Source organism: Pogoniulus pusillus, chromosome 5, assembly GCF_015220805.1.
Source record: "Pogoniulus pusillus isolate bPogPus1 chromosome 5, bPogPus1.pri, whole genome shotgun sequence".
NCBI lineage: Eukaryota > Metazoa > Chordata > Aves > Piciformes > Lybiidae > Pogoniulus > Pogoniulus pusillus.
Window position 1 is genome coordinate 44,823,942 of NC_087268.1, and position 72,089 is coordinate 44,896,030.

At 40.8% G+C, this 72,089-nt stretch overlaps 1 protein-coding gene and 1 long non-coding RNA gene across 5 annotated transcripts; one reads left to right on the top strand and one right to left on the bottom strand.

The window, feature by feature from the left end:
* Positions 1 to 22,756: 22,756 nt before the first annotated feature.
* On the bottom strand, positions 22,757 to 30,786 carry SLITRK5 (SLIT and NTRK like family member 5). Of its 3 annotated transcripts, none has more exons than XM_064143903.1 (3): positions 30,639 to 30,786; positions 28,417 to 29,240; positions 22,757 to 27,399 (listed from the first exon to the last, which is right to left on the bottom strand). In XM_064143903.1, the coding sequence occupies exon 3, from the start codon at positions 27,389 to 27,391 to the stop codon at positions 24,512 to 24,514; it is 2,880 nt and encodes a 959-aa protein (XP_063999973.1). In that variant the 5' UTR covers positions 27,392 to 27,399; positions 28,417 to 29,240; positions 30,639 to 30,786; the 3' UTR covers positions 22,757 to 24,511. The 3 variants fall into 3 exon arrangements, with proteins under 3 accessions (XP_063999973.1, XP_063999974.1, XP_063999972.1); XM_064143904.1 differs by lacking the exon at positions 30,639 to 30,786 and adding an exon at positions 30,026 to 30,168 and having other exon boundaries at positions 28,417 to 28,511; XM_064143902.1 differs by lacking the exon at positions 30,639 to 30,786 and adding an exon at positions 30,026 to 30,168.
* LOC135175581 (uncharacterized) lies at positions 29,499 to 33,704 on the top strand. 2 transcript variants are annotated; one of them, XR_010302397.1, is made up of 2 exons: positions 29,499 to 29,574; positions 33,285 to 33,704. It is a non-coding gene; the product is annotated as an uncharacterized LOC135175581 (long non-coding RNA). The 2 variants fall into 2 exon arrangements; XR_010302396.1 differs by lacking the exon at positions 29,499 to 29,574 and adding an exon at positions 29,647 to 29,783.
* Positions 33,705 to 72,089: the final 38,385 nt, after the last annotated feature.

A 72,089-nucleotide genomic window follows, 5' to 3' on the forward strand; every position in this document is an offset into this window, starting at 1 on the left:
AAATCAGCATCTTTCTGGGGATATCTCTCACCAGTACAAGCACTTGTTCCCTGGTGGGGACACTGTGCTATTTTTACCAGGAAAATATTCAAAGGTGAACTGAATTGAAGATATATATATATATATAATTATTGGAACACTAAGTTATATTAGAAAATAACAGAAATTACACAATCATAGAATCAACCAGGTTGGAAGAGACCTCCAAGATCATCCAGTCCAACCTAGCACCCAGCCCTATCCAGTCAACTAGACCATGGCACTAAGTGCCTCAGCCAGGCTTTGCTTCAACACCTCCAGGGACAGTGACTCCACCACCTCCCTGGGCAGCCCATTCCAATGCCAATCACTCTCTCTGCCAACAACTTCCTCCTAACATCCAGCCTATACTTTTCCCAGCATAACTTGAGACTGTGTCCCCTTGTTCTGTTCCTGGTTGCTTGGCAGAAGAGACCAAACCCCACCTGGCTACAACCTCCCTTCAGGTAGTTGTAGACAGGAATGAGGTCTGCCCTGAGCCTCCTCTTCTGCAGGCTGCACACCCCCAGCTCCCTCAGCCTCTCCTCATAGGGTTTGTGTTCCAGGCCCCTCACCAGTATTTCAGAATGGTTTCAATTGGAATATTTTTCTTAATGGCAAGGTCCTGTTTCCTCTTTTCATCACAAGCTTTTCCAGTAAAAATCACTACTTTAAGAGATATTTCTATTTCCATGGCAAGTTTAACTTTTCAAGGCTTTTTGATGTATTGTCTTGCTACTTTCACTTCTCTGAATCTGCTGTATTTATGTTTGGGGGTTGCTTTTTTTTGTTGTACATCAAATCTACCAGAGCAGCCAGGCATTTTTGCTATTTAATTTATTACTACTTTTAGGATAATTAAATTCTTAAATCACTATTCCATTTCTGTGTGCTTCGCCCATTAGATAATTAAGTGCTCTAGAAAGTGAACTGATGCCATTGATTAAAGGTTTTTTGGTTTGGTTTTCTTTTTTCTTAGATGAAACCATCAATAGTAGCAGAAATGGGACAGCAGTGTGCATGTTAAATGTCAGCATTCTAATATGTCATGATCTAAGAACTTATCACAGAATCTCACTGTTTTCTAAAGAGAGAAGGTAGTACATTGGAAAGATTATTACAGAGAATAAAAGCATCAAATTATTTCACAGTGACCAGGAAAGATTAATTCTAAAATTCTTACAATTCTGTGATGAGTTCTTATGTAATACTTCTCAGTGCAATGAAAAGCAGCATACTGAAGATTGTAGGGTTCAGTATTTTAGTCTCAATTGGATAATTTTTACATAATATTTCCTAGCATTCATAGAATCATAGAATGAAGCAGGTTGGAAGAGACCTCCAAGATCATCCAGTCTAACCTATCACCCAGCCCTATCCAACCAGACCTGGGGTTCTCAAACTTTTTAAACAGGGGGCTGGTCACTGTACCGCACACACTGTTGGGGGCAGGACTATAGTTTGTCAGGGGCAGGATTATAGTTTGGCTCCAGCCCAGTAGTGTAAAGGGCAGGACTATAGTTTGGTTCCAGCCCAGCAGTGTCAGGGGCTGGACTATAGTTTGGTTCCAGCCCAGCAGTGTCAGGGGCTGGACTATAGTTTGGTTCCAGCCCAGTAGTGTCAGGGGCTGGACTATAGTTTGGTTCCAGCCCAGTAGTGTCAGGGGCAGGACTATAGTTTGGTTCCAGCCCAGCAGTGTCAGGGGCAGGACTATAGTTTGGTTCCAGCCCAGCAGTGTCAGGGGCAGGACTATAGTTTGGTTCCAGCCCAGCAGTGTCAGGGGCTGGACTATAGTTTGGTTCCAGCCCAGTAGTGTCGGGGGCCAGACTATAGTTTGGTTCCAGCCCAGCAGTGTCAGGGGCTGGACTATAGTTTGGTTCCAGCCCAGCAGTGTCAGAGGCAGGACTATAGTTTGGTTCCAGCCCAGCAGTGTCAGGGGCTGGACTATAGTTTGGTTCCAGCCCAGTAGTGTCGGGGGCCAGACTATAGTTTGGTTCCAGCCCAGCAGTGTCAGGGGCTGGACTATAGTTTGGTTCCAGCCCAGCAGTGTCAGAGGCAGGACTATAGTTTGGTTCCAGCCCAGCAGTGTCGGGGGCCAGACTATAGTTTGGTTCCAGCCCAGTCCCAGGGGGTGCTTGGGGCTGCAGAGGCCAGCAAGTGGATTAAATGGCAGGGAGTGGCTGCTTGGCTTCCCCCTAACCCCTTGCAGAGGGATTCTGTAAATACCAGTGGGCTGAATTGAGGACCCTGTGGGGCTGTATCTGGCCCATGAGCCGTAGTTTGAGGACCCCTGAACTAGATCATGGCACTAAGTGCTCCATCCAGGCTTTACTTGAACACCTCCAGGGACGGCGACTCCACCATCTCCCTGGGCAGCCCATTCCAATGCCAATCACTCTCTCTGCCAACAACTTCCTCCTAAGATCCAGCCTAGACCTCCTCTGTATATATATATATATATATTTATATATATATATATAAAAATATGTAAATATACATAGAGATTTACACACACACACATATATATACACACATATATATATGCACACACACATATACATATAAAAATACTTATAAATATATAATTTTTATACTTTTATATATATTAGATATATTTTATACTTATCATAAAACAGTCACTCCATATCAAAGTAAAAAATATTTCCTTATATTCCCTTATTGCAAACAGAAAGGCCTCAAGAAAGACCACAAATATTTCAAGACATCATTTTGGATGAGGTAGCCTAAATGTCTGTCAGGTGATGGCATTATGATAGAAGCACTGAAGCCCATTGGTGCAGGAAGTATATCAACAGAATTATCAACAGACAGATGAGAAACTCATTAAAAAGTTTTCTTTCACATTTTAAAATAGGTCCATCCATCTGAGGCATCTGTACTTAATATAACAATTCGTTTTAGATGCAACTCTGACATAGCTAAAAATATTCACAACACCTTTTCCTGTAATAATTTCACAGTGTTAGCAATCCAGAGTTCTAGAAATTGAGGGAGGGGGAAAAAGGTTTGTGGGATTTTGTGTGTTTTGTTGGAGGTTCATTGGTAAAAGCAAAAAAAATGTGTTTGGTGGGCTGTTTTAATTATTAGTTATTGTTAGAATCATAGAATCAGTCAGGGTTGGAAGGGACCACAAGGATCATTTAATTCCAATCCCCCTGCCATGGCCAGGGACACCGTATCTGAGATCAGGCTGGCCACAGCCTCCTCCAGCCTGGCCTTAAACACCTCCAGGGATGAGGCCTCAACCACCTCTCTGGGCAACCCATTCCAGGCTCTCACCACTCTCATGCTGAACAACTTCCTTCTCTTGTCCAGTCTGAACCTACCCATCTCCAGCTTTGCTCCATTCCCCCCAGTCCTGTCACTTCCTGAGAGTCTAAAAAGTCCCTCCCCAGCTTTTTTGTAGGCCCCCTTCAGATACTCAAAGGCCATTGCTGTTGATTTGTTTCTTTGATTGATTTTTTTAATGTTAGTGTGTATAAAATGGGAGAAATCTTTTGTTTGTGGGAACATGGGGATGTGTTTGTGCGTGCATGGAAGAAAGATAGAAGGAATCATAATATCAGGAGACTTTTTCTTCTCAGATTTCCATAGTGACTAATTGCTGGTTCTTTCAACTGATGCAAGAGAACATTGGTCTTCAAAACTTTAATATACCTCACATCAGGGAGACATTCTACTGTGCATACAGCAGTGCTGATGATTCCTTGGGATACTGTTTTTTGGAGAACATAAAGTTTCAAAGGCACAGAATGCAGGACGAGTATTAGTCTTTGGCCCATATTTTAATATTTGATTCTTACCAAAACAAATTCCAATATACTGGCCATTATGTGAAAGACAGAATGTGACCTCCAAAATGTTTTCTTGACCTAAACCCAAACATTTGAAAACTGTCTTGTTGCTGAATAATAAAACATGTTGGAATGGGCTGCCCAGGGAGGTGGTGGAGTCACCATCCCTGGAGGTGTTCAAGCACAGCCTGGATGAGGCACTTAGTGCCATGGTCTGGTTGATTGGATGGGGCTGGATGCTAGGTTGGACTGGCTGATCTTGGAGATCTCTTCCAACCTGTCTGATTCTATGATTCTGTGATAAATTGTTTGTGTATATTGCTTAGAGTGATTAAAAGTTCTTATACTCCCAAAATCTCCCCAAAATGCTGTCATTATTAATATTCAGCATCTATGTTGAATCACGTGGCCAGTAGGACAAGGGAGGTTATTCTTCCTCTGTACTCAGCATTGGTCAGGCCACACCTCGAGTCCTGTGTCCAGAGAAGGGCAACAAAGCTGGTGAGGGGCCTGGAGCACAGCCCTGTGAAGAGAGGCTGAAGGAGCTGGAGTTGTTTAGCCTGGAAGAGGCTCAGGAGTGGTCTCATTGCAGTACTCCGGGCAGAGTCTCACCAGAGCAGAGGAGGAGAATCACCTCCCTCCACCTGCTGGCCACTCTTTTCCTGATGCAGCCCAGCATCTGGTTGGCCCTTTGGGCTGCAAGTGCACACTGCTGGCTCATGTTGAGCTTCTCATCCACCAGCAACCCCAAGTCCCTCTCCTCAGGGCTGCTCTCCAGCCACTCACTGCCCAGCCTGCATTTGTGCTTGGGATTGCCTCGACCCAGCTGCAGGACCTTGCACCTGGTCTTGTTGAACCTCCTGAGATTGGCTTGTGCCCACCTCTCCAGCCTGTCCAGGTCGAACCAGTAACAGAACAAAGGGACAAAGTCTCAAGTTGTGCCAGGGGAGGTCTAGGCTGTATGTCAGGAGGAAGTTCTTCCCAGAGAGAGTTATTGGCATTGGAATGGGCTGCCCAGAGAGGTGGTGGAGTTGCTGTCCCTGGAAGTGTTCAAGAAAAGCCTGGCTGAGGCACTCAGTGCCATGGTCTAGTTTATTGGATAGGGCTGGATGATAGGTTGGACTGGATAATCTTGGAGGTCTCTTCCTACCTGGTTGATTCTATGATTCTATCATTTGTGATTTGAACAATAGGAACAATGATTAAACAAGGAACCTCATCATTCTTCTGAAAGAAATTTAAGGTCTCTTCATGCTTTAAGTTTAAAATTCAGGTTTCATCTGCTGAATGAATCTACTAAGTACAGTCTATTCTACTTAGCATGAGTTTATGTACTGCTTTAATGTAGTTTTAAAATAAGAAGGAAGTTAACTTATCCTAAGATTAGATCACATCCACATTGAGTAGTGATTAAATCCTTCAAATAAAATCAGTTTGGATCTATGACTGATCAGTTCAAACTAACCAGAGCAAATTACTTACCCTGAAATTAATATAAAGGGTGCTTTTCATTTCTAGAATAATTTCTAATCACAAAAATGCACACAGCTTCCTGTACATAGCTATAAATCTGTTAGAATATCACACACCATTTTTGCTTCAGACCAGCTATACATTGCCTAAAGTACGACTTAGAACAGCTTAGGAAAGCCTGACTCAGCATAGGTCTGGCAATTTTAATGAGATGAGATTTTCTTTCCATTTGCAATGATTGCCATACAAAGGGATCATGAGTACGAAAGAATGTTTTAAGGCTGTTAGGCAAAAAAGCAAACTGCTATACACATGCTAGAGGTAAAATGAACATACACTTTAACCATCATTACTCCAAACAATAGAGTATTTATGTGTTTGAACACTGCAACAGGCCTAATTATCATAGAAAAAAATAAACTAGTGCATATCTGGATCCAAGTAAGGTGTTTGACTCTGTCCCACATGGCATCCTAGTCACCAAATGGACTTGATGGGTGGAGCACTCGCCGGGTAAGGAACTGGCAAAGAGTTCTCATCAATGGCACCATGTCCACCTGGAGACCAGTGACAAGTGGCGTCCCTCAGGGCTGAGTGGTGGCACCAGTGCTGTTTAACATCCCTGTCAGCAATATGGACAAAGGAATCAAGTGCAGCAAGTTTGCAGATGACACCAAGCTGTGTGGCACAGTTGAGTTGCTAGAGAGCAGGGATGCCATTTAGATGGACTCAGACAGGCTGGAGCGCTGGGCCCAGGCAACCTCATGAAATTCAACAAGACCAAGTGTAATGTCCTGCACCTGGGTCTGCACAATCCCAAGCACAAGTACAGGCTGGGTGGTGAGTGGCTGGAGAGCCAGGCTTTTCTTGAACACCTCCAGAGATGGTGACTCCACCACCTCCCTGGGCAGCCCATTCCAATGCCAATCACTCTCTCTGACAATAACTTCCTCCTAACATCCAGCCTAGACCTGCCCTGGCACAACTTGAGACTCTGTCCCCTTGTTCTGTTACTGCTTGCCTGGCAAAAGAGCCCAACCCCACCTGGCTACGGCCTCCCTTCAGGGAATTGTAGACAGCAATGAGCTCTGCCCTGAGCCTCCTCTTCTGCAGGATGCACACCCCCAGCTCCCTCAGCCTCTCCTCATAGGACCTGTGTTCCAGGCCTCTCACCAGCTTTGTTGCCCTTTAACTCTAAAGTATTTTTCATTACTCTGAAGTGCTTCACCTGAAGAAGCAGACTAAGGTGCTCTGGACTCACCCTTTTCCCCCAGTGTCACTTAGTTTGATTTAAATTAGGAGTGACTGTCAGCAGAGTTCATCAGTACAAGACATGGAGAAGTCAAGGCCACAATTTGTAGAGTAATCTTCACAGGAAATCATTATGCAAATCATATGCAGATTACACAACCTGGACATTACAGTTATCAAGCTTTTTTTTTGGCATTAAAACATTAGTCTAATCTTTCCTTTTTAACAATCCTGTAAAATACCAGAGTGTGGAAATCAAAGTAATGTGTTTTCAGTAGACACATATATAGAGACACCAAAGCATACTCCCAGCTCAGCATACATACATTCTGATTTAAGCAAACAAAGCCCCCTAAAGTGCAGGGAGTTACATGGATGTAACTAAGGACTAACAATTGCTCTAACCATATTCAGTATTACTCCTACCTCAGCTTTCCTCTTTGTCATCACTGCTCCCTGCTGCACCCCTGAAAATCAGAGGCCACCGTGTCTAAACTTAATAATCACCATTGGTAAGTGTACTGAGGATATTTCTAATGCTGCTTCTACAGACATAGGCATACAATTAGAAATGCATTTCCTTCCAAACAGTACCAATTTTCAGCCATTACATCATGTTTTCAGCTTGCCTGCTCATCATTTCTCTTATGTCTTACCCACGGTGTTCTCTTAAGCACATGACATTTTATGTGGTGCTCTCATGGCTGGTCTTGGATTTAACTAAAGGGCAAAAGACAGGGCAACAAAAAGCAAACTCTCATGATCCAGTGCATGCCACTATGAAAACTATTTGACTAGCAGACTACCTTTGAGTGGGAGGAGGACAAACAGCAGAGGAAGACAGGAGGAAATGCCATCTTGGGCTTCTGAAACCTTGAAACAAAAGGACACCCTGCTGCTGGTTTTAATAGTTCATAACAGCAGCTGTCATCCCCTAGTGAGTGTTTCCTGCAACGCAGCACTTCCTCACATGACATTCTTGAGTTCCATTTACCTCTGGTACTGCTTCATGTCTCATGGCACCACAGGAGTTATCACAGTGTAAAAACCTCTTCCCTTGTCAAGTGCCTAAGCACCACAGGAACAGCACATCTCTGTTGAAATGAAGACAGTCTTCATTACATATTCCAGCTTTTTTGGTTGTTTTTCCCTTCCAGAAGACATGTACCAGTAACAATGAAAAGCATCTGACATCATTTAATAAACCAACATTGCAACAGAATCCAATTCAATTGTCAGAGACACTGCAGTGGCACTTTGCTGCATAATATAGGTCAAATGTGCTTTAGAAGTACACGAGACTTTTACATACATATATGAGCATAGATATCATGTACACCTATGATGCTGTAGAAACAAAAAGGATACACATGTGTTTGTTGTTAAAAAGCTATATATGCATGATGTTCTCTAATGTTTGCAATTCTCCATGTTTAATACCACCAATGCAAATATTTTCAATATAAAAACAGATTATTTTCTTATGCATCTCATTGCATTTCTGAGGCATTAATACTATTTGATATTTCCTTCCTTAACTGGCCACTGAAGTTAGTGTACAAAAATGTCAGGTAAAAATACATGAAAAAAAAATGTTATGAAGTCAAAAGTTCCAGGGGAACACCCAGTAATTTTTTTTGTTGTTGTTTCAAATTGACCAAACTATCAAAATTGAAGGCAAATGATTAGACAAATGAATAATTTTACTCCAATAAGTAGCTCCTGATGGTATTATTAAAATTCTGAAAGTAAAATCACTCATTTTGTCCAGAGCACGCAAATCGAAGTATCAGAAACATAAGAAGTATTAAGAGTACTGATTCTGACACAGAACTGCACTTTAAGCACACATTCTATTCCATCAGAACATATTTAAACAATGTGCTGTGAAATAACATTATTTGCTGTAACTTTCTTTTTAGTATGGCTTTTTAAAGATCTATTCAATCTTAAATGAGGATTCATTCATTAATTACACTGTTTTCAAACCTCATAGGAAACATTGGTAAAAGCCCATTGTTAGAGCTTGGAGCTATGAGATGATTACCTATGAAAATACAGAATCATAGAATCAACCCAGGTTGGAAGAAAACTCCAAGATCATTCAGTCCAACCTAGCACCCAGCCCTATCCAGTCACCCAGACCATGGCACCAAATGCTTCATCCAGCCTTTTCTTGAACACCTGTTCTTTGACCACAAAATATGTATTTGATACTCTTAATTATCATTAAATAAAGGATAAAGTGATACATTCTGTAAGGTAGCTGAATGCACCTGTTTCTAGCAGTTTAGATAAACTATTTGTTTAGTGACAGATCTCACTGAGGGATGTTTTGTGCAATATTGGTTAAACACATCCAAATACTGAGCAATATTCACAGGATCGCAGGATGTTAGGGGTTGGGAGGGACCCAAGTTGATCATCGAGTCCAACCCCCCTGCCAGAGCAGGACAATCCTATCTAACACAGATCACTGAGGAACACATCCAGACAGGCCTTATAAGTCCTCATAGAAGGAGACTCCACAACCTCTCTGGGCAGCCTGTTCCAGTGCTCTGTGACCCTTACAGTAAAGCAGTTCCCGCTTGTGTTGAGGTGGAACCTCTTTTTGCTGCAATTTACACCCATTGCTCCTTGTCCTATCTCAGGGAGCAAGTGAGAGCATTCATTTTTGACAAAGGCTTTAGGTTAATATAAACCTAGCTATCTTGAATGCCTGATTTGTTTCTATTTTAGGCAAAGTCATGTTTTGTTAGTCAGGAGGATTTTTATTTAAGAAAATCTGAAATATATATGAAAAAAGAGCATTTTCTCAGGAAGAAGGTACAAGTTCTGTTTTTGGTTGTTTGGGCTTTTTTTGGGGGGGTTGTTTGCTTTTTTAATATTCAGCATGGCCAAAAAATAATTTTAAAGTGCTATTCTCACCTCATTCTTTCTAATAGAAAGTTTGTGTTTTATTAGATATGCCAATAAAAACATTTAATGGAAAATAAGGACTTTTTAAAAAGTATTGTAGTACCCAGTAGAGTCTTATAAAACATTTATTAGTGAAGAAATACAATACAAAAGATTTAAATATTGGATCCTACAATGCTTTGCTGAACAAGAGGAAAATTAGCAAAGACTTCAGAATTTGACAACAGCTAAGTTATTTCTAGTTACAAGACAGATACATGATCTTAGCACTGCATTAGTCACTCAGGCCCAGATCCTTAAAGGCATAAGACTTATTTTTGAGTAACTGTCATTAAGCCCTTTATTTGTTATATAATTGTATATGAATTAAGTAATTTGAAGTGTAAAGAAGAGATTGAAAACTTCTTTGCTAAGCAACAGTGTATTGATTTCTTTGGATGTTTTGCCTGATTAAGGTCTCTAAAAACAGGCTTAAGGAAAGATCTAATAGGAAACCCATTAAGTGACCATGAGATCACACACTAAGCCTATCCTAAGGACAAAATCTAATCCTATTTTTGACTGAAGTTCTAAATTCCTCTTGGCCTGTCATCAGCAAATACGTAGTTACCTCTTTCTGGCTTTTTTGAGTGTGTGTAAAAGTGCAACTTTAGCATTTATATATATAAATATCAACTAGAAAATATGACATAGTTAAAAGTATTAAAAATATAACACTTTGATTGAAAATACATGAAAGAAAATGAAGAGCTGACAGTGGCTGCTTCCCATACCTGTCTGTAGCTTTTCAGAATAGCTCTGACAAAGTATTTTTACTTATGTAGAATATTTATTAGGAAAGAGGTGAGTTTACTACCTAAAAATGTAAGTAAGAAAACATTGTATTTGTTCATCCAGAATAAATTAAGCAAATTGCCTATTTGCAGGTTCTTACTGTTGAAAAAGACTGTAAAGTACTGCATTTCGAGTTGGGAGGATACATTTAGATCTACTAATGGATGAAGCCCTAACAGAATGCCTGCCTTTAACACATTGAAAAATACTTGATAGCCACACTTATGTAACAGAGTCAGACAACATGTCTTTTCTGTGAAAAGCTCTTTTATTAACTACCTCCTTAACCTTCTGCTTTGGGATAGGCAAGGGAATTAAAGTGAATTGTAAATATATACATATTTATAATATATATATATATATATTTACATATATATATATATATATATATACACACATATAGGTGCAACATGAAAAAGTGAAAGATCTTTACAGAGTGAGATTCCATTTAGTTTTCATATTTTTTAATAAGGGATTTCTAGTTTTTCCATTCATTGAAGAGAGCATTTTCATCTTGGACAGGTCAAAAATGCAAAGCTGTATTTTCTGTGACTTTGCCAGAGGATTTAATAATTTTTATTCAACTGAGACTAGAAGGATTCAGTAGGACTAATGCTTAATTATCTAACTTTGTAGTCACAAACTTCTTTTTGAGCATGTAACATGTACCAAACATTCTGATCCAAAGATTTCAGCTGTACACGTTCTACTAGGTAAGATCTCAGGATGCTTAGTTACTCTAGGAGATGTTTATTTTCTCACTCCCATCTTAAAGCACCTAACAAGACTAAAAGGAAACAGTATAACAGCTAACAAAGTTTTTATGGTGTCTTGAATTTTTTTCCCTTCAATTTGTTAGATTGTAGTAATTTTTAAAGGGTTAAGTAATTTAATTATTTCCTCATTCATCCACATGAATGGCTGAGAACAAAAAAAATGCTGAGTGAAAAACAATCCAGGCCTTTTCATAACACTACAAATACTTGCATTAGTTCCCACATTTGAGTTGGGTTTTTTTGTGCATCAATGCACATCACAGTGTTTTTATAGTTGACACATTTTATATGAAAGGCTCTATCATAAAAATAAATGAAATTATCCAAAATACATGGTATAAAGCTTGCTTTAAAAGGGCATTTTGGGTACACAAACATCAAATCCTATCCTTGACATACCAGTTTAACATGCAAAATGAAAGAATATGGAAAGATATGCCAAATACTTATTGCTTTCCTCAAGTAACAATTAAAAGATCATCAGGAAAAAAAAAAAAAGGGTACAATAAATATAGACAACTACTTGGATTTCCACATTTTATCATTCCAAAATTAGTTTTTTATCATAGACAAAAAAAAAAATGAGTTCCAAAATATAAGTATACATCATATGAATAATGAAAGTGGTAGCAGTCATTAGAACTACTGGAAATAAAATTCAATTTTCCTGATTAAAAAACAAACAAACAAACACACACAAAAAAAACCAAACCCACAAAAATATGTCTGGGTGAAGTCTCAAACAGAAATCCTACCCAAAAGCTGGGCTACTAACACTAATATTTGGATCATGTATCCCTTTCAATTAATAATCTACTTTCAAAAGTTGCAATTTGTATATGATAATATTCACTTCCTGCCTTAAAACCCTGGGGAGTGCTGCCGTGTAAATTGAACAGTTACACATTTCAGTGGCAGAAGTGATGTTTGAATGCAGCTTTTATTAGCTTCTTTAAGTGGCCGGTGCTGTTCCCATTGGCAGTGCTCCCATTGACTTCAATCAGGGCAGGAACAGGCCCTAATTTTGTAAGGCACTTTAGGATCCTTTGGGAAGAACGGTGTTAGAAGAATACAAGCTATAATTATCAATTAGTTGTCAACAAAGTACTCTCACAAACATCTCCCATGGTCACAGAACATCACATCTTAATTTCAAGTTTCGGTTTGCTGTAGCAATTTTAATGCTGCTGCTGAATGATTATTTGTCCAGGCACTGAGACACTTGGTGATAGAATAATTTCCAACCTTGACATGCAGAATTTTGATTCCTGTCCAACGGGAGGGCAAAAAAAAATCAACCAGACAAAAAGATTTTCCTGGGACTGCATAAAATAAGACAGATCTCTCTTCTGACTGTGCTGCCCTGACTATACCTTTACAGGTAAGAATCTCTTGTCAATGGTTAAACAGTTGTAACTATCTAAAAAAAGATGCTACAAGTTCAAGATTCTATAATATTCTAAGTATTCAATACTCTGTGGTGTGTATGGTTTTTACTGTTGCATCTCTACATTTGGGCAATGAAAATCATTTTCACTTCTGGTAACAATAAGCCTTGCTGCCAGAGTCTCTGTCCTAAAAATAACTTCTTCCTTCTCAGTATTAGGAAATAGCTTTGACAACATTTAAAATGCATAAATAATAGAAATAGGTCATATTTCCAAAACATTTAAAATGCATAAATAATAGAAATAGGTCATATTTGCAAAGCACAGAATCACTAAAGGGATTCACTAATTGCAACACAGTAGTCATGTAGCTAACTGTAATACGGGGAGGTGCAAGGTCTCTTAACCATTTTTCACTCCTAAAATTCCAATGAGACACAAAAATAAACATGACCTGATTTTTCAGAGTTCAGTGACAACAATAACTGTAACAACAATTCTCATTGAAGAATTTGTGCCAATTTCTGCCATTAGGCTTAAGGAGCAATGTTTTTCAAGTCAGAAACTTTCAATTAAGAACAAAACATAGGAAAAAAATGGCAAGAATTTTAGATACAGAACTAGTGTTAGATTTCAAGGTCCTCAGGCCTTTCAGAGCATATTAAAATGCTCTCAGATATACACACCAAATTACTTATTGTCTACCTGAGCAAACCCAGAAATTTTCATTGTTTGAGGAAGAAAAGACTTTGGCAATAATAATAATTATTCTATATATCCAGAAGCACTTTCACCAAAAAACTGAACTAAACCTGAACTCAGATTAAAGACTAACTTAAGCTTCTATGCACCAGCTTCTAACTTAAGCTTCTATGCACCAGCTTCTAACTTAAGCTTCTATGAATTCCTTTTCTCCAGGAATAGAAGTGTGTCACACAAAGAATTATGACTGACCCCTGATGAGACTACTCACATCAATCAAATTATTTGCACGTTGAAGTAGTCAGAGGAAAAAAAAATATCTACCTTTGAACTTTTGTCTTCACTGCTGTGTTAAATTATCTTTCCATTAAAGTTGTGAAGAACCATGGAGCTTTAATGATTAAATGAACATTTGTGAGGCCTTACATCAACACTCAGAGCAGGAGACGAGAGTCACTGAATATAAGACAAACCTAAGAGATAAAATAGTTTAACTACACAATGGTAGATTGAAATTACATAGTATTGATCAGGCCAACACTGGGCATTTCTTTATATTGCACCAGAGATGATTCAAATAGCAAAGCTAGGCAAAGTGAATGCATATTTTAACATTTAAAACATAAATCTGATTGACTTGGACAACTCTTCCTAAGGTAAGTATCACAGAGACAAATTGATGAGAGGATGCTATTTTTGCTGTTACTAAACTTGGGATCCTGACCAAATCTAACAAAAAGTTCTTAGTAACCAAGAATTGTTAAAATATATTTAATTACAGATACCATCCAGTATATAAAATATACTGAAAATTGTAGAACACATTCATTGTATAAAATTACATATGGATGAAAACTTAGCAACCATTACAAATACATTCAATGATAAAAAAATGGTAATTTTAGAATCAGTATTGTACAATTTTAGAATCATAGAATCAGCCAGATTGGAAGAGACCTCCAAGATCATCCAGGCCAACCTAGCACCCAGCCCTGGCCAGTCAACCAGACCATGGCACTAAGTGCCTCATCCAGGCTTTTCTTGAACACCTCCAGGGACGGTGCCTCCACCACCTCCCTGGGCAGCCCATTCCAATGCCAATCACTCTCTCTGCCAACAACTTTCTCCTAACATCCAGCCTAGACCTCCCTCGGCACAACTTGAGACTGTATCCCCTTGTTCTGTTCCCGCTTGCCTGGCAGAAGAGCACAACCCCACCTGGCTACAGCTTCCCTTCAGGGAGTTGTAGACAGCAATGAGGTCTGCCCTGAGCCTCTTCTTCTGCAGGCTGCACACCCCCAGCTCCCTCAGCTTCTCCTCATAGAGTTCGTGTTCCAGGCCCCTCATCAGCTTTGTCGCCCTTCTCTGGACACCTTCCAGCACCTCAACATCTCTCTCACTTCAACATCATTCTTGTACCTACTTTTCATATTTTTTTTTCTCAAAAGAATAACCACTTCTTATTCATTAGGAAAAAAAATTCCTAAGGAAGAGTTGATAAACTCTTAATTTGATAAGAGTTGATACACTCTTAGTAACTCTTAAAATACATAAATTAACACAGTTTGCATTATAAAACTTCCAACATTTGAAACTTATTAAATACTGTATTGCACAATAAACCTCATGTATTATACTGTTCAACATGATATGGTACATTGCTACTACCTGCCATGCCAAAAAGGTAAAAATAAAACATTTCAGACCTGATCACCAATTGCTGCTACGGAGCTCATTTGACCACTCAAACTTCTCTCCTGAAAAGCTTCATTATGTAAGTATGGCCTACTTACAAGACACTTCCTCTCTTCTGAGAAAAGGTGCATTTAATTCCCCCCCAACAACAACAGAAATAAATAAAACCTTCGGTTTGCACAGTCTGTTACTCCAGAGTTACACAGGTATAAATATATGTTTATGCATGTATGTGTTCATGTTACAGACTTACAGCAATGATGCCATAGGTAGAAAAAATAACAAAAGACTCTACAACAACCAAAACCAACCCACACATGAAAAAAAAACCAACCCAAACAAAGAAAATCAAAACACCAAAAAAAACACCACTGTACCTGAAGTATAATTTCCATTGACAGTGGTGAGAATATTGCTTAAGGTCTTACTCCCTTCTATCAGAGCCACAATAAACAAATGTATGCCTCTTCACTGCCTCACAATGGACGAATGGGAAAGGAGACAGATGTAGACCATGTGATTATGCTTAGGAAATCAACAGCTATCTAAAAGAGTAAAATACTTTTCTTTAACAGAAAATGCACACACTTAATTGCTTAGATCCCTCTGCAGACAACTGTGCTCTGTGCTTAAAAAGCAGACTTTGAAACAAAGGCAAGCAGTTTGTGTCAGTAATGAGTATAGAATCATAGAATCAACCAGGTTGGAAGAGACTCCCAAGATCATCCAGTCCAACCTAACATCCAGCCCTGTCCAATCAACTAGACCATGGCACTAAGTGCCTCATCCAGGCTCTGCTTGAACACCTCCAGGGATGGTGATTCCATCACTTCCCTGGTCAGCCCATTCCAATAGCAAATCACTCTCTCTGTCAAGAACTTCCTCCCAACATCCAGCCTAGTCCTGCCCTGGCACAACTTGAGACTGTGTCCCCTTGTTCTGTTGCTGGTTGCCTGGGAGAAGAGACCAACCCCCACAACCCCCACCTGGCTACAACCTCACTTCAGAGTAGGAAATTTGATTCTATTCCATTCTGTTCTATTCAGCTCAGCACGGGGAGAAACTTGTTTACAGCAAGGGTGATAGAGCCTTAGAACAGGCTGCCCAGAGAGGCTGTGGAGTCTCCTTCTCTGGAGACTTTCCAAACCTGCCTGGATGCATTCCTATGGGGAATCTGCCTTGGCAGGGGAGTTGGACTCGATGATCTCTGGAGGTCCCTTCTAACCTGTAAGGTTCTGTGATTCTGTGAAAAACAAAGAATAAGACTAGAAAGAATAAAAATTAAATAGGAAATACATAACTGTTGACTCAGTTTTAAAGAGTTAGAATGTTTTTAAACATTAGCCTCATAAAATTCTGACCCTCTCAATACTGAGTACTGTTAAATTACTTCCACAACTATTACTGATTACATTTCATACTATTTTTGTATGGAAATAAACTCAAAATATCCACCCTTAAAAGACTATGCATAATTTCACCTCTAAAGAAAGAGAAGATGTCTAGAAAGAGCCAAAGTTATAACTGATAGAGATGTTATAAATGAATGAGATTCGAAACACCTTTGCAGCAGGCGTTTTTCATGTGCATGGTAAGCAAATGAACAGACTCCAATAAGAAAAGGCAAAAAACATAAGACAAACTGTAAAGACATTCCACACTTTCAAAAATCAAATCAGTGGAAGAATTTTCATTCACTTACAAAAACATCAAATATACTGATTAGCCAGTTCTTTCTTTGAAGTACTTTTCATCATCACTAAAGGAAGATATTTATACTTGAGAAGAAATGATTCAGCAGAATATTCATTCTTTGGAAGTATATGGTACAAGTTCTTTGATCTTAATGTTGCCATTTCTTGTAAGTTTGAAAGAAAAAAATGTGCAGAATTTTCAACTTAATGTGAAACATCCTGTAACTTACTGTGAGAGTCTAAATCCTCTCTCTTATTCATCAACAAATATAAAGACTGCATCCTTTAATAAATAGCTTTGTGGTGATCTATGGTCCCAGCTTAATTTCACAACACAGAAATCTGTAAGAACAGATCTTGCTCCTCTGAATAGAGATATTGTTGATCTCTGTTCTCTGGACCTTGACACCTATACAGTTGGGATTGCTATGAACCATCATAGAGAAGTTAACTGAATGTGCAGTACTGGATGTAACTACACATAAACACTCACATGAACACACCATTGTATCACTTATAAATAGTTCTATGAAGGTCTTACAAAAATACTTATGTGAAAGCTACTTAAAATTGGAAGACTAACAGATTTTATGTAAATGCAATTATATTCAACTTAATATTCAACCTCGAGTTGCATTTAAAGTGCTTAATTCTGTATTTTTTTAATTACAATTCACAATTATATAACTGTATCATAGCTGAAGAATATCAACACTGTGAAAAATCTTGCACTAATTTTAGCAGAGAACAACTGCTATTGGAACTAGCAGCTTTATTGTAGTTGTGACTAAAGAACTGAATAGTTCTCCTAAATTCAGCATTTAGAAAGAGAACAAATCTTTGTCATGTAATAATTACTGCATAATTTCATACATTCATTCATTTATTATTTTAAAATACTGAGAGCTTTGAGGAACTGGTTTCATTTTCAAAACCACACTTGGTATGTGTTTAGGTACCCATTTGAGAGGACAAGCTAATTGCTACTGTAATGATTTACAGCAAACTCAAATTCAGGCCTCTCCTGTTATGTGATATTACTTCAAATATAGAGTTTTTTGGTGCAGGAATATTAATGCCTTTCAATCCATATTGACTTTGTTGCAAACCAGATTTGGGCCTGAACTTTTGTTCCTAGCAACTCCACAAACAGTATTTGTATTACTATATTAGACAAGATGAAGCCATTAGACTTGAAGCAACTTCTTTGGTGGATACTGTGGATACAGTATTTATATGTTTCGTATGCTATACAAAGCACTTTCTCTCTCCAATCCAGGCCCAAAAGCTTTCAAAACACACATGGAATTATTCTTATTAATATAAGACTTATATTGATGTAAGACAATGTTAAAGGAATACAAGTGTATGCATATGTATACAGACATATACATGCATACCTCCATAAATATACATATGCACACATACATATATCTTTTTTTTTAAACACAGATGGTAAAAATCCCTCACAGATGGTTAAAATAATAATCTACTTAGTAATTAAACTGCTTTCAGAAATTGGAAAATCATACTAGGTTGTCACCTTTAAAGCTTGAAGATAATCAAACTTAGTACCTTTTTTTTTTGTTTTAGAATGAAGTTGCTATGATGTCTCTGACAAGAGCAATTGTGCACTTTATCTCCTTCACCAAATATGCATATGGTTTGTTTTTTTTTTGCCAAAGTGGGTACAAAATCAGCAGAAGGCATTGGTAATCTAAAGTTCAGAAATCAGATATACTGTTGAAATTATGAGAAAATGCTTTATTACATGAAAAAGTGAACTTGACAATTATTATTTCAACTTGTAATCTTATTTCAGTCTAGACATATTTTAGAAGGTTGTCCAGAACCATATCATGATATGCAATAGTAAATCATGTGCCCAAACAGAAATAAAAGTCATTTAGGTTTGGCATAATCTATAGTTTTTGGTTTTGGGTTTTTTTTTTCAAAATTTAAAAATACTGTAAATACAAGGCTGCAAAATTGCAGCAAAAGTAGCTGCATCTTCCATGTCAAAAACAGCACAAAGGCAGAATGTTTTAATACTTATTTCACCTAATTCAAAGTTTCAGGACCAAGCCTGTAGAACAAAAAGTATGTTGCTGGTTCATACAGCCCATCACGCTCAAGAATTGCACCTGAATAGGTGGATGCAAACTGAACTTCCCATATAATCAGCACAATATGGTTCCAACATAAATTTTACAGAGCTGTAACGTTCAGTTACTTTGCCAGGAGATTGGAAATAGATGGAGTTAATTTTGGAGGTACACAGCAGAACTACAAATGTCTATCATTACTATACTCAAATCTTTCACTTTACAAAACAGATATGGTAAGAACATGGCTTATTGCAATGAAAAAAAGCCAAACACATAAGAGAAAGGTAAAAGTTTTGTAATTTCCTTATATCAATGTAATCCATTCTCTTACTTGCACAACTAGATGCAAAATGTGGCCCATTAGCTGTAAGCTAAATAGTTAATTTGATAACCATTTAATTACAAACTTCATTACACTTTATTTCTTTGCATATTCAATTAACTGAAAGCTTCTGGTTCTTAGAACCTAAATGTGTCTTGCTTTGTTTCCTAACTCTGTTCTGTTTGATGTTTTAAAAATAATTATTCTAAATCATAACTGTGCTTAGTATTTCTGGAGAATTATCATATTGCTAGGTACTCTGAAATATAGATGAATAATGGACAGGAAAAAAAGGCAATATAAAAACTTGAGATATTTATATTAAGGTAGTATTCATACATAGATAGATAAACAAATCTCTAAGACAAGTATTGCTGGGATGCAAGACCTATGTGCTCTTATTCCATCAGAGCACACTGCAAAGCTTCTTAGAAGGCTGGAAGATGATGTAAATGAACAGGTAGTACAGACGCCTCGTTCAGAGTGCTGCTATCCTGCCCACTCCTCCCACAGCTTCGCCTCACTTCTCTACTCTTCCATCCTGTTGTCACTCTTTAGCTTGAGGTACTGCATTTTCCAGAGTAAATGCTGCAGAAAAGAGGTACAAGTTCCCTACAACCAAATTATCAACAGAAATATGAAGACCATTTGAAGGCTGACAGCTATGGAATTGTGTCTGCCATTCACTCTCTCTTCATTTTTCTTGTTCAATGTCAGTAGTACCAACAGTGTTCTCAGTTCTGCATATGGCAATCAAGTATTTTTGCCCCCTTCTCTAGAGGCTGATTTGGAGATGCTGCATTTCAGTATGCCCATGTTCAACGAAATGAAAGACTATTTAGGTACTCTGGACACATTGAGCGATATAACAAATCTACCTTCTAAAAACAAAGCTTTTGTTTAACCTATCCTTCATGATACAGTGCTTTGATGGACTCTGCCTCCCGAGGGGAACCATATGAAATAAGTAGATTCCTAAGTTTCTGTATGAAACACACAACAGACTGGTCAAACGTTTCAGCTCCAGCTAAACAGAAGTCTAAACAACCTACAGAACCAAAATCTTACCTTCATATTTTACCAACAACCATTATCAGCTACTCCTGCCTTTCCAGAGATATGTCTTCCAGAGTGGGACTTCCATGGGTCAGAGGCTCATTTGTTTATTATATTTTACCATTGATATAAGTACACTATGTTAAGAATTAAATTATGTGATATGAGAAAAGGTACCACACCATCTGTTTTCTTAAATGAATTACACCTAAGAACTGGCTATAAGCTTTATCAAAGAAATGGAATCAGGAAAACATTCAGAAATTAAATACTCCAATATTCAGAGCCAACCAAATGTGTCTTTACAACCATCAAAAGAACGGGAAGTAAATCTTAAAAAAAGCCAAAAAGTGTAAGAATTTGGACTCTACAAGTCTCAAAGTGGAAGCTGTGTTTATGTCACTTTTAACTGAAGACAAGACTGATGTAGGTTCTGATGTTTCAAGTAGTGTGTAAGAACGCTTAGCAATTACAGGGTGCATCTTCTATTATTAACCAGTTGAAAGCCAGCTCATTTTATGAAATATGAGTGTAAATTAATTATGCAACACTGAAGGAGAGGGAAAGGGTAATGGAGAAGAACAGGGAGAGAAGAGGAGGTATTTCACCCCTAAACTCACCGTTAGGATTTATGACATTAAATTGGCGTGGTATGAAAACCAAAATAAAGCACAAAGAGTATTTCTTTTACTTCAGAAGAACAAATGTTCTGTATCACCACAATCCATCTTTTGATTCTAGTAGTTATATGGAGAAATTAGAATTTTCTTCCACTGTTTTTAATCACACTATTTCAAAATAAATATATTTTCCCAGTAAAACGTGAGGCCGTAAGAGGGATTCAATAAGCTCAATATAACTTGTTGAAAGACTGAAAAAACCAGAGGGGGAAAAAAATCACTGTAATAAACAACATAAACCAGTCTGATAAACAAACTAAACAAAGCTAAAACAGTATTAAGAACTCTCAAAACAAGGATATATTTTCCTTCTTCACACACTTTTACCCCTTTGGTCAGCACTAACGCAGCAGATGATCATGCAGAAGGTTCCACTGATCTCACTAACAGAATAAAGGTAATATTTTTATTTGTATGGGGTTTTTTTCTTTATCCTGTTTTCAAATCAAAGGCACATCATCCTTTGTCAAGTAAAATTTCCATCTACTTTTTCTTGCTATATTTTTTCACAATTGATATATCATTTTAGCCGTTGAGTGGGAAACCCTACTTCCACTTAAATCCTCACTTACAAATAGCCCTTTCAGGTGTGTTTCAGGGTAATTTTGGACTAAACATTATTTTGCACTATGTGTCCTTCCTTTAAGGATATATCTTCAAGAACACATTCTCTGAAGAGAACTGATTTTTTTTTCTCCATCAACAAAATTGATGGTTTTTTTTTCTACTGAAGATGAGAAGTCGAAGAGATTTAAATTGATTGATCTAATTTTAGTGTAGACCAATGGAAAAAAACCTCATTAACACGTATTAAGAGCATGTAGAAAACATGGAAGTAGCAGTAGTACCAGATTCAGAAATGGCAGCATCAGAATGTAAGCATAAACAGACTGTCCAAATATTTCCATCAGCTCTGTCTTACAAATTCAGAGAATTTTCATTTACTCATTTGTGGATGCTGCCTCTTTGTGGCAGAATGCCATGTAAAATACACCTTTCACATTAAGGACCTTATCTTACACCTTTGTTGACACCTGTTCAACTCCTGTTCATGCCTTCAGAATCACACACACCAAAACCAACCAACCGAAAACCAACCAACCAAAAAGAGTTTGCAAGACCCTCTTCTTTCAATTCTTACAGTTGGCCTCTCTTACTGAATGGTTCAAAGCCAGTGTGGCTGCAGATTTTCTTATTGATACCCACGGAATGACAGTGTGCCTTTACTGAGTTTAAATGGAAGGAGAATCAGGCTACTTGTTTCAGCAATAGTTATAAATGCAGCAATTCAAAACTAGGGCTCCAAAACTGTGCCTGAGGCAGCAACACGCACATTTCTCACTAATGTCAATGGGAAGGCTTCAGGAGACCAAGAGCAGTGCACAGAACAGCCATGTGTTGTGTCTCTTGTGACAAAAGAATACTCTTCATACCCGCATTTCAAACTGAAATAACACTCTACTTACTAAACTGTCCAAGCTAAACACAGTCATGTTTTCTCTTTTTTTTTTTGCCTTTGCTCAGTGTGGGTGGCATAGAGGGAAGAACACATGCCTAGAAAACATTTATCTTGCATTCCAGCAGATCAGTTATATAGCTTTGTTTCTTGTAGAAAGTGACAGGTTGCAAACGCATAGAAAAAGCAGAACAGAAGAGAGCCCTTTTTGCAATAAAAGATGTACTAGTGAGCAACTCTGCAAACGGCATCAAACGTGATAACCTGATGAAGAAAGACAAAACCACATGTGAAATATGACATACCCTGTCTCATATATTATAGAATATTTCAGTAAGGAAACAAAATGTATATATAAAATTACCCTATGCAGTATGTTAGTGAAACACATAACCCTGTGTTACTCTCTGACCCATGTTATGTAGGCAGGTATTTACCGTATGTCATGTTTCGCTTTGAAATGTTAGATCTTTATGATGAGCCATAACTGCTAGCAAAGAGAATCCAGCGTACAAACAGATCATTTTGGCAAGAGATTTTAAACTTCAGATAGTCACTACTTCATGATCTTACATTTGAAATACTTATCAAGTGTTTATTCAGAAACTATTAAAAAAATCACATGTGGGATACATATGAGACATCAATTTGTCCCATCTTACAGTGACGCTGTGTTTATGAAAATCCTTGCCATTGCCTGCTGCCCAAAGGGGTAAAGACATTGTATATAGATGTGTACAGTCCATCATTTGGTCTTTCAGGATGCCAGTAAACATGTGGATCTGTACAAGTGCAATTGTACTTGACTAAACAATCAGAAACTGACTACAACGGTTGCAAAATCATTGTATTTTGGTTAACTAACAAAAGACCAAACCAAACCAAACAAACAAAAACCCCAACAAAACACCACTCCCCAAAAATAACCCAAACAAAACCCTCCCAAAACCCCACACAACCAAAAAACCTCCAAACAACAAAAATCCAAAAGTGACTAATCAAAAATGAAACAATCATTTTTTCCTGCTAAAATGAATGTCTTCTACATGTCCCTCACTAGTTTGCCCAACCAGATGTCAGAGCAGGAAGTTGCTACAAGGTACAAGTTTATGTAGAGAAACATGATATTTTTCCCATTGTGATCAGATTTTCTGTCTTAGATTGTCTGTTAAGATTTGGTCAAAATTGGCATTATCTGTACTGATGTGAAAGGTTCTTCTGAATACTACATCAGCTCTGGAAAAAAAGCTCTCAGTGTAGTGCAAATCTTTAAAGGAATCTGAAGGTTTTGAACCCTATCCTGAAAAAAAAGAACACTTAAACATCCCAGTAACTTTACCAGTAAGAATAGTTCTGCATCCTCTGTCCTAATCTTTTGGGCATTTGACTCACTTTGCTCAATGAGTGAATCTACATGACTGCACACATTGCCAAAGTTGTTCATGTGCTTAAGTGCCTGCAGGATGAAGGCCTGAGCTGGGACTTCTTTCACAAGTAGAGATACTCAAGTGATTAAGAATTTGCAGGATTAGGCCCTAAAATAGTGAAGGAAAGAGAAACTCTAATGTGCATATAAAAATAGGTGCTACAATAAAATATTTTTTTTCTATTTCATCAATAAGTTATTTTCACTAACCAGTTATGGATCATATATCTCTGCTCTCTTTAATGATTTGTCCACATCTACAGTGATCCTTTTAAAGAATTTTCTTTTAAATTCAAAAGTCCAGAAAGCATAGAAACGCATCCTTAAAAAAAGGAAACCTTGTATTAAAGTCGGGGTGTGCTAATCTCTCCATAAAAGCCATTTAGCTTCACCCATGGCTAAAAGGGGGAAATGTGCGCTGTACTTTTCAACCAGAAAGAAAACTAAACTAAATAGCATTGATACAAACCAAGCAAACAAAAAAACAACCGTGACTTTTGTACATGTAATCTGAATATGACCTGACAAGACCCCTCCTGCAACCCCTCCCCGAGCACACAGAGACTCACAGAGTGCCAGTGCCGTGTCAAATTTACACCATAGGTGGTTTCATACTTCCACACGTAGTAAGAGAATAAAAGCGGGACAGGGGAGGGGGGGGGAAGGCTGAAAATAAACAGCACACCCTTCCAGAATCATTCTCCCATGGTGAAAAATCCTGTGCCAAGGCACTTCACCCTACAAGAAAATGAAATAAAGGAAGAAAAAAAGGCAGGGGGTGAGACGGGAGGTCGGCATTTACGTTTCTTTTGAGTGTGGTTGTTAAATACAAATATTCTAGGGAAGGAGCTGCTGTGGCTAGCGGGGGGCGGGGGGGCAGTGGGGCAGGGAGTGTTTCTCAGAACTGGCTGAATGTGGTCTGTTTTTCCAACACTTCGAGGTAGTCCGGCTCTGCGTTTAGTTTTGCTTTTAGCTCCAAGTACTCGTTCCTGTTTGGCTCTACATAGACAGTACTGGGGGGGCTGTAGAGCACCGTCTCCCGGAGCCTGCTGTCCCCCGGCCCCGGGGGCAAGTACTGGTGGGCACGCCTAAGGTCATAGTTGGGGGAGTAGGTGTAGGCGGCGGGTAGCTTGGGGTAATCGGGGAGGGTGGAGCCGGGTGTGCCCACTGTGGAGGTGGAGTGTTTGTCGGGCTCCAAAATGCCCCTGTAAAAGCGATCAGCGTCTTGTACCGGGGAGAGCAGCTCCTCTCGCGGTTCGATCGTGCTGACGCTGTACGCGGGGCTACGCACCGGCGCATCCTCCCCGCCAGGCGCTGGTGGCGGCGGGGGCGGTGGAGGAGGCGGTGCGCCCCCCCCGCCTTGCAGGGGGTGGCTGCTGTAGGTGACCTTGAGCTCGTGGAGGTCTTTGTAATCCTCGCCCGCGTTGCCCTCCCGGGAGCGGTAAATGGGGTTTTTGCACATGTGGCCCAAGGGGTGCGGGATGTACTCGTAGACGTGGCCGGCGGGGGTCTTCACTTTGGGCAGCGCCACGCCCCCTCCGCCGCCCCCTCCGCCGCCGCGGTGAGGCGGATGCTGCTGGAGGTGGGGGTGGTGGTGGTGGTGATGGTGGCTGCCGCTGTAGACGCTGTACTGCATGTTGAAGGAGCTCACGTCGGAGTTGTTTGCGCTGGCGTGGTCACCCTGGCCTTTCTTGCGCCGCTTCATCACCAGGACGAAGAGCCCCGCCGCCACGAAGACGGACATGATGAAGACCAGCAGCAGGCTGAGGATCAGCACAGACAGCGGTACCGAAGAACTGCCACCGCCGCCAGCAGCGGGCGCGGAGCCGCCCGCCGCCGCCGTGCCGTTGAGTCTCACGGTGGAGGAAGAAGGGGTGGTCCTGGCCGGTAATTGGCCCGAGGACGGGGTAGGCGTAGAGACGACGATGTCCGAGTAGTCGGGGCACAGCAGCTCCGCCCGGACGGCCCGCATGTCGCTCTGGGCAAACTTCTTAGGGGACTCGCAGATAACCTGGTCCACCAGGACACCGGTGTTGAGCTGTTCCAACCACAGCTTCATGCCTACCACGTCGCAGGTGCAGTCCCAGGGGTTCTCGTGCAGGTCGATCTGCAGCAGGGATTTCAGCTGGTCCAACACCCCACTCACTGGCAGGTAGGAGAAGTGGTTGCTCCGCAGGCTCAGCCTGTAGAGAGACAGACCAGAAAAAATGTTCCCTGGCAAAGACCTCAGCAGATTGTTGTTCAAAAACAAGAGCTGAAGGTTGGGGACAGATGCAAAGGTGCCTGCCTCTATTTCCCGGATGACGTTGTACTGCAGGAACAGGTACTGCAGGCTTTGCAGCCCATAAAACAGCTCCGGGCTCAGCCGCTCAATCCGGTTCCCATTCAGGTATAGCCTTCGCAAATTGGTTAAATCCCCAAAAGCCCGGTCCTGAATGACCGAGATCCGATTATTGCCCAGATGCAGCAAATCCAGCCCAGTGGCATCCACAAAATCTGCCCTGCGTACCAGCGCAATGTAGTTTTCTGTCAGATACATCTTCTTAGGATTATATGGTTTGGGCTGCAGTTCAGAAATGCTCTCAATCTTCCTCTCCTGACAATTGACGTTGAGGCCCAGGTCAGAAATCTGCAAGTTGCAAGTGCAGGCAGTGGGGCACTCCAAAGGCACCGGGGATTTGGTCTGGTAGGCAATGCTGGGGCCATAGTTGCTGTATCCCAGGTCTTTCGAGGGCAGGCGGGAGGTGGGGCGTACCCTCGTCTTGTTGGGCTGGCGGGTTCCTTTGGGGGGCTTCAAGGGAGATTTGTAAACAGCTGAAGAAGAGGTGGCCACAGAGTTGACTGAGGCTGGGGTAGTGTGGAAATGCCCTGTGGTGCTCAGTGGCGTCTGTGGTCTCATTTCATAATCAGAGATGAGCCTCCTTGGGCAAAGCTCCTGCTTGGAGACTTCATCCAAGTCTCGACCATGTAAGCGGAAAGGTGTCTCACAAACCACGTCTCCCACTAGAGCAGAGTAAGAGATACTGTCCAGCCAATCTTTTAAAGCAATCAACTCACAAGAACAATTCCAGGGGTTTTCCTCCAGCTGCAGCTCCACTACTTTATCCATGTGCTGCAAAAGGCCCACATAGGGCAACAGCTTCAGACGGTTACCCCTCAGGTCCAGGTGAGTTAAGGGCACGAAACGGAAAAGGTTGTTGGGCAAACTGGAGAGGAGGTTATCATTGAGAATCAGCACCTGCAGCAAGTGCAGTTTGCTGAAGGCATTGGGCTCAATGACACTAATATAATTATAATCGACCTGTAGGTATTCCAAACTCTCTAGCCCGAGGAACGTGTCATCCCGTAAAAGTTCCAGCTTGTTGTTATTCAAGTGCAGCCTCCTTAAACCTCTCAGACCATGAAAGGCCCCAGTTTCGATGTCTTGTATGTCATTGCTTCCCAGATGCAAAATTGAAGCCCCTGTGTAATTGACAAACTGGTTCGGGTACAGCCTGTTCAAAAGGTTTCCCGACAACAGGAGGTGGTAGACAGGGAACCTTGGTGGACTGATCTCAAAAAGGCTGATGATCCCTCTGTTTTCACAGCTCACTGTTAAGATGCTGTCCTTCTCCTCACAAGGACACGCATTATCACATATTTCCCCATAATACTCAATGCTTTCTGCCCATGAAAGGACTAATGATGTTAAAGCAAATGCGATCGTCTGCAGCATCCAGATATGCATTTTTTTGTTGAGGTCCTGTTCCAAAGTTACTGTAGAGCTGCAAGCATACATTTTATTTCCTGTAAGGATAAGGAGAAAAAAAAAAAAAGAAAGCAGCATAATAACACAGCCCCATAAACCATAAAATGTATACAAACTTTACATGTGTCTTTGGTGGAGCAAAGAATGGATTGCTAACTGTAAAAAAAACACACACCAAAAAAAAACCCCAAAACCCAAACAATCTTCTGTCACTTCTGATTTCCACACTTTCAAAAACTGGATGGCATGCATTGATTAAGAGATTGATGGGCAACCCCTAGCGAGTCAAATGCCTGCGGTATTTAAAGAGCTGAGGTCACAGAAGGAATTGTTCTGTTCATGTAGGGTGCATTTCAATGCTTTCTTGGATTTCTTTTTCATGACCAGCCCCATAAATATACATAAAATGGCTGTCATTTCACTTCCATGGTTCTAATTTAAGCGAAAAGAAGCACCATTTTACAAGATTTCTCACCTCTCCTTGTTATTCATCTCCCCCCTTCCCTTCAGAACCTCCCCAATGAACAGCGCACCAAGGTCTTCCCCTTGTTCTACCTTGATTTTTAACCGGTGGTGGAAATACCATGTAGGAATCCAAAGAAAAATGCTCACTGCTGAAAACAGCAGCTTAAGTCAACAGAGAGAATAGTGACACATTCTCCACATCACACATTTCCTAAAACTCTTTTACATTTTCTGCTTTTTTTCCTGTCTATACATTTACAAATCGTACACACCCCCACATGGATACGCACACACGCACACCCAAGTGACTTCTGTGGCAGAATTCTTCAGTAATGAGATTAAATATGTTAACCTCCTACCTCAGTGCACTTAACAGCTCTCTTCAGCGAGAGAAATTTTGTTATCTTTCCACAAGTAAATCATTTTAATTGACACAGTGATCCCTCTCCCTGAAATTACATACAGTGTAACAGAGATGATCGTTAAACAGAGGTCTTCAGTTCTTCTACACATATGCACACACACACATATATATACATGGTCAGACACACAGAGACACACAAAGAAAAGGAAGTGTTTTAACCACTCACCCAAAATTTGTGAAAAATGTAAAACATGTGGATCATCTTCAGAATCTCAGCCATATCTGACATACCGCTTATTCCCAACGTTCTGCAAAACTAGCCTGGTAGAAGTGGAGAGATCTAAATAGGTCTCATAGAAATATCTCATTGCCAACACTCCAAGCATCAGAGTTACTGATTATAAGCAGCGATAGCTGTCAGTACTCTTCATCCTTTATGGAAGAAGACACCCAGGCTTATTAAAAGCCAAGGGGGGGTGGAAGGGAAACTCTACCATTGACCTACGTCAGTAATTTAACACCCAAATTTCACCTAGCTGGAAACAAATGCCATTTCCATTCCTTTTGCAGTGTTTCTGACTCCTTGTGGCTTTCTTCTACTTCTGCAAGTCTAAAAGCAATATGAATAGGGAAAACAAACACGTTGTGTGTATCGGTAGAAGACTAATAAATTATCCAAGCTTAAATGCTGGAGATCTTGGAGCAGGCTTGCATTTTCTATCGTCCACCTCAGAGCTCCAATCCTCATGACACGACTCTGGTCTGGAGGAATGCATCCTGAAAAACGGGAAGTCTCAGTACTGCAAGACATCTCCTGTGGCATCGGGTTCAAGGATGCAAATCTAGCACTTGCAGCAAAGGCAGTCATGCAGCAAGAAATCGGAAGTCTCGGTGAATTCCCTCTAATTCTGACCAGACATCAACTGGATCGGAATTACTCAAAGCAAAAGGCTTCACTGCATAAAGGCAGCAGGAATCTTACTCAAAGGCATGTATCTAGCATATTCTTTCTCAGCTTGATCAGATCCATTCATCCATTACCCAACAGTTCTTCGGAGGAAAAGAAGAAAAAAAAAAAAAACAAAAAAGAAAAGAAAAAGCCACTGAAGACCTGTCCAGTCAGTGTTACACTCCCAGGCATTTTACAACTTTAATTCAATTATGGCTAGAAGAGGAGGCAAATGCAATATCCCCTCCCTCCTCTTTTCTCCTTTTCTCAAAAAAAAAAAAAAAAAGGGGGGGGGGGGGGGGGGGGGGGGGGAGGAGGGAGGGGATGGGAGGCAATGAGAATAAAGTTGTAGCTGGCTACAGGCAAGGTTGCAATCCCGCCCCGAAAACCCCTGTGTGATGACTGCGTGCTGCTGTTCGCCAGCTCCCAACAGAGGTTCGGATTGAGGGTGGGCAGGAGGGGGAGGGGGGCGGGAGGGGGAAGAAGGCGGGGGGCTACGAGGGGGAGTGGAGAAGAGGATAGGGCTTGCATCGGGATTTTTCTTCTGTGTGCCTTGTTTTCCCCGAAGACTTCAACCCTTATATTACCGCACTGCACAGCCGGCTCGGAGCATCGTCCAATGCCGCCGACAGGAGCGAGCAGCAGTAAGCATCCCTAGCCGGACACTGCCCCCCACCTGAGCAGCATCCAGAGTTGGGAGGAACGGGTTCTTTTTTCCTTCTATTTTTTTTTTTGCGGGGGTGAGGGTGGCAGTGAGGACGGGGGAAGGGCTGGAGGTTGGGAAGCAACAGCAAGGAAAGACCCGGCGGTGAAGAGGCGGCAGGGAGAGGAAGGGAGGGAGAAAAGAGAGAAAGGGAGCGCGACAAAAGTCAGACCCGGTACTTACTTGGCCCGAAATCTCCGGGGCCCAGGCATGGTGGCAGCCCATGAAGACGCCTCCCCGCTGCGCGGGCGCTGCGCGGAGCCGGCGGGGAGGAGGCGGCGGCGAGTAGCGGCGCGGCCGGGGCGGCTCGGTGCGGCACGCGCACAGACACCCGCCGCGCGCAGGCGGCGCCGAGACACCCGCGCGCGCACGGCGGCCCACACGCGCGCGCCCGCCCGCCCGCACGCTCGCACAGGCGGCGGGAAGCGAGCGCGAGCACGCGCGCGCGCCCAGGCAGCCGCTGGGGCGGGGGCGGCTCGAGCGGAGCGCTGCGTTCTCCCCGCGGCCGCTGAGCGCGGCGGGAGAGGGGAACGAGGCAGCGGGAGGGGAGCAAGGGCGGGGCGGGGGCGGCGGCGGGGGCTGAGTGGGCTGGGGAGGGGGCTGCGGGGAGGAGAAGGGGGGAAGGGGGGCTTGGGGAGGGAGAGTTCGGGGCGGGGGGGCCACGGGGGAGGGCCGCGATCCCGGCCGGCGCAGCTTGTGTCCCCGGCTCGGCGCCGCTCAGCCCGCACGCACGGTCGCACAGCGCTCACATGCCGATAGCAGAGCCGTACCCCCGCCACACCCCCGCCCTACGCACCTAGGGCTGCACTTTTTCGGCACGAGTCAACTTTCCCTGAGCGCTGCCCCCGCGTTCCCGCACATCCTCGGGCGGCTGTGGATCTGAGAGCCGGCGGCCCGCATAGGGAGCGGCGCGGCTATACAGCCGGTCCCATCTTATTTCCTGCAGCGCTCAGTGGCTGTAGCCGGGCGGCGCGGAGCGGGGCAGGCAGCGAGAGCCAGTAGTCCGACGGCCACTGCCGCCGCTACTAGAGGTGCGGGAGTCTCCGGTGAATTGGCAGAGAGCGTGGGGAACTCAGTAGTTGCGATGAAAGGGAACGGCAGGTTTCTCTGCAGGCATCCCTTGAAATCGCGGACGCGCGCTGTGTGCAAGGATCGTTTTAGTTTAGTTTTCACTCTCTGCCCGCGAAGATAGTAGGGGTGGGGATGCAACTGCCACAACTGAGAGATGCTGCTGCCACCCTCCTCCTTATCCGGCCTGCTTCCCGCGGTAACGGGGAAAGGCCACGGTGCCGCCAGTGGTATTCCCGGGCGTTCCTAGGGCCGCTCTACTCGGCTCAGCGGGGCTCGACTCGGTGCGCTGCCTCCCGCTGCCGGCAGATGGCAGCGCAGGGCGGCGGATGGGCAGCTTCACCCCGCCCCGCGCAGGGCCGCCCCGCGGGCGGTCTGCCCCTGGCAGCGGGCAGCGTCGCCGAGCGCCGGCATGGAGGGGGCATTGGGCTGTTGGGCATGCCAGTGGCTGTGACAGGGCGAGGCAAAATAGCCAAGACGATGTTGAGTGCCTTTCTCTTTGTTGCGGTTGGGAGAACTGTCGTTGTTCTATTAGCATACGGAACACGGAGGGTGTTTGGTGTGCACAGCTGGTTGTAGCAGTGGTGGTGTTTTTTGCGTGTAGCTTTAGGGTTTTCCGAGAGATTACGTGTTTGCCTGATCTTCAGGAAAGGAAAGGGTAATTTAACTGCATACTTGCAAAGATGTGCACACGTTCGCTTTTGTGTGTTCGTTCCTGCTATGTGCTGTATGCATTGTAGCACGTAAATCAAACAGGCATTGGGCATACAGTGCAGCCTATCGGCACAGCGCGGAGGCTGGAATCCACCTTTAACTCGAAGGTAGTGTTCCATGTAGTTGTGCCTTCAGGGGTTTCTTGTGCAAGGCTAAACACTGAAGGAGTGTTTAGCATGTATGTATTGCATACATGAATTCACATTTATATCTTCAGCAGACCTCTCTGATAGCTGGTATTTTAACATCTCAACATACTAAACCCAGGGATGACTGTAAAGAATCACCTTTTCTTAGTTCTCAGCCTTCCTCAAAAAGTGTTCTTCCACTTGAAAATGTAAGAGAAGTTTGACTGAAATCCTCTTTCCCTAAGCTTGAAATAAGCAAGATCTGGTATTTGGAAGGAAGACAACTTTCTTATATAAACCAGGTCATATTACTGACCTTGTAGAAGCTTTTGAAAAGCTTTTAAGTCCTTACTTCTATTATTAAAGAATCTCTGACATTACTGTTTTGATGCAAAACGTCGATTCAGTTGAAGATTTTGCATGGCTTTATACTAGGTTCCAAGGTAGTGATTTTAAGTCAGGAAAAGAACACCAAGCCACGCTAGGCGCTTTTTATCCCTTACACACACACACACACAGAGGATGATAATGGAATGAAAAGAGTTGACAAGTAGTCAATACAGATGTTTTACAGGAGTTTCTTATGACCTCTTGTTTTTTAAAAGAAGTTGTGAATTAATAGGTTCTGTATTTCTAATTTATGGGATTTTATGCACATACGCTTGCGTTTTTCAGGCCTGTCGTTTATAGCATCTGTCAGACGTACAAAGTTAGACACAAATCCTTTTTATTCATAAGAAAGATAATTCAAATAACCTTGTCATCTAGGTTGAGCTTAGCCAAACTTTTGAAAAAATTGATATTTCACAAACTTGAAATTGTGTCAAAAGCTGCTATGTAAGTCAGCACTGTGCTTACGTTTCCGTTCAATTACTCTAGTCCTGTGCTAATGAGGTATTGAAAGTATAATGAATACTAAATCCGACTTCATAAACTCTTACCTCCAAGTTGTTAGACTGCTAGATTATTTTAGTAGCGTGCATGAGGTTTAAATAGTCATTATTGTAGAACTACCATGCTGCTGTCCCCTTCATTCTTACTCTGATGAACATTATATTTTTAGTAAAATGCTGTGAATTTCTGTAGAGTTTTGCAGAATATTCAGTATGCATAGCTAGCATGGGAGGGCACATCTTTGTATTCCATATTGAAATCTATAAAGATAGTTCCATATGAATGGAGTCTATATAATCTGAAAGTATTCCTTGTGGTGGAAGTTTGTATTGGATTTTTTGAACTAGAACTGTCCTTACAAAGCTAAGCACATGAACATCAGACAGTAAATACTGCTAAATTTATGAGACGTTGTTTTTAGTGCTATAGTGTGTTGTAATTTGCTAACTGATCTTTCATCTACCTTTCATTAAACCAGGAGATCCTCAAAACCTTTAGGTCCTTACAAACCTAAGCACATGAACATCAAACAGTAAATACTGCTAAATTTATGAGAAATAAAGTTGGTTTTAGTACTGTAGTACTATAGTGTGTTGTAATTTGCTAATTGATCTTTCATCTACCTTTCATTAAACCAGGAGATCCTCAAAAACTTTAAACTGAAAAACTCAGGAGGAAAGATGGAAGTAACTTGTATAATCCTCATACAGAATACAAATAGAGGGACATGAATGAGGATGGAGCAACAGAAAAGATGGATAAATTATGAATACATGGATTATATGTACAACAACTTGTAACTGTACAGATCTACCTTCTTCCTATAGAGCTTCAATCAGTAAGAGTTACAAGACATCTGCTAAAGTATGTGGAACCAGACATTATGGAAGAACAAGAACATGGAGGTACCGGAGTTGTAAGTGAAATATACTGGAAGTGAAGAATACAGTTCAAGAAAGACAAAAAAAGGATGGTGAAACAATTTCATGTTAGTTCACTGAAAACTGTTAAGGAGTAAAGACCGTTAAGCAATAATGCAATAAAGAAGTTAAATTTAAGAGTGAAGATGAGATAATGTCTGCAGAATCAAAATTATTTAGCAAAGAGTGGGAAAAAAGCTTCATGGGGAGGCAATCTATTATGAATCTGCTGGTACAAATTTGGTCTGTATAGTAGTTATGCAGATTTCTGTGATTTATCATGAGCAAGTACATTAAAACCAAAACCAATAATGTTGCACGTGACACAAATTTGAACGTGATAGAGTATAGCTTCTTCTGTGGAATAGACACTGAGCAGGCAAGATAACTTAGGCTTCATTTTAGTGAATTATAGGGTATGCTGGAAAAAATCGTGATAGAAAATAATCTTAAATCTAGTGGTTTTGATCTTTTTTCACTTCATGTGAAGCTACGAGACAGAGAAAAATATGAAGGATCTGTAGCTACAGTCCACTTTTTTAAATAGGCAAGCTGAGAAAAAAAGTACAGTAAATGGTCTGGAGTGAAGTCAGGAGTATTAGAATTCAGATAAGGCATGATAATACTTTTATGTAAAAACAATTGCAAACATTATTGAATGTTTGCACTGGGAGAGAGGGGAAGAAACAAATAAAAAAAACAAATCCAAACAACAGAGATGAAAAGGAATTTCCAGAAGAGTAAAACCTTAAGCAAGTTAAGGGTAAACATGAAACCTATAAAGAGTGGAAAAGAGATGGTGATTAGCAATGAGAGATCTGCATCATTGGTTAGAAGGTATGAAGCCAAACAGAATGGTCATTGTGCTAGTTTGAGCCTAGCTAGAATGTTTTGGTGAGAAGAACTAGACTATAGGCTGTGGAAGGAAAACAAGACTGATGTCTACCTCACTTATAGGCTTGTTGAGATGCATAAAAACAAAAATCAAAACATAGATAACTCTCTTCTGCTGCTGGGGAGCTCTGAGCTGCATCTCTCTCTCTAACCGTACCCTCCGTTTCTTTGACTAATCCACTTTGCTTCCTAACCCTCTGGCCGAACCTCCATTCTTCCCTGGGACTGGGGTAAGGTTGAGAGGGGTAGGGGGAAGGTGAAGGGGTGGTTGAGAGCCCCTCCTGGTGACTCAGGTTTTTGGGAGGGCTGTTGTGTTTCTGCATTACCTTTTACCTTGTCTGTTTCTGTCTATAACTGTATATACTGTAAATATCTGCTTGTATATTGTGCCAGCTGTAAATATAAGCTTCATTCAATTTCCCGAGCTGGCTGAGTCTAGTCTGGGGGGTGGGGGGGGAACACCCAGACCATCACAGTCAGAAACCTTGTGACTGAAACTTGCACAGAAAGCTGAAACCATAGTAAAAACTTTTTAAGCCATATTACTAAAATGAGAACTTGAGTAAGTGGGCTGGATGTTAAAGGATGAGTTGGACATTAAGAATAAAGTAGGTCTAGTCTAATTAGATGTCTCTATTTCTAGTGAGACTATATATGTAAGTTTTGATATATAAGGAAAGTAAGAATAGGGTAACAGATACCACAATATCAGTGTGTCTGTTACCATTTGGTACTGGAAAATTTTTATGTCTTTGAGTGCTGAAAGGATCAAAATGTGAAATGAAAGTTGGAAGTAAGCAAGTCCAAAATGTCCAAGTTGCTTAGACAAGGGAACCATATATAATGTTTAGAGGAGAGTTACCTGAAGGGGTAGAAGTCCTTAAATACTTATTAGATCAAAACTGGTGACACGTTTTGAGTCTGGTGCTTTATAATACACTTAGTGCTGATTTTGGGATAGGAGGATCTGGACAGAGTTTGCAGACCATGCAAAACCAGAAGTATTGCTGAGAGCCAGTTAATCAGGCAGGAAGACCTGTATATGCACATATATACGTGCATGTATATATATACATACATATATAGATGCATTGCTGTCTATATGTGTGTCTGCATTTGTGTTGAGATACATATATATCAGTATTTATGTATTTAATGTTACTGTCAATATTGTAACACATCACTATTTATAAATTCAATCCATGTGTATCTCTATTATTTTCTTCTGACCTGAACAGATAGGGATAGTGTAAAATTGAATGAAACTATCTACAAAGTCACCAGTAAGAACTCTTGCTATAAGCTGAGATGATCCAATTTTATACATGAGTCTAAAACTCTGCAGGTAGTGGTCTATAAAAAAAAGTGTTACTATTATAAAACAAGTGCTGATAAAAAAGAAAAAGAGAGGATATTAAGGAAAAAGGAAAAGAAAGGGTATTAAGTGAGATTGTCCTAATAGGTGGAAAGGTGTTGATGCTACTGTGAAAAATGTGCTTTTCCATGAGTTGCTGTTGTATTATGCATAATTCTAGTCATACTTTCAAACATCTTAAAATGAAATTCAGAGTTCAGAAACAAACTCGGGTAATCAGGTGTGGAGAGATTTTTGCTAACAGGACATGAAATGATAAATATGAGCATCCATGATGGGAAGTGTCCTTGAGTCCATCTTGGGCTTAAGATACTGAGTGGTAAATAATAGCATTCCACATGCAACTGCAGGGGGTGGAGTGCCAGCTGCATGTGGGCAGAGTTAGCCAGCCCAAGGGGACCAGATTAGCCCGCCCAGGGGCTGGCCACATAGATGTAATTGTGTATTACCCTATCCATGCCATGCTGGTAATCCTGGACCAACTGTGAGCTATCCACATGTACCAATCCTAAACTAAGTTAGCTGTGCACGCCTTTTCTAAGTAAGCATATAACTCACTGTAACACAGAAATAAAGCAGAGACTGACCATCTAACCGTATTGGTGAACCCAGAGTCATTTTATCCCAGATGCAATGCCAGCAATCAGGGGACAGCAAATTGTCTAGAAAAGATTTGTTTTTTTAATGAAGAGTATACATAGGCAGATCTTGAAAGGACATGTGATTCCTTGCAAATGCATTTTTAGATAAATAGTTTAAACAATATAAACACTGTTGTTGGCATTCCATCAAACACTTGTTGATTACTACATAGCCTATACATGTGAAGAATTTGCGAACCATATGAGAGGTGAGATACTGGAAAGGTCTTCCAAATAGGTAATCAGGCCAATAAGCCAAAGTTGTTTTATGATAAAACTTTAAAAGCTCACAGAAAAAAAAAATGTAATTGAACAGGACAGTTCCTGTTAGGATAGTGACATTTGTGCCAAGTTGGGAAGGAAGAGGCTTTTAGAAGAAGATGGAATATGATTGTTCTACATTTATTCTGTGTCTGTTCTCTGCCTCAGGGCTTACTGCAGGCTTTAAGGTTGGGAAGAATCTTTTTTTCCACTTACTGTATAATTTAGATTCTGAAATCTGTTGATTTATTTTTTTTAATTATTTTTTGTAATCATAGAATCAACCAGGTTGGAAGAGACCTCCAAGATCATCCAGTCCAACCTAGCACCCAGCCCTAGCCAGTCAACTAGACCATGGCACCAAGTGCCTCATCCAGGCTTTGCTTGAACACCTCCAGGGATGGTGACTCCACCACCTCCCTGGGCAGCCCATTCCAATGGCAGTTCACTCTCTCAGCAAAGAACTTCCTCCTAACATCCAGCCTAGACTTCCCCCAGCACAACTTGAGACTGTGGGGCAAGTTTTAATTCCTAAAACATTAAAAAAAAAATCTAACATTTTTCCACATATTTCAGGGGCTTCAGTAGACCATTGGTGGTGTTCTTGTTCTCTGTCTTTCCTCATTTTTTTCTTTCTCCTCAAGGCACATTAAAGGTCTGGTCTTTTGCTCTTTACTGCAAAATTAAAGGGTTTGAGTTAGGATTGGAAAAGTGGGTAGTTCTCTGTAGATTAAAAGTTCAGTAGGCCTTTTCTACTATATAGTAACCTATAACTGTGGGGATGTAAAAATTTAGATAGTCCACTTCACCTCTGTGCTCCTATGCTTCCCGTTATTACTTCTTATGAAGATCATGTTCAACTCAGTTCCATTCTCCCAAAAACACCAGTCAAACTTTCAGCATTTTCAGTAAGACATGGTATGAATTAAGTGACATACAGGAATAAAAGTGACATACAGGAATTAAGTGACATACAGGAATAAAAGTAACTGTAGAGTTTCCTAAACTGATCTTTCATCTCTTTTATCTCCTTGCTATGGTTACGATTATCAAATCATTAAAATTGTGTTACATCAAATATGTCTAATAATTATTATCTAAGGATATTCCTAATGACTGATTTAAAAGGATTCTGATTTCATGTGGATCTGAACACTTCTTCTGAGGCCCTTTCTTAGTTTTTCTGGTAAAAGTCATAGAATGGGAATTACACACATGTTCATATTCTTACACACAGGGGTAACCCTAAAGTATAAATCTACTGCACTATTCCTCTTTGTGATTTAATTTTATTACAGGAAATAAAACTAGTTTAACAGGAGAAACCCAAAGAATAACCAAACATTCACTCTTGATTAAAACATTCAGTTGAAGGAGCTGAGTTAAAATTTTTACTCTGGATTAATTAATAGAAATTTGAACCCAATGGTATCCTGCAAACATACAGGCTGACCTATCTTGTTCCTGTTCACTTTGAGGGAGCTAAGCATCTCATGAGAGTTTCTATCAAACTATTCACTACAAGCAAAACAGGGGAAGTCAGAAGTTAAAAATCAGTGGTGATGCATAAATTAGACTTAAAGTGATTCAGAAGTAACACTAACATGATTCTTAATGACTATGAAAAAAAAAAACCTGTCTAGTTAAATGTTAGTAATAAAATATACAGTAAGGAATGTAGGTCCTTGAGGCACTTGAAGGTACCCATCAAGAACTTTGTCAGTCTTAGTGGTTCTTGAATACTCTATCTGGGCACTGTAAATGAGCATATATGTGTTTTTGTAAACTTAGACTCCAAGTAGATCCACGTACTTGGCATTATGTTGTATCATTCAAATAATTTTGCTTGAGAGTAGTCAGGTGTTTTGTGGAAGTGTTATGTAAGATAAGCTATTTGCTTGCACAGTAAGTTGTAAAAATGAAAAAGTCTGATTTCTGAGAAGTAAAGACATGAATTTCTACATCACCTGTTGAAACATATAAATGTATTACATTATTTCCACAGATTTGCATACATCCATTCACTGAATAACATAGAATGGGCAAATTCTTAATGAAACAGTTTGGTAATAGAATCATAGAATCAACCAGGTTGGAAGAGACCTCCAAGATCATCCAGTCCAACCTATCCCCCAGCCCTATCCAGTCAACTAGACCATGGCACTAAGTGCCTCATCCAGTCTTTTCTTGAAGACCTCCAGGGATGGTGACTCCACCACCTCCCTGGGCAGCCCATTCCAATGCCAATCACTCTCTCTGGCAAGAACTTCCTCCTAACATCCAGCCTAGACCTTCCCTGGCACAACTTGAGACTGTGTCCCCTTGTTCTATTGCTGGTTGCCTGGGAGAAGAGGCCAACCCCACCTGGCTACAATGTCCCTTCAGGTAGTTGTAGACAGCAATGAGGTCACCCCTGAGCCTCCTCTTCTGGTCTGTGTTTAAGGTAAATATTAAGCTTTATTTGCACAGTGATAATTAAAAAAAAAAACAGTTTATTATTTAGTCATTCTACCCTAGTAGGCACATGTCACATTCCATTAAAAGGAAGTGAGGGATGTTTGGGGGGGGGTTATCTGTTGTTTTTTTAGTGGTGGTGGTTGTTTTATTTTGGATTTTATTTTGGTTTTGGTGTTTTTTTTTTTTTATTTGATTGGTTTGGGGGTTTTTGGTTTTTTATGAAGTTTGGAGGTTTTGTTGGTTGGGCTTTCTTGGGGTTTTTTTTGTTTGCTTGGGATTTTTTGTGTGTTGTTTTGTTTTGTTTTGTTTTGTTGTTTGTTTCACTGATTGGCTGGGTTTTGTTAAGCAAGCAAACTCAATACAGTAGAAGCACAGAAGCTCTACCACGAATTGAAATTGCATGTTCTGACTATTCCGGGTTTCACAGAATCACAGAATGAACCAGGTTGGAAGAGACCTCCGGGATCATCGAACCTATCACCTAACACCTAATTAACTAACCCATGGCACTAAGTGCCTCATTCAGTACCACTGGTGGCTTCTCCAGGTCTTCTTGCTGGGAAGTTTTCATCACTTGCTGCCACTAGGTGTCCCTATATGCTCCTATGTGCAGGAAAAGGCTTAATGAAAACATGAGCAGGAGTAGAAATTGAGCAGAAGGGCTAGGAAACAAGATAGTAAATTTTCTTTGTTATATTCAGAGTTCTGTGTGATGAATGTCTTGCCTATTACTGAAAAGGACATATTAATAGATTGATAACTGTGCACTAATATTTCAAAGTAAACTCAAAAAGCAAAACAAAAAGCCTAAACATTAATGTGGTCTTTAAGTGGTCTTTTTGATATTACATAGCTATGTCATATCAAAAATTGGGAAAACTTTAGAAAAAATGTCAGGTGAAGTCTTCTATTTGGTAAATTTAGGTAAATTTATTACAATTTTTTAAATTATTAATAGATTTTTTAATAAAAATAGATTTTTCAGATAATACACTTTAATTATATATGTCTAAGAGTGATTAAGACATGTGTATTGTGATGAGCCTCTCAACGACACCCTGCCAAATGGGATGTTTCAATAATTAAAAGCCTTGGATGGATTGTACAGCCTCCTGACCCTTACAGTGAATGTTAAATAGAACACTTGTTATATAAAATCATTTGGTTTATACCATAAGTCTCATAATAATCAAGTTGTTGCTACATTATTGTAGTGGGCAAGTTGTCTAATGAAAGTCAGCAGCCATTAATGATATGAGAGCTGAGAGCTTTTAAAAATAATGATAATTATTATTCATTTTCTTCTGAAGAAATGGAAGAGTGCAAAGGAGTATGAAAATAGATTCTTTACATTATAATAAGCAAGATACTTGAACAGACACCTCAGAAGATTAAATAATTATTCCCTGTAACATCAAAAGGCAGCAGGTGAAACACTGAGCCAAATTATACCAATATTGTCTGGAGAACAAGAATTCTTGAGCAATATCTTACTCAAAACATAGAGCTTTACTTAAATCACCAAGCTCTCATACTTCTCAAAACTATTTAAAATGTAACTACAGAAAAGCTACTTTTCTGGACCTTCAGTCCTGAAACTATAATTACAAGTTTACTTGAACTTGGACAGAACAATAATTGTCTTTGGAGATGAACTGCCTTATTGCTAGACCTTTGTATCACACATAGTCCAAGAATTTTGGATTGGGGAAATAAGGTTTTGTTTTATAAGTATTTACTAACAATATAATTTTGCTGGAATGTCTACTGATTTGAAGATACTTATGGTCTTGATGTAAAATTTGTGTGTGTGTCTTTTAATCCAAAAGTGAGAGTTTTACAGCTCCATTGCAATGAAAACTTATGAATTGATGAATGCATTGATAGACCATAGCTTGTTGTCATGTTTGGAAGCAAACTGAGAGAAGTCAAAGAGCACCTTGTTGATCAAGACAGGTATGATAGCATGGTATTTGGTTTGGAGTTTTTACTTGTGTGATTTAAATTAAATTACATTTAAATATATGTGGTCATTTGAAAAGTCTGAGTGTTGGCAGGTCAAGAAAGCTACGAGATAGATTTATTATAGAAGTGAAAATTGGTCTTTAAAGATACTGTGGTGTGGTCCCATACTCTTTGAATCACAGGTTGGGATCAGGCTAGTTTGAGCATCTTTATTGTAGTACAATTTCATGGTAATGCATAAAAAGAGAAGTGTTAGGACACTTTCTTATTAATATGTGTAAGGACTAGCTTTTTTCTTTCTTTGTTAACTTAGTAATTGCTGTAACTGATAATCAGGTTAAAATTTCTATGCAATAGGCACTGGAAGGAGGAGGACTAGTGCTTTGCCATTCAAAATTAAGAAATAGAACATGATTTGTGAGTAAGGGATTTTAACCACTACTATACACCAGTAGAAAGTGTGAGTAAGAATCTGCTTCTGTTTTGTTATCAGTAAAATAGAATCATAGAATCAACCAGGTTGGAAGAGACCTCCAAGATCATCAGTGTTTTACTAGTTTGCCAGTGAAGTTACCAGTTTAAATGAAAAATGGTAGCAATACATGTAATAAAAGCTTCTGCATTGCATATATTAACTATGTAAAGCATGCAGAGATCTTACAAGACACTGAAAATACAATACATTGAAGAAGAGGAAAAAAAAAAAAGTCAGAATAGTTATCAGATGCACCTTAGTTAAAGCATATCACCATGCCCTGCAAACATTAATTTTATTCTATTGCTGGTTATAATACAGCATGCACCTTTTCCTATCCTCTGTTAAAGAAAAATGCAGTTACAGTCTTCAGAGGAAAAAACAACAACAAAAAAGTTCTCATTAGTAGTTTATTTCTGCTTAGAAGTGGTACAGATTTAAGGTTTAATGTAGTTTCAGTTGTAGATTTCTGTACCTGTCCCTGTGGAACATGAATTTCCTACAAAGTTTTAAGTAGAAAGCCACATGAGATTTTACTATGATTACTGCTGCTGTGGTTGGTAGTACTTAGTACTGGAAAATGACATCTGGATCTTCCATTAGAGTTCTCTAATCAGGCTGTTTCAACACATATTTATGCATTAAAACCTATGCGTTAGAGAAAAATCAGTTGGGAGTGTCAGTCCTATTGAAAACCAGTAGTAACTGAGTAGTATGAAGTAACTTGACTACTTGGCTACCTGAAATCCTGCAGTCAAAGCAGAAAAAACAGATGAAGGAGAGGTGAAAAGAAATATTATCCCAGTCTTCTTTTCAGGAACAGAAGCAAAATTACATCAGTCCACTGAAATGTTGCATATGGAATACAGAATACTTTATTGAATGAGTTCAATTAATTTCTCAGAGCTCCCTCTCCAATAATCTCATCCAGAAAATGAATCTAACTCTTATTACAGTAAAGTGTTGGAAATGTTTAATGTCTTTTTCTGTCTTGCTTCAGTCAATTTTTTTAATGCAAATGTATTGCTAAAGGAATGGAAACAGGAAGGTTTAATAAATAACAATATCAGTGCCTAAATCATTAATTCTGTCATGCCTAAGATAAACTTTAGCATTATGAAGCCTATGTAGGTTCTGGAAGCTTCAAGCTTTGCTTGAAGCATTCCTTTACAAATGCTACCTTCTTCTGAAATGCATCAATACCATGCTAAATTAAATTAATTCCTTCCACTTAAGCATCTTCCCAGCTACTATAGGTAAGAAATATTTCATTTTGCTTTATATAATAAATGTTTCAAAGGTAAGTAGATGTTATGGCAGGTAATGATGCAAGATAGAATCTGTCAAAATTAATGTTGTTTATTCATTTTGATATTCAGGACTCCCACTACCAACCACAATTTTAACAATAATGAGTTCTTTGCAGTGGTAATGAAAACATGACATAGGGCATAAATAGAATCTAGAACACTTCAGAAATGAGTAGCAGTAATATAACAGATGTTAAACCATTAGAACTGGAAAGAGTCAGTTATTTGCTGAGTTTCAGCCACATGATCTGGAAAAAAATGATGACAGTTTGTTTGTTTTTATGAACTGCACAAATCTATTCCTGTTACCTGTGTTAACTATCTGACACTTTGTCCAATTGAGTCCCTAATTCCAAAGACACATTCTAATATTGCTTGCTTATAAAGCATAATATTTAGATGGAAATTCAGTGTTAACTGAAGATCAGAGAACTTAGCAATAAAGGACAATGTAGTACCTGACTTGTGGGGGGCTACAAATAAAAATCTGCTATGTTAAAAGAACAAGAAAATGGCTCTATGAAGTGTGAGACTCATGCAAGCTTATGTTCTTCATTAGATCTTTGCAACCTGTTCAAGTCACCATAAAATTTGTTAATATTAACTCAGTAAAGTTAACCACAGCGAAATAGAAACTTTGGACTGGCTGATCTTTGAGGTCTCTTCCAACTGGATGTTCTCTGTGACTCTGTATTAGCATCACTGATGTGATACCAGACTCATGTAGCCAGAAGTGGGAATTGTTGTTTGTTTCCCTTTTTGTTGTTATGCATGGATTAAAATGTCTTGTGGATGCCATAATAAGAAATCAATTTCCTTGCTTTGTGCATGTGTTTTCTTATAGAGATTACTCATTAGTCAACAAATTACATTTAATGAAAACAGTTTTCTGTTAATTCATATTTTATTGCTTTTCATTACATATTCTATTATTCTAAATAACTTAAGCATGTGTTTTTTTAGTTGCATACTATTAATAGAGCTTGATGGTTAACCTTAACATTTCAGCTAAATAAATAATTATGCTGAAAGGATATAAAAACAAAAAAAGACACAAAAAACCCACCAACCTAATAAACAAACAAACAAAAAAAAAATTAAAAAAAAAGATAAAATTGCTGCCATCAGTTTTGCCAGTGGAATTTGCAGATTTGCCAGGACATCTAGAACAGTGAGTGCCATGTATTTTATCAGTAATGACTGCTGACTATCACATAATTTCACTTGCTACACTAACACCCAAAATACTGCTATAAGACATAGATTGTTTCTCTTTCTGCTTTTGGCAAAACCTGATTGATTTAATTGAATTGCATATCCTGTATGTGTCTTTACCTCAGATTCTTAGTTGCAGGAATCATAGAATTATAGAATCAACCAGGTTGGAAGACACCTCCAAGATCATCCACTCCAACCTAGCACCCAGCCCCCTCCAGTCAACCAGACCATGGCACCAAGTGCCTTATTCAGTCTTGAACACCTTCAGGGATGGTGACTCCATCACCTGCCTGGGCAGCCCATTCCAATGGCAAATCACTCTCTGAAGAACTTCCTCCTAACATCCAGCCTAGACCTCCCCCAACACAACTTAAGACTGTGTCCCCTAATACTATTATGAAAAACCTTCTGATAATAAAAGCAATAGATACCACAAATGCACCATCTCTTGTTATTCATCCTATATTGCTGCTTAACACATGCTCTTTCAAATAGTGTGTTTCACAACACAGTATCTGTTACTTATGTGAAGTAAAAAGTAATAAATACTTTCATCTTGCAAAAAACCCCCACCTTTGCCTCACAAATTCACATTGGTTTATCATATAGTTCTTGAACACTAAGCTAATGATCTCTTTATTTAGTGCATGCTATTTTGCTACATACTATTTTGCCTCCATCTGGTTTGGGTTTCTTTTTTTAATATTTATTGAATTGCAGTTACTATTTAAACAAATATTAATACTTTCAGATTTTAAGGCATAACTATGGTGCTATGATCTCTTTGTCATTGCTGTTTTCTAATCAGATTATCTTTGTATTTTATTGCAGAGTTTCGTAACTCACATAAATCTAGTTTCATTCTGGGCCAAATTTTGACATTGTGGATAACATTTCACTGAACTGATAATGTTAGTCCAGAGAAATGAAAGTCCTGGTAACAAAATCTGTGAACAGAGAGAATTCACTTGTGTGTTTAAGGTCAGGCTGGGTGAGGCTATGGCCAGCCTGATCTGGGGTAGGGTGTCCTGGCCCATGGCAGGGGGGTTGGAACTAAATGATCCTTGTGGTCTCTTCCAACCCTGACTGATTCTATGATTCTTTTGGTACTTCTTCATAGAATCACAAAATCATAGAATCAACCAGGTTGGAAAAGACCTCCAAGATCATCCAGTCCAACCTAGCACCCAGCCCTATCCAATCAACTGGATTGTGGCACTAAGTGCCTCATCCAGGCTTTACTACTTAATCAAAAATTCCTATTTTCACTCTTTCAAGGTAATTGCAGTAGGAGATATTCACCACATTTCCCAACCCCTGTGATTCTATGATTTTATAAGTGATTTTAAGATTTAAATGCAGACTACCTATAGGTTCCTCACTCACAAATCTGTTCGCCTTTCTGAGTTGTACTTTGCAGAATGTGATGTCAATGGATAGCCAAACCACTAATGTAGAACTTTTAACCTGTTCCAAAATAATGAGTTTTTTTTCTCTTGTTTCCCCCCCAATTAAGAATATAATTTGCATGCCTGAAATACCCTCCAGGTGGCTCTGGAGGTGCCGTAGAGTTTTGCTTTATCATTTGCATGCTAACAAATGTTATTTACTGCCTTGAATACTCTTCCACTGTGGATAGAATCCTTTCAATAGTTTTGATGAACAAAACTGTTAATGCAAGCTGTTAATTTACCAACTGCCAAGGTTTTAAAGAATATTTGCTTGCATGTTTGGCATGCAAATTAGATAAAGTAGCTTCTGAGGAAGTGCATCCTGTGATGTTTATTATTATCATTGGTGGGGATTTTGGGGTGTTTTAAGATAGATCTTTCAGTAAAGGTTGATAAAAAGAAATAAAGTTTGAACTTCAGTGAAAAAATATTAATTGCATAACAAACCTATCAATAAGTTCAGAGACTTGCAGATTAAAAAGGGGCAGAAATGGACTTCAACTAAATCAAAGATACAGATCCAAACAGTTGTGCTCAGAAGAGCCCTACTGTGACACCTAACTCTGAGGAGGCATGACATTGCTCCTGAGGGAGACTAGCTGTTCTTACTGGAAAGATTCAAGCACAGTATACAGGTACTGGAGCCTGATTTAATGGAGGCTTGTTTGCTCTAGGCTGTCTCTGTACTTAATAATAAACAGATGTTAAAAGCCTCCTTAAGAACTGAATCACTCTCTCAAGATAGCAGGTTTTTTTAAGTTGGCTATGTCCCTTTGTCCCTCGGGGAAGGTAAAGATCTAAGATAATTTAAAGGCTCCTTTAAATGCTGAAAGATAGATGGGAGAAACTCAAGGAATCTGGTTTTGGCTATCCCAGATATCACTAAAAGTGAGTAAGCATCCTTGCTGCTAACCTCAGTTTTGGACATTGAGAAATAGCTTGTATGAAAGATCCACTCTATTGTGTTTTTTAAATGTTAATAATGAGAAAGCTGAGTTTGAGGTTGTGTCTGTGGGAAGCCTTTAATCACAAACCAGATGCATCAACAAATCTGGGGGACAAAAGGTTCTGAGACAGATAAAATTACGTTTGACTGAGTCAGACTGCTAACAGAAATTTTTATTACTAATCTATATCAAAATATTCCATGATGTATTATAAGTCTGTACATGCCTGTTCAAGAGTTAATTAGCTTTACATTCACAAGTCCCAAAAGGAAAAGAACACATGAGAAATTCACAGTTGCTGAGATGTTGCAGGTCTTAAAAACAACTCATGGCTTCAGATCTCTTCTTTGCTGTGTTTTTTTTCCAGCACTGTTTTCCAACCTACTAACTTTTATGCAGTCTATTTAGTTTTGGACCATGGAGAATCAAAGACATCTCTTATTAAATATTTAACAAAGCTCTTTAGATTGTGTGAAATGCCATACTTTAGTGTATCATCTATATCCTGATAGCTACCACAGAAAGGTCTTGTAAGAGGTCTTCCCTTGGCATATGCTTTAACATTTATGCTCCAACAAGAAAGTAATAGTCATTATAATGCTCATACCAGTTCAGAGAGTCAGGGATGCCTCCTCTCTCCAGCCTGAGCATTATGAGCCACCTTGTCCTGACCTCAACTATCAACAACTCAACCAGATAACAACACTTATACCGCTACAGAGAATCTTGAAACACCTAATGTTAAGTTAGCTCTATGTTTTTATCAGGTATAAAATTGGGTTTTGAATAGGAGTTAAAAACAATTTCTGTGTAAAGGCACTATCTTTAATACCAGCCCACAACATTTGCAGCCTAAATGCTATAAGCTGTTATCAAGGAGCCTTGTGTAGAGAATCCTGGGGCTTTTTTTTCTTTTTTTGATACTTTATAATATCCTGAAAACTGCTGTCAGAGATTTTTCTTTATTTCTTCATGGTTTTCTGTTGTTGCTAGTCTGCTGATTGTGGCATTGCTCAGGTTTCTTTAGAAAACATCTAATATGACTTCATTCTGCCACAAACCCTCCATTTATTTTATTATATAAAGCACATTTTCTGTGCTTGTGCTAATATCTTAAGAGTGGATTTATTTTTTTTTTTCTCCCTGAGTTGGTGTCTCTCAACACCAGTGTATTTTGATACCAAATTACTGCTTTTTCAGATCATTAAAAACAGAGTCAGCTGTCTCAAATACTTTACTGAAGAGCATTCCAGGAAGAGCATGCCCTATTTTAATGCAAAATTTGATGAGACTGTTCCTTTCATACGGAATCTCAATGATACGAAACTCTAACCAAGGAACTTGATAACGTGAGTTTAATGGTCTCTTCAAATTGTCACGTTTCAAAACCACTTCCTCCCAGTCAGATGAAGCTCTGAATGTGGCAGACCAGGCTTTTACATTTTATGAAGCCATTCATAGATCTAAGTCTTTAATATTCATCACTGACTGTAGTATTCAGTTTGTTCAGCGTGACCTTTTCAAACGCTATATAAACAGGTTTCGAACTCTATGTGAAGAGAGGGTTACTTTTTCAGTGATTCAAATTAACCAGTATAAAAATATCTGTGAAGCCACAACAGTTAGCACAGTGCTTATAGATACTGGCTAAATCCTCCAGCACTGACAGTACTGTTTAAAAAAGTGTTTCTTTGGTGGCTTTTTCGCTAGAGGTGAAGGTCAGTGTTTGCAGTTACGTTTTCCAGTTTAATAATAGACATATGTAAACAGTACAGAGGTCATAGAATCATAGAATCAACCAGGTTGGAAGAGACCTCCAAGATCATCCAGTCCAACCTAGCATCCAGCCCTAGCCAGTCAACCAGACCATGGCACTAAGTGCCTCATCCAGGCTTTTCTTGAACACCTCCAGGGATGGAGACTCCACCACCTCCCTGGGGCAGCCCATTCCAGTGCCAATCACTCTCTCCACCAAGAACTTCCTCCTGACATCCAGCCTAGACCTGCCCTGGCACAACTTGAGACTGTGTCCCCTTGTTCTGATGGTGTTTGTCTGGAAGAAGAGACCAACCCCCACCAGTCAAGGGGGGAAATCATCAGTTCTATTAGAATAGAATGCTTAAATATTATATTCTTTCAGCCTACCCCACGTGCCTATGTTACTTTTTCAATTGAGAAATAAATTATTATAATTGCCAGACTCTTGAATATTCTCATGTAAATAGAAACCAATTCTAGAGATTCTGAAGATGAATGTGAGATAAACTTCCTGCCCAGGGAGGTGGTGGAGTCACCGTCCCTGGAGGTCTTCAAGAAAAGACTGAGTGAGGCACTTAGTGCCATGGTCTGGTTGATTGGATAGGGCTGGGTGCTAGGTTGGACTGGATGGTCTTGGAGGTCTCTTCCAACCTGGCTGATTCTATGATTCCATGATCCAGATGAAGTCTGTTGTGTGGCATTACATGTTTCCAGCTGATCACTTGTTTTGCAAGATGCTCTCCATTAAAATGCTAGGATATGTAAATGTGCCAGACTATACTTAACACAACTTCTAACTGAATAAGACTTCAGAATTCAATTTCACAGCATGGAATTTGCTACTTCTCTGTGAATGAACTTTGTGATGAGGATGACTGAGTCCTTTGAAATCATCTAGTTAATACATACAAAAAATTTCTGAATACATTTTGGAATACCAGCTAGATGCTGAAAAGTATGGAAGACTCCTTTCTTAAGGAATTGTGCTAAAGAAGGATAATTTTCATTCTTAAATGCCTTATTTTGCTTTTAATGGAATATATCCTCCTATTCTCTTTCAGTGTTTTCTGTATTACAGATATGAGAAAGTAATAATGGCAAATACATACGCTTGTTTTTGTTTTATATAGCCTATGGTCACATCTTATTTCAAAGACAGTATTGAATATGCTTCTCCCAAAGACTTTTAAGGTCAGCTTGACCCCTGAATAATGTTCTTCTTCACTGCAAACTGATACAGCTGTATGGTAAGGGAGAAAAACGCTTGCAGTGTCAGTTCAGAGAAACATGAAGACAAGTGGTTCGGAAGATGGCAGAGTGTATATGAAGGTCCTAGAGGTGTAGCTCTCATATGCATATATATGTGTGTTTGTATAGGAGAGCACATAAGTAGGTGTCTATGCTTAACCTTCCTATATTACACAGAACCACAGTGTAACTCCATCTTTTTTTTTTTGAGGAATATGCTTTGCTACCTATTCGTAATGTAGCATTCCTCACTTGTCTGCCTTCTTTGAGATATCACACAGCTACAGAGGGAAAGCACTCAAATCATTTCCCCAGGACAGAGTGGCTGCATTTGCTCTTTGCCTGCATTTGCTCTTTGCCTGCATGCAGATACGCAGAATACCAATGTAATTTTCCTGTGATCTCCACTACTCATTTGACTCTGTAACAATAAAGCAGAATCTGTCCTTTCAGATGAGGTTTTCACACATGCATCACACAGGGTGCATGCTTTGTGAGTATTTTGATAATTCTGCACATAAAATGCAATACAATTCTGTAGATACCATAAAGAATTAGATGAATCTGTAGTAGCTGCAAGTAAATATCACATGCTGTTTTGTGACGATGAATCTAGATAAAGTGGAGGCATCTGAAAGGAAGCTGAGGACCACTGAGCAGGATAAAATGGAAGCATCTGAAAGGAAGCTAAGGACCACTGAGCAGGACAACTATGTATCTAACAGCTGTTTGAAAACATGTTGAGATCAGTATAAGCACAGTGTCTTTATCTTTGGAGAATCTGGGTGTAAAGTTTGTTTTCTCTAAATGCATCATTCCCAAGATAGCCAATTCCCAATACCAGCCTGAGATTAATGTGGGCCCTTGGACATAGATTAGCCAATCAGAATGGCACTTTTCCAAGCTTGACCGTATTAGGTGAAGCCAGAGCTTTTGTTTTCCTTTCCTGCAGTTGCTTCACCCAGCACAGAAGGAGAGGGAGCAGGGGAACATGTCTGGACAAGCCAGAGTCATAGAATCAGTCAGGGTTAGAAGGGACCAAAAGGATCATCTAGTTCCAAGCCCCCTGCCTTAGACTCAATTGCTCCAGGTCCTTTGTCCTCTTTCCCATGGTTGCTTCTCCCCATAGCAGAAATGGGGAGAGCAGAAAAGCATGCCTGGGCAAGCCTAGGCATGGATAAGCCCACTTTTGCCCTATCAGGCCTACCATGACACCAAGGAAACAGTTGAAATCTCATCAATTTTAACTGAGATGATGAAATAAAAAAATTAAAAGATGCTGCTGAACTCAATTCTATTTCAATTGAGTTGATTGTGCTATTAAGAAGTATTTTTTTCAAACATCTTTAAACATTTAGAGGTTATGCTTATGGTAGAGTGCTTGCATATTTGAAACTAAAGTTATGCTTTACCTCAGTACTACACTGTTGCCATGTGGTTTCGACCCTGTGTGATAGTTTGGGTGTTACCTGTGCCCCACACTTAAGAAAATCACCCAGATTAGGCTCAGCCAAACTGGAAATTAAAGAATGAAGCTTTATACTTACAGCTTAGCACAATATACAAACAAATATTTACTATAAATATACAGCTCTATGCAGACATTAATAAATCTCTGCTGAAAATCATCAGAGTATCAACAGCATTTACAGTGAGTAGTGTAAGATGCCATTGGAATGGTCTGCCCAGGGAGGTGGTGGAGTCACCATCCCTGGAGGTCTTCAAGAAAAGACTGGATGAGGCACTTAGTGCCATGGTCTAGTTGACTGGAGAGGGCTGGGTGCTAGGTTGGACTGGCTGATCTTGGAGGTCTCTTCCAACCTGGTTGATTCTATGATTCTCCCCCCAAAAAAAGATAGAGGGAAGGGAACCATGGGATCCTCCTGGGCAAGCCAGGACATGTACTTTCTACAGTAAGAGTCTAAACCAATTTGCAGTCCCTGTGTGTTGAAGGAAAGAGAGAACACTGACAGGTTTTGCACACATTTAGATATGCCTAGTCTGCCATGCTATCACCTAGCATGCATTTAGAACATTTTTCAGCCACACAAGAGTGGCTGCTTTGGAGCTTTTCCAGAAGCTCAGCTCTGAGTCAAAGGGAGAAGTCTACATTTACAAAGGACCATTCACAGCTGTCAGAAGTTAGCTGTCTGCGGCACTCAAAGTACAGCTGCAGTTTTTCCAGCGTACTGACAACTTCTGTGGCAACCAGAGTCTGCTGGCTAGTACTGGAATTTCTGAGGCTTTATCAGGAAAAAAGTCTCTTTGCCAATGCCTGTAATTTCCATTTTGACATTTTTAACTCTCTTTTATTCTTTCCTGTTCCAAGTACATACTACATTTTGTTTCCCCTGAAGTTAGGAAATTAAAAGATAGCAAGTTTTGAAATAAAATGCTTATTAAACTAAGTAGAAGTGGTGGGGTTTGAGTGTTCCCCACCCCCCCACACTTTAGAAATCACCCAGACTAGGCTTAGTCAGACCTGGGAATATGAATGAAGCATATATTTACAGCTGGCACAATATACAAGCAGGTATTTACAGTCTATATAGTTATAGACAGAAATAGACAAGGTAAAAGGTAATGCAGAAACACAACAGCCCTCCCAGAAACCTGAGTGCCCAGGAGGGACTCTCAACTGCCCCTCACCTTGCCCCTGCTCCTCTCAACCTTACCCCAGTCCAAGGAAGAACAGAGGTTCAGCCAGGGGGTTAGGAAGCAAAGGTGAGTGGAAGGTGTGTTAGAGAGATGCAGCTCAGTCAGCAGCCCAGCCAGAGAGTGAGACAGAAAGGTGAGAGTGTTATCTAATGTTTTCATTTCTTCTTCAGCAGGCCTATGAGAGAAGTAGCCATCACCATCGTTTTCCTATCACAGCCTGTGATCTAGTTCTTCTCACCAAAACATTCTAGCTAGCTTCAAACTAGCACACCTCCCAGTGTTGCTACAGTCACAAGTATGCTGCAGGCCATGCTGCCTGCTACTTCTGCTTGGTGCGGGCTACAGTAAACAAGCCCATAGAGCAGTATGGTGTTGGGCCAGCCATGGGAGTCTTCAGACAATGCAATGTGAATTATGCAGAAGCCCCTTTATCGATCATTTATACACTGAGCCAGTAGAGCACACCCCTACACATCAGCATAATCAGTCAGGAACGACCCACTGCATCTGCATACATGCTGGAAGGTGTCCAGAGAAGGGAGACAAGGCTGGTGAGGGGCCTGGAACACAAACCCTATGAGGAGAGGCTGAGGGAGCTGAGGGTGTTTAGCCTGCAGAAGAGGAGGCTCAGGGGGGACCTCATTGCTGTCTGCAACTACCTGAAGGGAGGCTGTAGCCAGGTGGGGTTGGTCTCTTCTCCCAGGCAAGCAGCAACACAACAAGGGGACACAGTCTCAAGTTGTGCCAGGGTAGGTCTAGGCTGGATGTTAGGAGGAAGTTGTTGTCAGAGAGAGTGATTGGCATTGGAATGGGCTGCCCAGGGAGGTGGTGGAGTCACCATTCCTGGAGGTGTTGAAGCAAAGCCTGGCTGAGGCACTTAGTGCCATGGTCTAGTTGACTGGCTAGGGCTGGGTGCTAGGTTGGACTGGATGATCCTGGAGATCTCTTCCAACCTGGTTGATTCTATGATTCATACATGCCTTGTTATTCTCATTAGCAAAGGTCCATTATCTACCCCTTCTGAGATAAGGTGGCCAGCTGCATGTGAGACCCAAGGTTTGTTATTACAAAGATCTGCCTGTTGTCACTTCTCTTCACTCCATTCCCACAGCTCTCCTGCACCTGCACCCCACAACTCTTCTGCATTCCCACGCAGGTATAGCCACATCCTCCTCTTGTTATTTCAGTTAGGATGCTATCTGCAATTCCATTTCTTCTGTGGACACTCTGAATCTTCCTCATTTGTGTTCATAAAGAATATACAGTGAAACAAAGGTATCAGGATGGAATGCAGCATGGAGATTTCATTTCCATTTGCAGAATTCTGCAACTGCATTTCTCAGAAATACAGCAGCAATCTGAGGTAAAATGCTGGTGCATTTTGTTTCTCATCCCCTCCATTCATTGTCTCCTTGAAAAATTTGCATGATTACAGCAAGGAGATAAAAACCACTTTGGAACAGAAACCATACTTTATTATTGCTTATAAGAAGTGCACAGCATACTAGAATAAGATAAAGCTGTATGCAGTAAACAGTAGCTTTTCTTTGAATTGCATTCTAGAACATAATCTTCAAGAATACACAGAATATAACAGAACAGAGGAGAAAAACCTACAATGAAGCCAGTGAGATCCAACTCTACATTTCACATTAGTCAAGAATGAAAATCAGGATAGTTTTTATGACTTGCATTTTACATCTAAAGCAGTTTCAAAGTTTTCTTCTAACTACGTTTGGATTGGTTTGGTTTAATTATTTTTTTTCTCCTTACTAATAAATCTGGTAGATTTCAGACTGTTGGTTTGTGCTTGAAATTTTAAGTGTTGACAACCAAGGGACTTGAAAGGGAAGCTGGAGCCAGGTGGGGGTTGGTCTCTTCTGCCAGGCAACCAGCAACAGGACAAGGGGACACAGTCTCAAGAATTTCAAACCCACCTGGACACATCCTTGTGCAACCTGATCCAGGTATTCCTGCTTTGGCAGGGAGGTTGGACCAAATGATCTCTGGAGGTTCCTTCCAACCACTACCATTCTGTGATTCTGTGAAGTTGTGCCAGGAGAGGTCTAGGCTGGATGTCAGGAGGAAATTCTTCCCAGAGAGAGTGATTTGCCATTGGAATGGGCTGCCCAGGGAGGTGGTGGAGTCACCATCCCTGGGGGTGTTCAAGAAAAGCCTGGATGAGGCACTTAGTGCCATGGTCTAGTTGATTGGATAGGGCTGGGTGCTAGGTTGGACTGGATGAGCTTGGAGGTCTCTTCCTACCTGGTTGATCCTATGATCTGATAATCAGTAATAATCATAGAATCATTGATATGCTTTCCACATAGAGCTGAATCTTGACAAATCATTGAAGTCAAGGGAAATATTAAATAGAGCAGCACAGGTCATGAATAAGATGCTATGGACTCTCTGGAGATTCTTAAACATGAATGAGATTTATGTGTGCTTTAGAATTGATATCCTCTAGAATCTGTACATGTCTGTCCAAGTACCTGTGGTGAAGTTACTGGTTACCTATGGTGATTCTATGATTGAAGGAACCTTGAGCCAACTCTCTTTTGTTTTGTTTAACTTGAAAATAGCTGAAAATGTTTGCTAGTTCATACAAGGAATCATTGTTAAGACAGAGGAGGGGAAAGACATTTCAAGAATCATGACTTCTCTTTGTTTCACTACTTAGACCTTGATCCACCTTACTTGTGAGTTCCTTATTGCTTCTGACATTATTATGTTCTTGAGGCTGACCACGTAGTGTAAAAGCGTGGAAGACCCCTGAGGAGTTACAGAGAAAAATCTCTCTGCAATCAGGACTGGGTGTATCAGGCTTTCAAGCTGCTTTTCTGTGTGTAGCACAGTAAGTGACTGCTGCTCAGTGGGAGCCTTTCTGGGTGTTCAGTTTTTCTGAGTACACTTATTTTATCTTTAAAATCTCCTCATTTTCTGTACTATTTTCCACAAAACAAAACAAGCTGTGTAATGTGAAAGGAAAAGACCTGTAAATGCATGCTCTCAGTATTTTTGATGTTCTTAAAAACCAAACCAAAACAAACCACCTCCCTGGAAAAGAAAAAAAAAAAAAAGGAATAAAAAAAGAGGAGAGAAAACAAGAACAAAAAAAAAATCCAAATCCCTTTGTTCAAGTTCCTTTTTCTTCTGCAATAGTAAGTGGATGCCACAGGCAAGTGATTTTGGATATATCTATGATATGAGCCTCACCAGTACAGAAATATTTGTGTGAATGAGCCTGTGCCTTATCATGCACAAGATTTCCTTTGGAAGATAATCTTTTGAATTTGAGTATGTTGTCATATTTTGGGTAGTGCTGCCTTACTGTATTGCAGTGCACATCAGGATGGCACTCAGTGAAAAGTCATAGAATCATAGAATCATTGAATCAACCAGGTTGGAAGAGACCTCCAAGATCATCCAGGCCAACCTAGCACCCAGCCCTATCCAGTCAACTAGACCATGGCACTAAGTGCCTCAGCCAGGCTTTTCCTTCAACACCCCCAGGGATGGTGACTCCACCACCTCCCTGGGCAGCCCATTCCAATGCCAATCACTCTCTCTGACAAGAACTTCCTCCCAACATTCAGCCTACACTTCCCCCAGCACAACCTGAGACTGTGTCCCCTTGTTCTGTTGCTGGTTGCCTGGCAGAAGAGACCAACCCTTCCTGGCTACAGTCTCCCTTCAGGTAGTTGTAGACAGCAATGAGGTCTCTCCTGAGCCTCCTCTTCTCCAGGCTAAACAACCCCAGCTCCCTCAGCCTCTCCTCATAGAGTTTGCGTTCCAGGCCTTTCACCAGCTTTGTCACCCTTCCAGCACCTCAACATCTCTCCTGAATTGAGGAGCCCAGAACTGGACACAGTACACAAGGTGGGGCCTGACCAGTGCTGAGTAGAGAAAGAATAACCTCCCTCATCCTACTGGCCACACTGTTCCTGATGCAGGCTAGAATGCCATTGGGTCTCTTGGCCACCTGGGCACACTGCTGGCTCATCTTCAGCCTACTATATACCAGTAGCCCCAGATCCCTTTCTTCCTGGCTGCTCTCCAGCCACTCTGTCCCCAGCTCCCCTTTTCCACCATATCTGCTCCTTTCCCACCCCCCACAGTGTTTTGCCCTTTTCCCCCCAAACTCAGAGCACCTGGGTGCTGTTGAGTCTCCTCCCACCCCAGGTGTGGCCACTTTGCCCTCCCTGCACACTCCCCTTTATAATCAGCTCCAGGAAAGGCAGAAGCCCCAAGTTTGCCCAACTGGGCAGAGGGATCCTCCTCCTCTCATCACCGGTGAGTCCCCATGGTGTGCACTGGGTGAATGGTGGAGGGGATCAAAGGCCGGGGGGCCTGGTGTGGCCCCCCGGCAGGCAGGGTCGGTAGCTTATGCTCGTACCATGACAGGATGGATGGGGAGGGTGTGCACCTGCTGCAGCTACAGTTGGTTGGCGATGGGAGAATGCTGGGGACAGGAAAGGACCTCCAGAGATCATCAAGTCCAACTCCCCTGCCAAAGCAGTATCACCTAGGGCAGGTCACACAGGAACACATCCAGATGGGTCTTGAAAGTCTCCAGAGAAAGAGACTCCACGACCTCTCTGGGCAGCCTGTGCCAGTGTTCTGTCACCCTTGCTGTGCTAGTTTGAAGCAAGCTGGAATGTTTTGGTGAAAGAACTAGATAATGGGCAGTGAAATGAAAAACAATTGTGTCTCCTTTGCTCACAGTCATGCTGAGAACTCTGGGAAGAAGAAGAAAACTTTCTCCATTTTGTCACTCACTTTGCTTCTGGGCTTTGACGAAGCTGCATCTCATTAACCTTGCTGCCACTAACCTTGCTCCCTAACCTCTTGGCTGCACCTCTCTTCTTCCTGAGAACTGGGGTAAGGTTGAGAGGGCAAGGGGAGGTGTTGGGGTGGTTTGAGAGCCCCTCCTGGGTACTCAGGTTTCTGGGAGGGGAGTTGTGCTTCTGTATTGTTTATCCTTTGTATATTTCTGTATATAACTGTATATATTGTAAATAGCTGCTTGTATATTTGCTGCTGTAAATAAATAGCTTCATTTATATTCCTGGAGGCCTTTCTGAGTTAGCTGGGGCAATTCCAAAAGTGTGGGGGGGCGGGTAAGAGCCCAAACCATCACACTTGCAGCAAGGAAGTTTTTCCCTCATGTCAAGGTCCTTTCCCTCTGTCAGTTTTACAAAGCAAGCTTTGTTTCTTTGGTTGAGTTTTATGCCTTTACTGTGTCTTTTCCCTTTCCTTAATTTACAAAGCCAGTTCCAAGTCACGTTATTGTAATCAGTCATTGTTACCAGATCACTCTATGCATTGTTATATATATATATATATATATAAAAAAATGTCTGAGATGATTGCCATGATTTTTAAAAGACTAATCAAACCCCCCTGTTGTAGAAGACAAGGAAAATCAGTATCTAAAGAGAGATTCAAAAAAGAAATGAGATATTTTGTTTCAAAAGATACCTTACTAAGTGTATTTTCTTCCCATTCCTGAAAAGAGAGAAAAGCAACATTGACAGATGTCTCCATTACCCCGTGGAGCCCAAGAAAATCTTTATACCAAATAGCACATTATTATTGTATTGCCATCATGTTGCCACAGGTTTCTAAGCAGCCTTGAGGCATTCACTTTCTAACCCACTGGGAGCTCTTCATCTCATGAAATATGACATGCCCATTTTGGGTAGGAAAGTACTCCAATCAAGTCACCTTTCATCATCTCAGGACCTGAAAGTTGTCAAAAGGCTAGCTTACGTATATTTTGGTGTTGTTGGGATTCTCTATTTCATTCTGGCCACTGTTCATGGAGTAAAAGATGAAATGCTCAGGGAAAAAAAAAAAGGAAAATAAATCTTGAAATGTTATTGCTGTTTCTTTGTGAAACCCATCCCTGCACCTTGTTTTCTAGCACAATAATAAACTGCCACTCAATCACACTGAAAAGCAAAAAGTTGATGATACTTTGTTGCTACAAGAAACTCATTATAACTTGGTAGCCCTTGTGCAATCCATTTATCAAGAGTTGAGAAATAAATGTTATATGGGGAATGCAAAAACTCATAGCTGAACTGTTAAAAAAGCCAAGAGTTTTGAAATGGAGATGGTCAGTCAGATCAGGGAGAACTGGAGGGACAAAAGGAAGACAACATAAAGTTTAATAAGAAAAAGAAAACAAAGTATCCCTGGAGGTGTTCAAGAAAAGACTGGATGAGGCACTTGGTGCCATGGTCTAGTTGTCTGGATAGGTCTGGGTGCTAGGTTGGACTGGATGATCTTGGAGGTCTCTTCCAACCTGGTTGCTTCTATGAAATCATGTACCACCACCTAGTAGCAGAATGATGCTCTGCCAGTCTCCAAGCAATGACTACCTTAGAAGAACTGCCCCCAGACCTCCCTCTTTCCCCTGTTTCATTGCTAAGCATGATGTTATTGTAGTGTATTGAATATCCTTTTAGTCAGTTTATGTCAGCTGTTCTGTCCTGTACAACTCTCTTGCTCATCTCTAGCTGACTCCCTGCACTGGCAGAGAAACAAGGACATTCTTGGTGCTGTGCAGACACTGTTCAACAACAACTAATACATTGCTATGTTATCAACACTGTTGATTAATAATCTAAAAGGGCATCATGCAGGCCACTATGAAGAAAATTAACTCCCTTGTCTATGTTTGTGTCCTTGTTTTTATCCATCCCAGCAAGCCTATGAGTGCAGCAGCCATCACCATTGTTTCCTTTTCACAGCCTAGCATCGAATTCTTCTCACCAAAATGTCCCAGATAGGCTCAAACTAGCACATTATTTTGTTTAATCTATTTGTTAACCATCACAAGGCCACTTCTATACTCTTCTTTTCCCCTAAAGATGAATATCAAGACTGATTTATGCCTTCTTCTTTGTAAGAGTGCAAGAACTACAGTTTACAGTTTAATTTAAAATGCTATTTATACATTTGTATACTCTTATTCAGAACCATGCTTTAAGGACTATGTCATGATCATAGAATCATAGAATCAACCAGGTTGGAAGAGACCTCCAAGATCATCCAGTCCAACCTAGCACCCAGCCCTCTCCAATCAATCAGACCATGGCACTAAGTGCCTCAGCCAGGCTTTTCTTGAACGCCCCCAGGGATGGAGACTCCACCACCTCCCTGGGCAGCCCATTCCAATGCCAATCACTCTCTCTGGGAAGAACTTCCTCCTAACATCCAGCCTAGACCTCACCCCAGGCACAACTTGAAACTGTGTCCCCTTGTTCTGTTGCTGTTTGTCTGGCAGAAGAGACCAACCCCACCTGGCTACAGCCTCCCTTCAGGTAGCTGTAGACAGCAATGAGCTCTGCCCTGAGCCTCCTCTTCTGCAGGCTGCACACCCCCAGCTCCCTCAGCCTCTCCTTATACGGTTTGTGTTCCAGACCCCTCACCAGCTTTGTTGCCCTTCTCTGGACACCTTCCAGCACCTCAACATCTCTCTTGAATTGAGGGGCCCAGAACTGGACACAGCACTCAAGGTGTGGCCTCACCAGTGCTGAGTACAGGGGAAGAACAACCTCCCTTGTCCTACTGGCCACACTGTTCCTGATATGATCTTGAAAAATATACATGAGGACATTTACTTACACACCTGTCCATCTCATTTTCAAGTCATATGCAATATGGATAAATACTGAAATCAATAAATAGGATTTTTCCATTGTGAAGTTTATGGTAAGAAGTTTAGTTTTATCAGAGTTCTTTTAAGAAATATCTTATTAGGTTTTTTTTCTTTAGTTCAAACTTTAGTTTTCATATGCCATTCGGAAAGACTTGATTGAATTACTTGGTTGATGTTCAAATCATAGAATCATGAGTTATTAAAGTAGGTTAAGTCAGAAGGGACCCTTGGAGGCCATCTATTCTGACTCCTCAAAGCAGGGCCAACTTCTAAATATGAGGTCTTATCAGCTTTTTTGTACATGCTGCTCTTGACATCAAGGGAGTAACTGGAAGTTTATTTATATCTCTGAAGGAATTTCTGTTGACTTGACTTTCAATTAGCCTGGAGTCATTGATAAGAAATGTCTTTTGAGTTCCTTTGAACTAACTTGACATTGTTAAAAGGTATGTCTGCATGGAAAATATTTAAGGAACATCACAGCGTGTGGTGCAGCACACATGCTGCAGGGCAGGGATCCATCCAGAGGGACCTAGACAGGCTGGAGAGGTAGACACAAGCCAACCACATGAGGTTCAACAAGAGCAAGAGCAAGGTCCTGAATCTGAGTTGAAGCAATGCCAAGCACAAATCCAGGCTGGGCAGTGACTGGCTGGAGAGCAGCCCTGAGGAGAGGGACATGGGATTGCTGGTGGATGAGAAGCTCAACAGGAGCCAGCAGTGTGCACTTGCAGCCCAAGGGGCCAACCAGGAGAAGTGTGGTCAGCAGGTGGAGGAGGTGATTCTCCCCCTCTACTCTGCTCTGGTAAGACCCCACCTGGAGTACTGCATCCAGTTCTGGAGCCCCCATTGCAAGAGGGATGTGGAGATGCTGGAGTGTGTCCAGAGAAGGGCCATGAGGATGCTCAGAGGGCTGCAGCAGCTCTGCTGTGAGCACAGACTGAAAGAGTTTGGGCTGTTGAGTCTGCAGAAGAAGAGGCTCCCAGGTGACCTTCTTGTGGCCTTCCAATATCTGAAGTGGGCTTACAAAAAAAAGTGGGGAGGGACTTTTTAAGCTACCAAGGAGTGACAGGACTAGGGAGAATAGAGCAAAGCTAGAGATGGGGATATTCAGACTGGATGTGAGGAAGAAATTCAGCATGAGAATGATAAGAGCCTGGAATGGGTTGCCCAGGGAGGTGGTTCAGGTCCCTTTGCTGAAGATGTTTAAGGCCAGGCTGGATGAGGCTGTGGCCAGCCTGATGTAGGTGAGGATGTCCCTGCCCATGGAAGGGGGGTTTGAACTAGATGATCCTTGTGGTCCTTTCCAACTCTGACTGATTCTATGATGCTATGATTCTGTGATATAATGTGTTTTAAATATGAATAATGGAAATTACTGTGAATGGGAAAGAAAAAAAATGTATCACTTTGTGTAAATGAAACTCAGCTGTTTGCTGAAAAACAAAACAAAACAACAAACCAACAAAAGACAGCAGCAAAAAAAAAACCAAACAATCCCAATCAACAAAGCTGATACAGCACTTGTGGCCCAAAATGAAACATCTTGGCAAATAAAAATCCTTGTTGTGCTAGCATTTTTTTTAATAAAAGTAAATCCATCACTACATTTGTGAAGTGCCAAAGATAACATGGGCTTCACATAATGAATGTGTCCAGAGAAGGGCAGCAAGGCTGGTGAAGGGTCTGGAACACAAACCCTATCAGGAGAGGCTGAGGGAGCTGGGGGTGTGCAGACTGGAGAAGAGGAGGCTCATTGCTATATACAACTACCTGAAGGGAGGCTATAGTCAGGTGGGGTTGGTCTCTTCTCCCAAGCAACCAGCAACAGAACAAGGGGACACAGTCTCAAATTGTGCCAGGTCAGGTCTAGGCTGGATGTTAGGAGGAAGTTGTTGGCAGAGAGAGAGTGATTGGCATTGGAATGGGCTGCCCAGGGAGGTGGTGGAGGCACCATCCCTGGAGATGTTCAAGCAAAGCCTGGATGAGGCACTTAGTGCCATGGTCTAGTTGACTCTCTAGGGCTGGGTGCTAGGTTGTACTGGATGATCCTGGAGGTCTCTTCCAACCTGGTTGGTTCTATAATTCTATGATTTTGTATAATGACTGTGAAAAACTGAAGAGCAATGCATGTGAGAAGACAATAACTAAGATTACTGCTGTTAATGAAGATATGGGGAAAAATGAGCAAAAGAAAACCCCTGAGAAAGAAACTGCAATATTTTAGAGTTAAAATTAATCTGTGAAGGTCATTAGGGTCAAGATTCTTGATTAATGCTAGACTCAATGCATTTTAGCACCATGGAAAAGAACTCTGCTAAGTAACATAACATCTCCTCACTGTTGCCTTTGCAAACCCAAGCAGTCGTCATTATAGCCTTCTCTATTATTACCAAATAGCTAAAGTAGTCCTTTCAGGACCTGCATCTGAGGCTTTTCTTTGCCTGAGAATGCTGCCTGGTACATTGAGATAGTGCCATTGCAAGTGTTATGGCTGATAACAGCGAAAGCCAGGAGGGAATGAGTACCTATCCACAGTCAACAAGCTGAAGAATGGTTTAGCTGGGAAGTGATTTAGCTGAGATAAAGCAAATCTGTATTTTAGTGGGACAACAAAGTCTCAGATTCTTGTCTCTGCACACATTGTTTGCTTCTTTCATTTAAGACACAGGAGAACTACACAAAAAAAACCCCAACATTTTTGCAGCAACCAGAGCTCTGTGCTGTACCTTTTACAGGGCTGTTGTAAAATGTTAGCTAGTCTGGTTTTAACCTAAATGTTAAAAGACACTATAAAAAAAGACCCTATAAAAAAACAATGTAAATAATTAGGTATAAACATGTAAAAAATAAATCAATACAATCTAGACCAAAATCTGCTATCATTGTTCAGCACTTTAGAGAAAATATACTTTTTTTCTTCCTCTTTTTTGTTTTTTCTTGCTATATTTTGAGTATTTTATTGGTCAAGAAGTTTTGATTATGAATTAAATGTGGGTTGAATCTGAAGACAAACATAACTGGAAAAAAAATGTGTGTCTTTTCTAGATTAGTTTAAGCATAATTGGGAGGTTTCTTTATAGAATCATAGAATCAACCAGGTTGGAAGAGACCTCCAAGATCATCCAGTACAACCTAGCACCCATCCCTAGACAGTCATCTACACCATGGCACTGAGTGCCTCAGCCAGGCTTTTCTTGAACACCTCCAGGGATGGTGCCTCCACCACCTCCCTGGGCAGCCCATTCCAATGCCAATCACTCTCTCTGGCAACAACTTCCTCATAACATCCAGCCTAGACCTTCCCTGGCACAACCTGAGACTGTGTTCTGTTGCTGGTTGTCTGGCAGAAGATACCAACTCCCACCTGACTACAGCCTCCCTTCAGGTAGTGGTAGACAGCAATGAGCTCTGCCCTGAGCCTCCTCTTCTCCAGTCTGCACACCCCCAGCTCCCTCAGCCTCTCCTTATAGGGTTTATGCTTCAGGCCCCTCACCAGCTTTGTTGCCCTTCTCTGGACACCTTCCAGCACCTCAACATCTCTCCTGAATTGAGGGGCCCAGAACTGGACACAGCACTCAAGGTGATTATGATTCTATACCTAAGGTAATTATTTCCATCAGAGAAAATCAGTGCTAACTGCTCCAGTCAACACTTTTTTTAATGTTATTTAGCAACCATGCAGCCTGTTTTGGTAGTGATGGAGTTCTAAAACTTTGATCCTGTATCACCAGTGCCTCTTGCAGACTGAAGCCTGCCTTGGTAGATTAAAATCTTACAGATATGAGACTGGTTTTAATCCACTGAAACAACTGTGTTGTAGACCACCTAACTTCTATGCTCATTATACAGTAATGTCTAGTGTATTCTTTATAAATTTAGTATTTCCAAGGAATGTATTAGCCTCTGGCTCTTATTTCACACAGAATCACAGAATTGACCACGTTGGAATCAAAAGAAACAGGAAATAAGAACTTGATGTTGGGTAATACTTTTTGGATGTTTTGATAGTCACCCCTGAGCCTCCTCTTCTCCAGGCTAACCAACCCCAGCTCCCTCAGCCTCTCCTCGTAGGGCTGTGCTCAAGGCCTCTCCCCAGCCTCGTTGCCCTTCTCTGGACACGCTCAAGCATCTCAATGTCCCTCCTAAACTGGGGGGCCCAGAACTGAACACAGCACTCAAGGTGAGGTCTAACCAGTGCAGAGTACAGGGGCAGAATGATCTCCCTGCTCCTGCTGACCACACCATTCCTGATGCAGGCCAGGATGCCACTGGCTCTCTTGGCCACCTGGGCACACTGCTGGCTCATGTTCAGGCTGGTATCAATCAGCACCCCCAGATCCCTCTCTGTCTGGCCGCTCTCCAGCCACTCCGACCCCAGCCTGTATCTCTGCATGGGGTTGTTGTGGCCAAAGTGCAGCACCCTGCACTTGGAGATATTGAAGCCATCCCCTTGGACTCTGCCCATCTGTCCAGGCGGTCAAGGTCCCGCTGCAGAGCCCTTCTGCCCTCCAACCCAGCCACATCTGCCCCCAGCTTAGCACCAGGGGAAATTTAGGCTGGAGGTGAGGGGAAAGTTCTTCACTGAGAGAGTCATTGGACACTGGAATGGGCTGCCCGGAGAGGTGGTGGAGTCGCCGTCCCTGGAGCTGTTCAAGGCAAGGTTGGACGTGGCACTTGGTGCCATGGTCTAGCCTTGAGCTGTGTGGTAAAGGGTTGGACTTGATGATCTGTGAGGTCTCTTCCAACCCTGATGATACTGTGATTGGATAGAGCTGGGTGCTAGTTTGGACTGGATGATCTTTGGAGGTCTCTTCCAACCTGGTTGATTCTATGATTCTATGAATGTATATCCAAATATTCAGTTGTGGAAACGTGAGAATTGGAAACCCAGAGTTTTAGCACAGATATGTAAGAATTTACAGTTATATTTAAAATACTTTTCTCATTGTATTTTTTCATGCTGTTTTATGATCCAGATCCACAAAATACTCATCCATATGAAAATTCAGCTAAATTATTAGAAGAAAGTGGGTTTTTAATGATATTCTGATCAGTGCAAGCACACAAACAAGCAAATAAGGAGAGTGATTCTAAGGAACAGCAAATTTCTGAGGCTGAAAGGAATTCATGTTTCCTAAAGGGGATATCATCTCCTATGATCAGGCTTCCTTTAAGAAGGATTTATTCAGTGACTTTACTCAGTGCAAGGACAAGGTAGATAAAATCAAATAAAAATATTATTGTTCTTTCTTTCCTTCACCTACTGAACCTAAAAAAGGCAATTGTATTTAATTCACAAAGTTCAGTTGAACTCACCTTTGCTATTGGGTGATATTTATAGTGTCTCTCCATGACTCCCATGCCTGTACAAATGTCACTGATTCCGCAGGGTTGTAGTGTGGTTAAGACCATGCACTGCATTTTAGTGAAAGCCATGCTGAGGAGGAAACAGCTTGGATAACAACAGTTTCCAATTTCACTTTTATTACAGCTAAGCCTTCAGTAATATTAGTTTACAGTAGTGCCTTGAAACAGAAGTACTCTCAAAATTGTTTGACACAGCATAACTTTGATTCAAAAAGCAATGAGGCATATTTATACTCAAGCAGGATAACCACAGAAGGTGACACCATGAGCCAGTTTCTTAACAGGCTTAAGCTGGCAAAGCTCCACTTTGCATAGATGTGCTAGTTAGAAGCAAGCTGGAATGTTTTGGTAAAAGATCTTGATAACAGGCAGTGGAATGAAAAACATGGTGTCTCCTTCTCTCACAGTTACGCTGAGTACTCTGGGAAGAAGAAAGACTTTTTCTCCATTTTGTTTCTTCTTCTGCCTTTGCCTTCAGACCTGGTCACATCTCATTAACCTTGCTCCTACTAACCTTGCTCCCTAACCTCTTGGCCGCACCTCTCTTCTTCCTGAGAACTGGGGTAAGGTTGAGAGGGCCAGGGGGAGGTGTTGGGGTGGTTTGAAAGCCCCTCCTGGGGACTCAGGTTTCTGGGAGGGGAGTTGTGCTTTTGTATTGTTCATCCTTCGTATATTTCTGTATATAATTGTATATAACTGTATATATTGTAAATAGCTGCTTGTAAATTCTGCTAGCTGTAAATAAATTGCTTCATCTATATTTCCAGGGTCCGTCTGAGTTAACTGGGGCAAATACAAAGTGTGGGGGGGCGGGTAAGAGCCCAAACCATCACAATAGAATCATAGAATCAACCAGGTTGGAAGAGACCTCCAAGATCAGCCAGTCCAACCTAGCACCCAGCCCTCTCCAGTCAACTAGACCATGGCACTAAGTGCCTCATCCAGTCTTTTCTTGAACACCTCCAGGGATGGCGACTCCACCACCTCCCTGGGCAGCCCATTCCAATGGCATCTTACACTACTCACTGTAAATGCTGTTGATACTCAGATGATTTTCAGCAGAGATTTATTAATGTCTTCTTGGTGAGTTAACCATTTTGTCAGCTATACTTTTTCCTAATTTAAAGTAATTTTAAGTTGAAATTTCTTCTGTCAATGAATGTAACAAAACTCAGAGACATACCTTTTAACAAACTCTGATGTTTGTATTCCCAAAGCAACCTAAATGTACAGAACTATGAACTAGAGCTTTAAAGGTATCAGAGCTTCAAAGGTAACCTAAGCTACTCACTCTTAACATCACTGATAGATTGGCATCTGTTTATTTTTAAAGTACATTGTCCCTATGTAGCATCTTAAAGCATACAAAGTAGATACTCAGTTCCATCATCTAAGAATTAGTTTGCTGAGCTGTTACACCTATTCCAGACACTTTGGACCACATAAAGAGAGAAAGAGGTAATTATATTAGAGGTCTGAGGGTCAACAGAAAGAGTGCAGAGGAGATCAGTTTGCTTGTCAGTTATTCAAAAGGAAATTAAAATCATTGTTTGGACATTTTTACAGTTGCTGTCTGACGAAACTTGTAAAGAGCTGAGTGGTGTCTCCAAAAAATGTTAGTAACTCTTTTGATGATAAAATAGAAAGGAGATCAGAATACATCACTGTTTTAAATTCTTATTTTCAAGCAGCTAATGATGGAATAAAGGTAAGAATGGAGGTGAGTCTACTACCTGAAGGGACATTGTAGCCAGGTGGGGGTTGGCCTCTTCTCCCAGACAACCAGCAATAGAACAAGGGGACACAGTCTCAAGTTGTGCCAGGGTAAGTATAGGCTGGATGTTAGGAGGAAGTTCTTCAGAGAGAGAGTGATTGGCATTGGAATGGGCTGCCCAGGGAGGTGGTGGAGTCACTATCCCTGGAAGTGTTCAAGAAAAGACTGGATGAGGCACTTAGTGCCATGGTCTAGTTGACTGGAGAGGGCTGGGTACTAGGTTGGCCTGGATGATCTTGGAGGTCTCTTCCAACCTGGTTGATTCTATGATTCTATGAGTCCACTAAATTCCAAAATGTATCATACAAGGACCTTCTGCTTTTAACCTGTACATGATTTAAAACAATTTTAATCTTAAACCCAAAGCCTACAGGATTTAACTTGTAGACCTTAGCTCCTGTGTGCATAATAGGGAAATATTTACACAATAGGGTATGTGAATATTGTTTATGCATGCTCCTTCTAGGCAGATCGAATATAAGTGGCAATATTGAGATAGAAATCTTAACACATTTGACAGCAATTCTCACCAACATCTTTACATTTACGTTTGAAAACAGATCTGGGAATAGCTCTAAAAGTACATTCTGATTACATTACCTTGCATTTTCATGACAGAATTGGCTGATAATTGCTAGAGTCAGTTTTGTCTGCATCTGTCTTCTTCTATCCTTCTCACTCCTATTGTGTAACAGGAACTAAAAAAGTGCACACAGTCTGGAGGCAAAGTAGTTTCTTTATGTCAAGTCAAGCAACGATTGAAACTGTGAAGAGGACTTGTTAGGAAGTTTTTTGAACAGTGTCTTTAAATGGTTATCTTGGAGGGAATTTATGAGACAGAATCATGTCACTTTCTGTAGGATTTTCCTAAGCACCTAATGACCTGTGGAAAGAAATGGAAGAAATTTGGCAGAGAAAAGATATAACAAGAATTTGTTTAAATTCTTCTCCTTTACTATTGTGATGGTTTGGGTGTTACCTGCCCCCTACACTTAAGAAAACTACCTAGACTAGACTCAGGCAAGCTGGAAATTAGACTGGAGCTTTCTATTTACAGCTTAGCACAATATACAAGCAGATATTTACAATATCTGTACAGCTATAAACAGAAGTAGACAAGTTAAAAAATTATACAGAAACACAACAGCCCTCCCAGAAACCAGAGTCCCCAGGAGGGGCTCCCAACCACCCTTCCACCTCCCTTCCACTCTTCTACCTTATCCCAGACTTTGCTTTACGTTCAAGGTGAGTTTGGAGAATCAGCCAGGGGGGTTAGGAAGCAGAAGGATTAGTTAGACAGAAGATTAGGGAGAGAAGTGCATGCAGCCAGAGCCAGAGAGCAACTCTGTTATATATGTTTGTGTTCTTGTTTTTATCCATCTCAGCAAGCCTATGAGTGGAGCAGGCATCACCAATGTTTCCTTTTCACAGCTTATTATCTAATTCCTCTCACTAAATTATCCCAGCTAGGCTCAAACTAGCACAACTATATGAACCTTTGTGATCCAAAACCTGCACTGACAGAGGTCAAGTTCCCTCTGAACAGGCAAGCCTATTTTGTAATTGCAAGTTTGCACATGGAAACAATTACTTAAGATAAACTGTATGGAATAAATGTCTCTGACATAATTCACATTGAGTTGGTCTGGAGTCCACGTGGCATTGCTTATGATCACACTGATCTCTGTGTAAGCTCTGGCCACGTTCCCACAGCAGTTAACAGGGAGCTGCAACACTCAATGACACCAACTAAAACCCAAAAAACCAAACAAAAGAGAAGATATGGATTGATACAGCTCAGCTAGTGGCATTATGTGAAGTGTCTCTCATGTTTAATATATAAAAGAGAGAGAAAAATATTGTTAATTAATAGGTGAAGAGTAGAGAAAAGCACAAAAGAATAGACTGGACATGGGAACTTAAAAGTATTAAAAAATCAGCAGAGAAACCTACCAAAGCAACTCCCTGCTCCTCAGCTGTTAGAGGTTGAGTCCCACTTCCTTAAATGAAACTCAAGGACTGTCTCCTTTGAACAGCCTCACTTACCAGCAATTTCAGTGAGTAAAAAATTCTGTAACCTCGTCAAAATCTGATACTATTATTAATGGACCAATACAACACTCCAGTGGCTAATTTTTCAAATGCCCTTTACTCTTCACAAAAGTAAACCAGCAATATGACAGTCAGAGATGCAGACCAGATGATTAGCTATTTGGCCTAATAATGGGAAGTGAGATTATTATTATTATTTTCAAACGATTGCACTTGCTGCCAAGTGGAGAATCCAGGAAGAAAGAGAGTGTGTTAGTTTGAGCCTAGCTAGAATGTTTTGGTGAGAAGAATTAGACTATAGGCTGTGAAAAGGGAACAATAGTGATGTCTACTTCACTCATAGGCTTGCTGAGATGTATAAGAACAAGAACACAAATACAGATAACAAAGTTTGAGAGTTTTCTCCCTGGCTTTTGGGCTGCACTTCTCTCTCTAACTTAACTTGCTGTCTGACTAATCCCTCTGCTTCCTAACCCCCCTGGCCAACTCTCCAAACTCATCTTGAATGTAAGGCAAAGTCTTTGGGAAGGTAGAGGGGTGGAAGGGAAGTGGAAGGGTGTTTTGAAGCCCCTCCTGGGGACTCTGGTTTCTGGGAGGGGTATTGTGTTTCTGTATTCCTTTTTAACTTCTATATTTCTGTATGTAGCTGTATATAGTGTAAATACCTGCCTGTATATTGGGCTAAGCTGTAAGTATAAAGCTTACAATTTCCAGATTGGCTGAGTCTAGTCTGGGTGATTTTCTTAAGTGGGCAGGGTCAGGGAACACCCAAACCATCACAGAGAGAAAAAGATGCCAATTATTTCTTCTTTGTCTTCTACATTTTAAAACATTATTACACATACATAATTATTTATGTTAAATTATTTTCATATCATATTTTCAGTGTCTGAAAGTACATTTTGACAAGTGCGATGGTTTGGGTGTTCCCAACCCCCACACACTTTGGAAATCACCCAGACTAGACTCAGTGGCTCTGGAAATTGAATGGAGCTTCATATTTACAGCTTAGCACAATATACAAGCAGATATTTACAGTTTATACAGAAATAGACAAGGTAAAAGGTAATACAGAAACACAACAGCCCTCCCAGAAACCTGAGTCCCCAGGAGGGGCTCTCGACCTTCCTCCCACCCCTCTACCTTACCCAAGACTTTGCCTTATGCTCAAGGTAGTCTGGAGGGTCAGCTAGGAGGGTTAGGAAGCAGATGGATTAGTCACACAGGTGGCAGGATAGGTTAGAGAGAGGTGCAGCCCACAAAGCCCAGAGAGTGACTTTGTTATCTGTGTTTATGTTCTTGTCCTTATACATCTCAGCAAGCCTATGAGTGCAGTAGACATCACCATTGTTTCCTTTTCACAGGCTGCAATCTAGTTCTTCTCACCAAAACATTCTAGCTAGCTTCAAACTAGCACAAGTGGCAGCTATTAATTTCTAGTATATCCTTTGGCATACTTAGCATATAAGCCCTTTCATATAGAACAGTACATTATTAAAGCCAAATTCAGAAGTTCTTCATTAGCCAAACTTTCACTACCATCAACAAGGAGTTTCATCTGGCCTCCTGTCCACAAAATTCTAAGAACATGAGGCATTTTATTCACTTTTATTTCCGAGCAGTACTTGTGCAACAGATATTCTCATTAAAAAGAGAAAACATTTTGTTTCTACTTAACCAAATAAATACCATCTGAATAATAAACCAGACAGGATGCCCTCCAAAGTCTAGAGTAGCTGAGCAACATGATGTAAAGCTGTCATTTCCTACACTTCTACCATTCACATTTCAAGTGATCTGTGAAGTATTGTCAGTGTGCTGAGGCAACTATTCTAAGCAATTGACATTGATTCAGCTTCAAGGATGGCATAAAAAACATCCAGATGGCATGCATGCTTTACATTATAAATATCAGATAAATGATATCTCAACATTCAGAATAGTGGTCACAGTATCTATTATATCAGTATCAGCAAAAAATAGATGGGCAATGGCTTTTCAAAACAGCAGCATGCATATGCCTTGTTTGTCTGAGAGTAACCTGGACTGTAGGCTATAATAAAGATCTGAGATGTAATCAGAGTCAGCTGAAATAGTTATTGCCTCTTTCTGAATCTAATATTACTGATGATACAAAACTCAGGGGGTGTGCCTGACACCCTGTCAGGCTGTGCAGTCATCCAACGAGCATCTCCCCTACAAAGAGAGACTGAGGAACCTGGGGCTGCTGCGACTGGAGAAGAGAAGACTGAGAGGGGATCTGATCAATGTCTACAAATATCTGAGGGGTGGGTGACGAGTGGATGGGACCTATCTCTTTTTGGTGGTCTGCAGCAATAAGATAAGGAGCAATAGGTACAAATTTGAACATAGAAGGTTTCACCTCAACACGAGAAGAAAGCTCTTTAGAGAGAGGGTGATGGAGCACTGGAACAGACTGCCCAGGGACATTGTGGAGTTTCCTTCTCTGGAGACTTTAAAACCCCACCTGGATGCATTCCTGTGTGGATTACCCTAGGTGATTTTGCTTTGGCAGAGGGGTTGGAGTCGATGATCTCTGGAGGTCCCTTTCAACCTCTAATGTTCTGTGATTCTGTGAAATGAAATAAGAAGGAACTGAAAGATTTTTTTTACTGTCTGTCATACACATCTCCTAAATAAAGTTCCTGTGTAATGAATGAACTGAATGGGATTTTGCAACAAATTGTTTCAGGAGAAATTGTCTTATCTTCTTCAAGTCATGTTACTGAAAGGGAAGGATTATTTTATGTTACCAACTCACCCAGTAGTTACATTCAAAGGACATGGAAAAATTGTCACTATGTGCAAAACTCAAAACTCAGAGATCCATTCATTTGCAAGACCTGACATTTTGGAGAAGGTGAAGGAAACAATCTTTAAAAAATGCTCATAAAGAAACTGATGCTAAAGAGTAGTGTGCCCAGGGACCAAGAGAGCCAATGGCATCCTGACCTGGATCAGGAACTGTGTGGCCAG

Excerpts from the sequence above, each read along its gene's own strand:
- SLITRK5 (XM_064143903.1), bottom strand. The coding sequence starts at position 27,391 with ATGTATGCTTGCAGCTCTACAGTAACTTTGGAACAGGACCTCAACAAA.